At 37.7% G+C, this 69,706-nt stretch overlaps 2 protein-coding genes and 2 pseudogenes across 2 annotated transcripts; 2 read left to right on the top strand and 2 right to left on the bottom strand.

Annotated features, from left to right (window-relative positions):
* Positions 1-10,834: 10,834 nt before the first annotated feature.
* LOC149814093 (Transducin/WD40 repeat-like superfamily protein) lies at positions 10,835-32,059 on the top strand. The gene is made up of 14 exons (XM_089988753.1): positions 10,835-11,023; positions 11,142-11,197; positions 11,860-12,030; positions 21,077-21,191; positions 21,282-21,381; positions 21,505-21,685; positions 22,628-22,685; positions 27,996-28,083; positions 28,247-28,322; positions 28,901-29,000; positions 30,995-31,046; positions 31,183-31,314; positions 31,437-31,524; positions 31,606-32,059. The coding sequence occupies exons 1-14, from the start codon at positions 10,966-10,968 to the stop codon at positions 31,651-31,653; spliced, it is 1,323 nt and encodes a 440-aa protein (XP_089844879.1). The 5' UTR covers positions 10,835-10,965; the 3' UTR covers positions 31,654-32,059.
* A 6,463-nt stretch (positions 32,060-38,522) lies between these two features.
* Positions 38,523-43,438, bottom strand: LOC149814092 ((3S,6E)-nerolidol synthase 1-like). Its single transcript, XM_089989878.1, has 5 exons — positions 43,230-43,438; positions 42,915-43,133; positions 40,296-40,434; positions 39,330-39,578; positions 38,523-38,834 (listed from the first exon to the last, which is right to left on the bottom strand). The coding sequence occupies exons 1-5, from the start codon at positions 43,436-43,438 to the stop codon at positions 38,523-38,525; spliced, it is 1,128 nt and encodes a 375-aa protein (XP_089846004.1).
* Positions 43,439-54,850: 11,412 nt separating this feature from the next.
* On the bottom strand, positions 54,851-61,639 carry LOC149814091 ((3S,6E)-nerolidol synthase 1, chloroplastic-like; annotated as a pseudogene).
* A 3,179-nt stretch (positions 61,640-64,818) lies between these two features.
* Positions 64,819-68,344, top strand: LOC149814090 (alpha-thujene synthase TPS3, chloroplastic-like; annotated as a pseudogene).
* Positions 68,345-69,706: the final 1,362 nt, after the last annotated feature.

The following is a 69,706-nucleotide window of genomic DNA, read 5'->3' as shown; positions in this document are numbered from 1 at the left end:
AAGTATAAGGAAACTCGAGAGATCTTAAGAATTTTATTTACTTGATGGACTAGTACCTCGAGGCTGGAGGTATTGTGGATAATGCAGATACTTGCTCACCATAATGATGTACCTTGTGGAGGATGTTATGCTTTGGTGGAGACATTGCTTAAGCAATGTTAAACGCAGACTTGTTATGGGAGGATCTCAATAGAAAACTACACGACTACTTTTTGGTCAAGAATGAGGATAAAATGACATGCAACAAGATGTTGGCATTGAAGCAGACATGGTCAAATCATGATTATGTCAAGGCTTTCATCTCGGTGATGTTAGACATTGAAGCCATGAGTGATGCAGACTTGTTGTTCTACTTCATGCATGAATTACAAGAATTGGGCACTACAAAGCTCAATTAATGGGACCTTCCAACTCTCGTTGCGGTGATAGCTACTATCGAGAAGCTTGTTGAGATCGATAGGCGCAATACGACATTTCAAGGTAGACAACTCAACAATGACTGTAACAACAACAATTAGAAGGATAATCGAAGGAAAGACCATATGCATAATGATGGTAATGGGAACAAGCAAGGTGGTGACCAGCAGAATCGTGGCCAATAGGATGGGCAAAACAATAATTGACAAAGGAACAATAACAGGGGGTGAAACTATTGTCGCCATGATTGTTATGTGTCATGGTGACCTTTGGGCGAATGAGTATCCCAACAGGAATCATAGTCAATTGAATGGAGATAACCATGAACCTAGAGTTGTGAATGTCGTCCAAGCTGAAGATGGGTGTGCTCTTGCAAAAGTGTCATATCAGAAACTCAACTCTAAAGGACAGACAGTTTCTGCAAATTCGACCTCTAAAAGGCTCTAGTGTAGGGAAAAGCCAGTAAAAGTTCTCAATCTGACTAGGTTTAGCATCAGATAGGGCCAACAACAAGGTTGAGGGAGAATGTTGATCATTATAGATAGGTTGCTACTGAAGAAGATATGCAAAATTAAAGGAAGAAAAGGTGTTTCTTTTAGGACTAGGGTTTTATAAGCAAGGTGAACAAAAAAAAATAAATCTACTAATTTCATTCATAATTAATCAATAATAATAACACTCATTTATAGAGTCTACTAAAAAGTCCTAAACAAAATAAGAGTCTAAGAAAATAAGAATCCAAATAGGACAGGGTGTCCTCTAGTCCCTGTCATATTGGGTCTCTTGGGCGAATCTAGATATTGGACTGTGTCTGGATGACGGTTCGTAACAATTCAGTCATCTCAAACTCGTCTTGTCGTCAAAGCAAGAACTCTGGACTATTTCACCCCCATGGTTCAAGCATTTCCCTAAACTACCTACCCTGATAACCCTCTAACCAGATAAAACTTATCATAATCTAATAAGAATCTGGATATTTAATCTAATCCCTAAATCTGATATTTATTACAAATAAAGATCCAAAATACAAATGAAAACTAAAAGCACTCTTATGGATTCAGATCTTCAACTTTGCTCTAACATTATTCTCCTTGGGTTGGAAAAGATTTGCTCTCAAGTTTGGATTTGCTTGTACTTTTTCCAAACTCGCTTCATCCTATGGTTAGGAAATCAAATATGGAAAGGTTCTTGGACAAGATCTAATTGGACTTGGTAAGTAGATAGATGGATATAAGTAAATTCATTTGGTTTAAATAGAGTTTGGGGTTACTTGGGTCATTGTGGATCGGTTTTGGACTTGAAAGAAGGGTGTGGGCTGAGAGTGAATTGTGAACCATTTATGGCAAACAAAAGTGGTTTCTAGGTCTGAATCAAGGGTGATTTGAGGTGTGGGGATGAACTGTGTAGTGAGAACCAGTTCTATTTGGAATCGGTTCCCACCCACCCATCGTGAGTGAATCTCTTATGATAGAGAAGGGGGCAAGGTGAAGTAAAGGTTATGAAACCCTTCATTCCACCTCCCATGGTGGGACTCTGTTGGAGGTAGCAGTTGGCGACGACCATGGCTGTCGCCAACCAGGAAGGGCTGACAGTGACTCGTTGGTCATTCCCTAATCATCGCTCAGGACATCGGCTGCTTTGCCAGAGAGAGTGGTTCCCTCCATCGCCAACGTGCTACAAGTGTCAGGAGGCTCCCACCGATAGGTGGGGGTCACACCGGCCAGCCATGGTCGGTGAGGAGTCGCTGGATATGATCCAGCCAGCAGTGATGCCTCTATCAGTGTAGCTCTTGTGTTGCACAGAGAAGGGTGTCAGTTGTGCTTCCACGCAGCTGGCAATTTCGATTGTTCATAATGGTGATAGTCAAGTAGCTATGGCCGACGAAAAAATGTCAGGTGGGTTCCCATTGGCAGTGCCTCCCTATCCCATCGGATTAGTCACAAGATGGAGAGGGAGGCTGTAACGCTTTGTGCTCATTCCACGTGCCATCTTCATCAGTCCAACAATCGACCGATGCTTGCTCCAACCCAGCAGCTAAACGGGTTCAAGAAGGGCGTGGGCCTTTGTTGCTGCGGCAACCTTTGTCAGATCTGTCATCCGACGACCAAGTTGTCATATAAGGGTGGTTGGCCATAGTGAGAGGGTCAGTGATGGCAGTGGTCAGAAGACAAAGAGAGCTTGGCGATCCGACACCTATAACTCAAAATTCTTATTTTTTCATCTAGTTTGATGAATACTTCATCATAAAGTCCATCTTTGCAAGTACTCGTTCTATTCTGACAAACCCTCAATCTAGCGTGTTCTCGAGATGATCTATGCTACTCTCAAGATTGTTGATGTGCTTGTTAATCTCTTCTATCGCTTGAATAAATTTCAGTCTCTCTGACAATTCGATCAATGTGATTAAAGAAAAACTTAGATGGATTTGAGAAGGCGTGGTCTCTTGTTGATAAGAAAACTCACGTCTAATCATTGTTCTTGGTTTTGCAAGAAAGCCTCATGTTGATACCACTGTCGGAACCCTAAGGGAGTGAAAATTTCTACAAATTTATCCTTTGAAAGGCTCTAACATAAGGAAAAGCCGAGAAAGAGAGAAATTCGTTCTCGATCTTGCTAGGCTCTGCATCAGATATGAACAATTGTATGACATAAAAAGAATATTGACGCCTCTGGGTGGATTAATGTTGTTTAGAAAAAAATATGAAAAAGGAGAGGAACAAAAGGTATTTTCTCTAGGACTATGGTTTCTTGAATAGAGTGAACAAAAAAGAAATCAATCTACTAATTTCATTCACAATTAATCAAGAATAATAATACTTATTTATAGAGTCTATCAAAGAGTCCTAAATGAAATAAGAGTCAAAAAAACAAGAATCTAAATAGAAAATTGTGTCCTCCAGTACTTGTTAGATTGGGTCTCTTGAACGAATCTGGATCTTGGACCGAGTCTGGATGAAGGCTTGTAATACGTCAACTGTTGGAGTAATGCAAATGATAAATGCAGTAAAGGTGACACATGTTGTTGAACCACCCATGAATAAATAGTTGATGTACTTAGAAGTCCTTGTAAATAGGAGACTCACCAAAGCACTGGTAGATACGGGTGCCACACATAACTTCATTTCTCTTGAAAAGACAGTAACTGGGGTTACATTATAGAAAGAGTGAGTGTTGGATGAAAGTGGTCAACTTTAAAGCCAAAACCATCTATGGGGTTGTTTGTAATGCACTGGTGTGAATCCTGAGTTTGTCTGAAAGAACCACATTTATTGTATCTCTAATTGATGAATTTAGAGTCATTGTTGGAATGGAATTCCTACGAAGCAACAAGGTTGTGTCGGAACATCATCTGAATGTTGTCAATTTTGAGGATGAGAAGCAACCTCACATGATTGCCACACTACCCATGGAAAAGCATTGCAAGTGCTTGGTATTTGCACTCTAACTAAAGAAGGGTATCAAGAGAGGTGATGTGACCTTCCTCATGATGATTCATGGGATTGAAGAGGGCAACATTGTTGACATCCTAGTGGCCTTGGCACCAGTGTTGAAGGAGTTTGATGATGTTATACCCATTAAACTACCGATGAAGCTACCTTTGCAGAGCGAGGTAGACCATTAGATGGAGTTAGTGTCGGGTGCACAACCATCTACATTGGCATCATACCACGCGGTGACTACTAAGTTAGCGGAACTATAAAAGCAACTCAATGTTATGCTAGAAGCCTAGATTATTTGATCGCCCAAAGCACTTTTTAGAGCTCCCAAGTTTTTTAGGCAAAGCACGATGGATCACAGCATAGACTATCGAACATTAAACAAATTGACTGTAAAAAACAAGTATCTTTTTCATTTGATCACAAACTTGTTTGATTAGTTGGGTAAGGATCATGTCTTCTTGAAGTTTGATATGCAATCAGGTTATTGGCATGTTAGAATTGATGATGGGGATGAAACTAAGACTACTTGTGTGACTTATTGCGGGGTGTTTGAGTTCCTTGCTATGCCATTTAGCTTGACGAACATTTCTACCTTGATGAACAAGATATTATATATGTTTCTGGACAAGTTCAGAGTGGTTTACTTAAACAATATAGTGGTGTATAATAACTCAATGAAAAAGTATGTTCAACACTTTCAGATTGTATTTTAAACTCTAAAGGATAATGAGTTGTACATGAAATGGGATAAGTATTTATTCGGCCAGAAGAAAGTGCATTTTTTTATCATATTGTTGGAGGAGACATACCGAGGATGAATCACTAGAAGGTCAAGGCAACTCAAGAGTGGGAGTTGTATGCCAAAATCTCTGAGTTGCATTTTTTTGGGGCTTGTAAACTATTATCAGTGATTCATTCAGGAATATTCTTTGATCGCAACTCACTTATAGATTTTTTGAAAAAGGACAGGACATGGGTGTGGTCAGATACTTGCCAGGAAGCTTTTCAGAAACTAAAACACATATTGACTGAGGGACTTGTGTTGAAGTTGCCAGGAGTCGTTCAAAGTGCAAACATATGTGTATGGCCTCGTGATTAGAGGGGTGTTACTGCAAGAAAGACATCAAAGTGGGAGATATTAGCTATTGTGCATTGCCTTCACATGTGGAGACACTACCTTTTGGGGGTCACATTATGTGCAATGAAAACATGACGACAAGTTGTTTTTAAACCCAAAAGAAGCAGAGTCTAAAGCAAGCTTGTTGGAAGGACTTTCTTGCAAAATTTGATATGGTCATTGAGTATAAGTCAGGCAGGACTAATGTCGTTGTAGATGCCTTGAGTCAGAAGGCAGAACTTGCATTATTGCATGAAAGAGAAGGTAACACTGTCCAACTGACAAGTGATCCTCTCGAGTAAGTTTGAGAAGGATTGAAGAATGATGCAATGACTCAACAAATTATCACTTTGATGGAAGACAGAAAGACTCAGAGATTCTAATTAGATGACAAATTGCTCTACACCACTATGGACCAGTTGTACATCCCGCGGTGGGGTACTGTACAAGGACACTTGATGCAAGAGTGTTATGACATGTACTGGGCTGGGCACCCAGGGTTTTAGAGGACATTCGCATTATTGGAGCATGCATATTATTGCTCGCAGATGCGTGAACTTGCTTGATATGTCAGCAAGACAAGGTTGTCAACCAGAGACCTAGAGGATTAATTGAGCCATTACTAATGTTGAGACATCCGTGAGAGTATCACCATAGACTTCATTGTCAGGCTACCAAATGCACAATGATGTAGTTCAAATTTTGTGGTTGTGCACATATTTTTAAAGTATGTTATATTCGTACCTGCCGCTGCCATTTGCTCAACTACCAATACTGTAAAGTTGTTTGTGTGATATATGGTGAAGTATTAAGGAATCCCATAGAGCATTATCAACGATCACGATGCTTGCTTCAGTGTGAAGTTTTGGCGTGAGATATTATGCTTGATGGAGATAAACTTGTATTTCAACACTAGTTTTCACCCACAAACAAATAGGCAGATTGAGTAGATTAATGACACGTTGGATGAGTATCTTTGACACTTTGTTAGTGCCATCCAAAGAGATTAAGTGAATTTGTTTGATGTCTCCTAATTCTGCTACAACCTCCAAAAGAGTGAATCATTCTGCCACAATTTGTTTGAAGTTACAACTGCACAACAAACGTAGACTTCACACTTTCTTGCTTTACGAGGATGCGAGAAAGTACTTTATGCATACCTATTTGTAAGAAACTGAAAGGATCAGGCAAAAAATGATGACAGTGTATCTGAATAAGGCAACAAAGCACACGTAGAAATCGGTAGACGAGAAGCATCAACTTATAGAGTTTTGTGTTGGAGGCAAGGTGTTAGTGAAGCTCTTCCTCGAATACACAATTGTTTCTCACAGACCACTGAAACCTCATTCACAAATATGATGACCAATTCACCATTACAAAGTATGTTGAAAACTTGGCGTATAAGTTAGACTTGCCAGTAGATTTTTAGGTGCATTCAATATTTCACATATCCAACCTGAAGGAACGAAGGTGATCCACAATAGAGCATATCTCAGTGTGCTCTAATATCACAATGTACACCTTCAACATCTAACATTCAAGACAAATATCCAAAAGTCATCCTCAACCACTCCAACAACTATCATGGTGAAGTGAATAAGTACCTGGCGTAGTGAAAAGGTTTATCAGAGAGTGAAGGTACTTGAAAGAAAGCAACCAACATGTGGAAGCACCATAAACTTGTGGAGGAGTACCACACACGATTGTCACTAAAGGCGGTGTCAACTTAGTCAGGGAGTGTGTTCCAGACCGCCATATTTTTCACTTTTTGTTAGTTGACGTAAATACCTCTTTGCTTTCTTTTAGTGCTTGTACTGGCCTTTGGCCTAAGAACCCTCATGTCCAAGGTGAATTCAGGGTCCCTTTGTACTCGTTAACTTTGCTAATAGAAGTTATTGCATTCTTCTATTTTCTTTGCATTCTTGCCCTCTTTATGTGGGTGTGCATGCACGTGCTTGTGCGACTGCGGCCGCACACTTGACGAACAACAATTAACTCAATTTTCGTTGTGTGCTCGAAAGACCGTTCCAGTGTTGGGGTACACGGGGACACATCATTGGGGACTTCTCTTTTAACCCGTGATAGATATGATCTAAATGAATTGTTTGGTGGGAACAAACTTTTGAATCACTGAAACTCGATGTATATAGTTTTTTTTTGTAATTCAAAATCACAAATTTTCATGTCTTAAAAAAAAGTAATTTTTATAAAAAAAAAACATGATCAAAGGTTTGATTTTTACCGGATTGATTGTGTTAAACATGTATGCAGAATTATGTTAAGTCCACACATCTTTTACTTAATTGATACCGTATGCACATCCACACCAAAGACTTATCAATTTTTAATGGCATTCAATTCAAACATTTACAATAGGAAAGAGAAGAGCCCTCTCCCTCATGACATCCATAGCCACACCGAGAAAAATATCAATGAACAAAATTCTTGTGATATTTTAAAAAATCTAGCTTTTGAAAAAATATTATAAAAATGTAGGCATATCAATATATAATAGCGATAGATATATAAATTAATCAAACAATTTGCAAAGAACGTTTTTTAAACAAAATATAAACTTGTTATAAATGAAATATTTTCAAAACGGTATTTTTGCAACTTCACATTTTATGGCAAAATAGCAACACATGAGTATGGCATTAAATTCATCCTAATTTCAAATGATTCCTGATAGACGTCCAAATAAGTTTAGACAGCTCCGGCCAATCCAATTATTTTTTAAGTGACTTTTATCACATCACGCGCATGAAATGACTTAGCGATCCCTAACTAAAATATTGTACAAAGATTGCAGCAAAACAAGCTTGATTAAAGGTAGGCAATGTCAGGGGCAGTAAAAGATTAATAAGAGGTAGCATGTATCTACCAACTTTGTGTCACTAGCATTAAGGTCAAACGAAAATACCACCACCTCTAGAACATTTTTTCTTTTCACTTATGGATGGGGGTGTCAATGAGTCGGGTTTGACCCAGACTGACCCGTACCAAACCTTATAGAGTCAGGGTTTGGTGATAGACAAGGTCTCATTAGAATCCGAATCAGAATAAAAGGATCCAACTAATATATGGAACCGGGTATGGTTTGTGAAATTTCATACCAGACCAGGGCCCAATCTGAGCTTCGACTAGGATCCATCTCTTTTTAATGTAGAAAAAGCTAAAAAATATTATTTTACCGGGTATGATCTGAGACTGGTTCATATAGTTCTTATAGGATCCAGGTATGATTTTTCTTATGGTGGGTCCAATTGAACTTGGATCCAGACCCGATACCAGCATCTCAAATGAGATCTGAGTTTGGTTTCACCTGGGTTCGAACCAAACCCGACCGGTTGATACCCCCAATCAGCATTCATCTATATTAGTCAACACTTGACTTGAAAAGGACACCGAGGATAAAGGCATCAGTGACATCCATCAAAGGAGTGGTCTAGAGCAGAGATTTATTAAAGCTCTTCCTTCCATTTGGCTGAGCAACTTACTCTATTTAAAGGAACTTTGGTTAGAGTCCCACTTTACTTTCCAGGAAAGTCTCTATCTATGTAGTAGCAAAAGTCACTTATTTATGCTCTGAATTTTTTTCTGTTTAAAAAACGCACTACGTCCAAAATATGCAAAAAAAAAACACTTGTAACTATGATTTTGTGAAAGAACCTAATGTAGTTCTAAGAACATACATTATAAGTGTAACCACATATAGGGATAGGGTGGGTATAACTTTCAACCATAAGTTTGGTTTGCTAAGCCACAAAAAGTTTAAAATATTAATCATTTTTATGAAGATGAATGAATCATTTTCAATTTCAAAGGACAATATAACAAACCCAAAAAAAGAATCACGCTTTTTAAGATGATGAATGTTGACCTCAGATCCCTATTTGACAGTTTTCAAGAAATTCATGGTTCATTATTGAAATCTAAGACAAGTGTGGGTCATTTTTTAAATTAGGGGCAAAAGATTGGGTGCTAAATGAAAATTTCACTGAATAATTTTATAATTTCACCTTGAAAAGTGAAAAAAACTTTTTTCTAACCTTAGCAAATTGGTTATTTATTTGTGGTACAACTTTACAAAGCATTTTTTTTATCATTTCAACCAATTAAATGTTGCTAATATTTATGTAAATTTTAAACCCGAGATTAAATCACACACGTACATGGGTTGACATTTGCTACATTCTTAAAAAAAAAGAGACTTAGTAAACCCTTTTTTTTTTCTTGGGTTGAATATAACCTTACAAATGCAATCTACACGGTTCATTTCGTAGGAATCAACTTTTGGCCAGTTGGAGTTTGACAAGTGTAATTCTTTTTTTGAGATGCAATAAAAAAAGATTGCCCTAAATACACAAAAAATTTATATAATTCATAATAAAAAGATGAACATGAATGCACCGAAATTTTGTTGACTCAAAAAGACGGCCCAAAGGTTGATTCCAGCTAAACTGGCAATATAGAACAATCACATGCATGTACATGGGGAATATTTGTTCACATGTGTTGAACATTGTTTGATAAGGATCAAGCCTTGGATGGTGCTTCTGTGATGTAAAAATGTGATATTTTGAGTTATGAAATTTTGGCACATTATAAGTTGTTGATTTTTGAACTCCTTTAAAAACCTAATTAATTGTCATAATCACACGGGATCCAAAACAAGTTTCTTACTAAACAAACCATGTAAATCACATCCATAACATTTGATCTACAAAAATTTGGAAATTTTTGAAAAAAAAAAGATTTTTACTCGTTAGTTCCTTACCTTCATTAGTAGCCAACATTTACCCTTATATATATATATATATATATATATATATATATATATATATATATATATATATATATATATATATATATATGATTAACACCTCATATTGCACTAAAACTCGACAATGAAAGACATAATTTCTTAAATAATTCAATCTTGACCCAACCTATGATTTATAATAAATAAGCAACAATACACATATTTAATAGTTTAAATTAAAAAATGCAACTATGTTTTTTTCTTTTGTTGGTCAAGCGGTTAGGACAGCTGGAAATAATTTTTCTTTTCAAGAACTAGCATCACACGGGAATCACCCACCCAGGTGGTAAGCGGGGTCCTGTGTCAAGCTGAAGGCCCAGGATCGAATCCCTCTGCCACATGGGGGTGGCTGTTGTTCTGGTAGGGGTCCGCCTAAACCCCCTAGCTTGCCTTTAAAAAAAACAACAACAAAAAAACCCTTTCTATCCAATTTCTTTCTAACGATCCAGAAGGGTGTTCTGTATTTTTTTTTAAAACTTTTTTATTTAGGGGCTAACCTTTTGCTCCTAATTCCAAATATGCCACATTGTTTTGAAATTTCAAATATGAGCCATAGTTTTGCTGAAAACTATCAATTAGGGAAAACATGAGTCCTTTTTGGTTCCTTGTATTGTATCTTTAAAACTGAAAAGTACTTACTTATCCTCGTAAAAACTGAAGTAAACAGTGTAATCTTTTAATGCTGAAGGTCACTGTTGTAATTTGACATATGATTTAACAAAGGGCAATAATACAGACTCTTGTGTAACAGTTATCAGGAAAAGTGTCTTATATGTAGAATTTTATAAATTTGTGTGTATATTTGGAATTAATGCAAAACAATATTAGTCCTAAATGAAAATTTACTTTTTTTTAAACATTAATATAAAATAATTTGGCAGCAAGTGACGGCTTGACGCTTGGGTTCTATCACGGGTCGACAAGCAGTTTGCAACGGACCAAGAGGAGGGTGGTCACTTGGAGTGGGAAGGAAAGAAGAGAAAGGCGGGAGCGGCCCCTCTCCCTTCAAAACCCCCCATCCCAAAACCTCTTCGCTCTCTCACCGCTCCTCTCTCTGCCCTAATTTTCTTCCTCTCTCCCCAAACTTCGAAACCGATCGCTTCATTCCCCTCCATTCACTTATCCATCGATCGCCAATCGGGAAGGAGAAAGGAGGAGACGAAGAAATGCCGAGCTTTCCTCCGCCTGGATCGTTCACGGTCTGCGAGATCCGCCGCGAATTGGGTAAGCATCGTCTCCTTCTCTTTCGATTCCCGTTTTTCGCTCACAGAACCGTGCATCTAACTCTGATTCCGTTTCCTTTGCGTCTTATCCTTTTTGGTGATCGGAAAAACTTCGATAGTCGTCGCCGATACCCTCTCCGATGCTCACGCCAACGAAGTATACGGGAAATTGCTAGTAAGTGCACAATTCGGTTCGCTTGTGTTCGATTCGTGTCCTGATTGGAGAGTTTTAGCTGTTTCTGTTGCCTGATTTCGCGGGAGTCCCTTTCTTTTTTATAAATCTGCGGTTCATTCGCTTGCTGCTTATTTGTTTGCCTCGAACGGGTTGATATGATTGAGAAACTAAGAAGTAGTAGTTCGTTCAACAGCATCGTCTGTTTCTATGTTGGTGCTTTGAGTCTCTGGTTGATGTTGGTCTCTCAAATTGTACTCGAGGAGTCCTCGAGCGATGTTGTTTTACAGACGGAGTCTCCGGGTGGTGTTATTTTTTACGAGTTTTGAGATCCGGGGTTTTTGGTTGCGTATGTTTCCACTCAGTTGTTTGATTTGATCGTAGTCATTGTGTGTGTTTTCCACTTCAAAGATGAAAATAGGAATATGAATTGGGGAAGATAAGACCCAAAACCAGAGTTAATGCTGCAAGATTTCACAACCAGATGTGGTTGAACCATATTGAAACCCGTATGATGTATCTGCATTTTGAGAGCAGTGCTTCTTTGCAAATCTGTTCTTTTGTGTTGGCATTTCAATATTGATAATTGTTCTATGTTATGTCACTTGCATAAGCGTCTGCATCATGTTTTATTAGGTGGTTACGTGTTTGAATTGTTTTGTTAGGGAATGGTGTTCAGTCCAATACCCTTTGAGCCAACTACTCTCTTGCCTAATGCTGAAATGGATTCTGATGATGGACGTGATGATGCCATCCGAGCATCAAATGGATTTCATTGGGTTAGAAGTTCTCTTTCAAAGGGGCTATCAGCTATACGAGGGGTCATGAGAAAGCCTGTGAGATGCTTCTTTCCACTTAAGAATATTACTTTCTTGTATGTGATGATTTACAAAAGTGGTTGTGTGTTTCTTGGCACATTGCAGTTTTTAACAAGATGACAGCATTTGAGTTGTCTTAGGAAGGCATAAAACACTTTAAATGCCTTGCATGCTGAGACTACCACACTTGAAATGCTGCTTGTAAATCACGGGGTTATGACTTTTCCTTGATATTAAGCTTAGTTGTCAAAGGCAGTAGGTGGTGAACCCCTAGGCACTCCAATTAAAAAATTACAGAAAATATGTAAACAAACTGCTAAAATTAATAACAAACATGTATATAACACAAAACCAATGAACAATAAGCAATAGACAAAACATATGTTGTCAAACACCGTAAATAAATTATATTAAATAACCTGCTAAAAAATTAAGAATAAATGAACAGTTGAATAAACAAACCATACGACTAACAATGTGAATAAACAATATACAAAAAAAATCAAGTACACAAAAAAATTATCAACAATAGACATAAAATAAGCAATAGACAAATAGGAAGAAATGAATAATTGAATAAACAAACTATTCAACTAACAATGTAAATAAAAGGTAACTAAATAATTTAAACACAATTAAAGCCTTAACAATATTAAATTCACATCAAAGTCATACTAAAATGTCATAAGTCATAACTAAACTATGATAGTCCATGATAACTAAGAACGTCACATTTAACCATCTCATATGCTAATTTTCATCTCTAAACTCTAAAGATCATAAAACTAAACTACATACAAAAAATCCTCATTGTCGCATCCAACTGTTGTGCCACCATCTCTTCGTATTGGTGCCTATTTTTGGCAAGTGAAATAAATCAAGTTTGCCGTGGTGGGTCATCATCATTATGGAACGATGAATGGAATTCCTTCTTCTTTGCATTGTTGCAATCTTATTCTTTCGATTCCTTCTTCTTTGTATTGTTGCAATCTTCTTCTTCTTTCAATTCCTTCTCGTTCAACATCAACATGAAAAGTGGCAGGAATAGATGAAGCAATGTTGTACATATCGTACCGTATCATATAATACAGTACGATACGTATTGTTACTATGAGGAATATCGATACGATACACATTCATATCATGATACAAGTGGGTATTGTATGTATCATACAATATGTGCTTGTATCATACAATACGATGCGTATCATACAGTACAATATCAACACACTTAAAAAGGGCCGAATCATCTTTTTGCCTATGGGTTTTAAAGGCCTGTTGAGGGCTGACTCTCTCATTTGTATAGAAGCCATTAGAGAGGCATCCACACACCCTAGGATTCGTGAGAGTGATTTGGGGGCCGATCCGTGCGCAAGGGAGAGGGCTTTTGCTGTTTGTTCAATTTAGAGTGCATTTTCACCATTTTTTTCATTCAAAAAGGTGGGTTAAGGAAAAAAATCCCCTATTCTTTTCTTCTTATTAAACTTTTTTGAGGGAATATGACATCAAATGATCCAACATGACAATGGGGCACTCGAGTAACAAGTGAAAACCGATTGAAAATCGAGTGAAACTATTGCCATACTGTTTTTTTGGGTGGTATCTCTCGATTGAAGCATCATTTAGCCGGGATACATCTAAATGTTGCCGCCTACTTGTAAAGGGATTTGTCGGATGTCGTGAAATGACAATGCCAACAATTACTCACTGGTTTGAGTGAAAAAGACCAGAAAAAGAGACGAGTGAGACAAAAATGAGGTATGTGCAACCCTAGGAGGACGAAGATGAGCTCCCTTCTTCTGATACTACAACCCCTAGCATAGCATCAGAAGTAGAAAATTTTGCAGTGAAGGGGAAAAGTGTGGCTGATGTTAGTAGTAGTGTCGTATGCACAAAAATAAGATAAGGGGTAGAAAGCGGAGTAGGAGGGAGTTCTTTGAGACAAAGTAGAGCTAGAGGTTCTATTAAGAGTTTTTTCTCTCTTAGGACTGTTCTTGGGGTGCAACCCGACATTCGTATTGTTATGACTCCTCAACATTTAGTTGAGCAGGCGAATGTCGAGGTTGGGAGATGGTTCTATGATGTTTGTTAAAAAATGTAACATATTAATGTAACTTCTTTTAGTTCTTTTTCTTTAGTTATGTATTTTAGTTAGAATCTAGTTAGGATTTCTCAAATGGATCGAACACAACTTATATCCAACCTGATCCAAGTAAAAGGGTTTTGATTCTCTTGACCCTTTCAGCTTCCTCCAACTTTATACCTTCCATTGCCAACTCCTTGGAGTTTGCTAATTGCGTGGAAGATGCTCCATGGATGGATGCACAACACCTAAGGACTATTTTTGGTTATGCAATTGTGCTATATTTCTCAATTTCTAGTGAAGGTGCATTGTGTATTTTGTTTCTTGAGAAGTAGTGATAAGTAAAATTTGGAATATTTATATTTGACACTGTAGGCAGGAAATGTTAGAAGGCAAGCACATATTGGAAACTAAAGGTGCTAGGATGAGGTTTTGGTTGCTAAGACTTATCAATTTCTGTTGCATATAGGAGCCATTTTTTAGCGATTTTATTCGTGTGCTCTGCATACTATGATTCCTGTGCAAGCTGTGTTGCCAATAATTTTACATTATGAGCTAAATAGATTCCAAAACATTATAAAAAGCTGCTAATGGTTTGATTTTTCTCATCTTTTTTTATGCAATGTTTTTGAAAAAAATCGTTTCTGGGTCTTGAACCCAAGTCAGGTCTTTGCATGATCAGACCCAATTTCTGTACCGGATCGGATCCAGATCCAAATGATGAAAGTTTGTTGTAATTATGTATATTGTTAGAGGGTAGTTTAGTACCCTAAAATTATGTATTAGTTATGTACTTAATCTCTAATACAATGAAAACACGCTGGAACCATTTGGCGTGTTTTGCAGCCTCTTCAATTTTCGTTTTCTTCTTTCCTGCACAGGTGAATGTGGAGGTCTTCACGTTTTAACATGGTATCAGAGCAATGTTGAAAGCTGGGCCTGAGATTGCTTTCCAGAAGGAATGTCCAAGGAGATAATCTGAGTTCTTCAAGTCAGGAAAAATATCTCTATCCAACCCGATTTCTACGTGCATCTTCTTCCCTTTCTCTTTCTATTATATTTCGGTTCCGGTAAGAACCCGATTTTTGGGTACGTCTCCTCCCTCATTTCTTTTCATTTTGGATTCGGTAAGAACCCTTTCAGCGTGCGTCCTCTTTTTTTTCTTTTCTGTTTCGGTTCGGGTAAGAACCCTAAAGTCTCCCCTTTCTGTTTATCTTCTTCTCTTCTCGTTTTGACGTCAACGTGTCCTTCTTATCTTCTTCAGATCTGATTCTCTCATAATCAGTTAACTGATCCTAGAGGCGATTCTCGTTTTTGGATACCTCGATCTGCATATTCAGTCGTTAAGATTAATGCTTGTGGTATTTCCTGTTTTCGAATTATTAATACCCCTATTCATGATTTATCAGATCTGGAACCACTTTTGCGTTGATATTCATTATTGAGCTGTTTAAGTTTGAATACTATACACTCTAAGATCAATATTGTGCTGCCTCAGTTTGCAAGATCCTGTTTCACGTTTTCACATTGACACTGATTCATTTTTTGATATTCAGGTCTTGTTTTGAAAACTGTTTAATTAGTTACTTTTCTGATCATACCAGAATATAATACATCTGCCTATTGACTGAATTTCTGTTTGATTCAGACTTTTCCTTTTTCTTTCTTTCTCTTCTTTTCCACTATCTTTGCAAATGGACTCACGACCTTTCCTCTAACTTTCTTAGCCAATTGGTCTCTGAAAAGCTGAATAATTCCAACTTCTTGACTTGGAAAAGGCAAATTGTTCCTTTTATAAGGAGCCAGGATCTCTCTGGTCATCTGGATGGATCAATCTCAACCCCTCCAGAATTCACTTCGCAGGAAAAGACGGACGATAAAGGGGCACAATCCATTTTTCTTCTCAAAAATCCAGATTATGTTGCTTGGATGAAAAGAGATCAAGCATTAGTGGCATACATCACCTCAACACTCTCACAGGAAGTTTTTGTTGCCATTCCCGATGATTGTTCAGCCAAAGAGCTGTGGGACAAGTTAGTTCAGACATATTCGCATATCTCTAAAGCAAGAATTGTGTTTCTCAAGCGAGAATTTCAAATGATGAAGAAAGATTCAATGTCTATTATGGAGTACGTGAATAAAATGAAAGGCATTACAGATCAACTGGCTATTGTGGGATATGTCGTCAGTGATAAAGACAAAGTGCAACATACCTTGAGTGGATTGGGGGCCAGACTATCATGTTCTGGTGACATCTTTGTTGTGTCTCCCAGAGCTTCCAAAATTTGAAGATCTTCGTGCAAAGCTACTACAATATGAAATGGCCCTGAAAAGGTTTTCTGAGGACACCCATGTGCATTCAAGAAATCAAGATGTGCTGGCCACGGGACTGACTTATGGTAGAGGCAAATGAGGAAATTCTTTTCGAGGAAAGGGAGGACAAGGGAGAAATGTCTTTGGTGGTCGTGGTATACTTCCAACGCCCAATATACAGGGACAAAGGCCTATTCCTACCTGCTTCCTATGCAATAAGAAAGGGCATATTAAGGCAAATTGTTGGTTCAACCCTTAAAATAAGGGAAAAACTCCACAAACAGAGGCTAAGAAGGATGAAGAAGTAAAAGAGTTGCTATTGGCAGCCTTAGCAGGCTTAAATATGAAACACAATGATAAAGGCATTTGGTACGTCAATTCCGGAGCAGCGGCACACGTCTCAGGTGATGCGGGTAAACTCTTGAATCCTACTCCTTATGTTGGTAAGAATAGCATAGTCACAGGAGATGGTTCTTATCACTCCATCTCACATATTGGAAATGCCATTATACCTATGCCCAAGTCTCTTCTTAATCTTTCAAATGTTATTTATGCTCCTAATATCCAGAAGAACATTGTTTCTGTCTCAAAACTTGGTGATGATGTTAATGCCTCAGTTGAATTTACTCCCTCTTCTGTTTATGTCAAGGATCTTCACACGAGGGAGACATTCGCTGAGGGAAAGAGACAAGGTAACATGTACATCTTCCAAGAAGATTCCTCATTCTCTGTTCATTCTGCTGATTCACCCTTGAAGCCTCATCAACATTCATCTCTTGTTCCTTCTAAATATGTGTTTGCCATTTCTGAATGTAATAAGCCAACTCTTTGGCATAGTCGTTTGGGTCATTGTGGTCGTTATTTTATTGAAAAACTTGTCTCAAATAATTTCATTCCTAAGTCCAGTCTGGGTTCAGAAGCCAGTGAAATAAAGTGTCCTAGTTGTCATTTATGTAAGAGTCATGTTTTGTCTTTCAATTCAATTAATAAGAGAGCTTCAAGGCCTTTTGAGATCATATGTTCTGATGTATGGGGCCCTGCCCCAATTGCTTCTGTTTCTGGTAGCAAATATTACCTCATTTTCATTGATAGTTATTCACACTATACTTGGATATTCTTCATGAAACACAAATCAGAAGTTTTTGGATTGTTTCAAAATTTTCATTCATTTGTCAAAAATCATTTCTCTACCAACATTCTCAATTTCCAATGTTATGGAGGAGGTGAATTCTCTTCCAGTGGTTTTGTTAGTTTCTTTCAACATAATGGGATAAAGAGAAGAGTGTCTTGCCCACATACACCTCAACAAATTGAAATTGCAGAGAGAAAGCATCGACATATTGTTGAGAGTGCAATGAACATGATGCACGAGACCAATTTACCTATCACTCTATGGACAAAAGCTCTCCACTCTACAGTCCATGTGATAAATCGATTGCCCATGACCATTTTAGAAAATAAGTCACCATTTTTCTCTCTATTTGGGATACACTCTGATTATCATGAATTACGTGTGTTTGGATGTGTTTGCTATGTTCACGTTGACAACTCATTGAGAAATAAGTTTAAGGACAAAGCATTGAAGTGCAGGTTTGTGGGATATGCTAAAGACTATAAGGGGTATAGGTGTTATGATCCATTGAGCAAACACGTCAAAATATCGAGGAATGTTGTTTTTGACGAGATGAACTTTGACGATCAACTCATTAATCCAAGTTTTCATATTGCTAGTTCAAGTCCCAGTGTTAGAGGTGTACTATCCATTGTTAAATTCAGAACTCTTCTCCAATGCTAGAGAAGATTGTCCTACAGAGAAGGAGATATGTCAGGAGTCATCAAATGTAAACCAGAAGAGGTTACCACACAAAACTTGGAGCCAGTAAGGTATAAGGGTGTTGTATACACCCGGTGAGAGAAAGAGCCCTCATCCATTTCTTGTGATAACGATTTTGGTCCTTCTACTTCCGCTCCACAAATGTTGGACATCAGAAGATCCACCCGGACCCGACACCCACTTGACAGGTGGGTAAGCTATAAAAATTTTTCATTGGATTTTCAACTGTGCCTAACATCCATAAATAAAGAGGATGAGCCTCTCACATTTTATCAAGTTGCAAATTCCAGAAGATGAATCGAAGCAATGAATGAAGAAATGAAAGCTTTACATGAATGTGGTACATGGGAAGTTGTGCCTAGACCACTAGATAAAAATGTAGTTGGGTCAAAATGGGTGTACAAGATAAAATATAAATCAGATGGGAGCATTGAAAGGTATAAAGCTAGACTTGTAGCCAAATGATTAACACAGGAACAATGACAAGATTTTGATGAAACTTTCAGTCCTGTTGCTAAGATGAGAACCATTCGTATTGTATTGGGTCTAGCCATTGAACATGGATGGACGTTGAGCCAGTTAGATGTAAAAAATGCATTTTTACATGGAGACCTAAAAGAGGAAGTCTATATGGAACAACCCATCGGGTATGCAGAACAAGATGCTAATCACTATGTATGTAAGTTGAAAAGAGCTCTCTATGGTTTGAAACAAACTTCTCGGTTCTGGTTCGAGAGTTTTTCGTTGGAAATACAGAAGCACAGTTTCTCTCGGTATCTTCTAGATCACTCATTATTCATCTACAATGAACGAGATGCGACCACTCTTTTGTTAATATACGTCGATGATATTATTATCACAGGGAACTACAGAAGCCACATTGAGGAAGTAAAGAAGCTATTAAATCAGAGTTTCAAAATGAAAGATCTCGGTGATCTGCGATATTTTCTTGGGGTGAAAGTTGATAAAACGTGTGATGCACTTACTCTTACTCAACACAAATACACGATGAATATTCTTAGTAGGGCAGACATGAAAGATTGTAAGCCATTGGCAACTCCAAGCATCGTCCATCAAAAATTGAGTTCTAAAGAAGGGGATTTATACTAAGATCCCACTAGATATCGTAGCATCATGGGCATGTTACAATATCTGACTTTTACTAGACCTGACATAGTCTATTCGTTAAATCAAGTATCTCAGTTTATGTATGAACCTCATACATCGCACATGGAGGCAGTTAAGCGAATACTTTGTTATCTAACGGGTATAGTTGGTGATGGGCTGGTATACAGGAAAAGTGAGTTAAATAAAGGTGGTCATGAAATCATTATCTATGCTGATGCTCATTGGGTGGGTGACCCAGATGAACGACGGTCGGTATCTGGTTATTGTAGTTTTATTGGATCGAACATGGTCTCTTGGAGTAGTAGAAAGCAAAAGGCAGTTGCTAGGTCGAGTACAGAGGCTGAATACAAATCGATGGCTGCTGCCACTGCTGAAGCTACGTGGATAAGACATCTCCTAACAGAGATGGGAGAACCGATTGTTCGATCACTTCTGTTGTGTGATATTCAAAGTGCCATCAATATGTCCTTTAACCCCATCTATCATTGTCGAGCAAAGCATATTGAGATAGATCAACATTTCGTCAGGAAAAAGGTTGAAGAAAATGAGATTGAGCCTATGTTTGTGTGAACTGAAGAGCAAGTTGCAGATATATTCACCAAATGACTGACAAAGGACAAATTCTGGTTTCTAAAAGGCAAGTTGTTTATGGTCCTGGACCATGCACAACTTGAGGGAGGCTGAAAAGAAGTCGTTTCTGGGTCTTGAACCGAAGTCGAATCTGTGCATGATCAGACCCAATTTTTGTACTGAATCGGATCCAGATCCAAATGATGAAAGCTATGTCACAGGGATTCAGCTAGCAGGGTGCCGCACCCGCGTCGACGCGACTCGACGCGAGTGCGGTCAACCCGATCCTGGGTGCGTTTAGGTCCATTTTTTTTTTTGGATTTTTTTTAAAAAAAAATTTGCCCTATGAAATGGGTTGCAGAATTTTTTTTAAAAAAAAATTCTGCTGACAGCTGCTGCTGCTCCTGCCTTTTCAATCCTGATCCTTCTTTTTCGTAAAGGATTTTCTCTCTCCATAATAAATGATAATGATGGTGGTAGCCTTGCTGATCCTTCTTTTTCGTAAAGGATTTTTTCTCTCCATAATAAATGATAATGATGGTGGTAGCCTTGCTGGCTATTAGTATTCACTGTTCTCCTGACAAGATGGGTGCGCTATGCAGCTGTATATAAAATGAAATTTGAAAAAACCCGCGTTGGGGGAACCCCGGGCCCCCGGACCCCCTTATATATATATTACATTTTGCCCCTGCCGCACCCCCGCACCCGGGTTTTTTGGAAGTGCCGAATCCCCGCACCCGCACCCATGTGACATAGGATGAAAGTCTGTTGTAATTATGTATATTGTTAGAGGGTAGTTTAGTACCCTAAAATTATGTATTAGTTATATACTCAATATCTAATACAATGAAAACACGCTGGAACCATTTGACGTATTTTGCAGCCTCTTCTTCAATTTTCGTTTTCTTCTTTCCTGCACAGGTGAATGTGGAGGTCTTCACGTTTTAACAGTTTTGTCATCTTGTATATGTCCATCTTCATTTCCTAAAAATTCTTGCCTGGCCACTTGAATTGATTCCTTGTTGTGCTAGTTCAACTGTGTTTTCATTGATAATTCAAAAAACCATATCCTAGTATGGCATATGGTAATATACTCATCTCCTGCTGATTTTTTGGTATCACTTCATGCTTTTTAGGTGGAGTTACCATCAAAAATTGGTGTTCAAGCTATAAGTTGGCACAAACATAAGCACATATTAGCATTTACATCTGGTCCTAATCAAATATCTGTGCACGATTTTGAAGAATTAGGTCAGTGGCATATGAACAGTATCTTCCATGTGCTTCTCTTTTTTTCTTTATTCTCAGCATTAGTAGTTAGGCTTTAACATATATCATCAGATTGCAGAGATCCCTGTATTTTGATTAGTGAATCCCAGAGGGGAGTTCAAATGCTTGACTGGAGGCCAAATGGTGGCAGGACACTTGCTGTAGCATGCAAGTGAGTGCAATATAAAAGATTTCCTTCCACGTGATAATTTGTTATGATCCTACTTACTATTTCTGGGTTAGTTCTGAATCATACTATCTTGTGGTTTCCTACAATATGTTTTTCTCATTTCAGGGGTGGAATATGCATTTGGTCTGCTTCATATCCAGGGAATACAGCTTCTCTAAGATCTGGGTTAGCCTCTTTCTTGGTCACTCCTGCTAGAGGCTCTGGGGCTCGCTGGGCTTTGGTGGATTTTCTTCAAAGCCCTAATCGTGAAACAGTCACTTCATTATCTTGGAGCCCTAATGGAAGATATCCTTTGAGTCCCTTTTTGCTTTTTGCTTCTTGCTTCGAATTGTTTGTATTTATTATCTGTTTCTCATTAAGTAGGAAATGCTTGTTCTTATCATCTGGTGATGTGTATGTAGTGCTATTTTTAAGTTGAAAGTTCCAGTTTGTTTGTCCATTTTAAAGGCTTAATTTTCATTGATCTTTTAAAGTTCTATACGCTACATGTGCTGTCACCTTTTCCTCATGTTGGCTGATATTGTCACTTTCTAATATGAGATTAGGTTGTCACCACAATTGACTGCAATAGCTGGTGGATGACTTGTGCACCTTCTCTTCTAACTTGCAGAACTTTTATATTTTCTTCAACATTGTAAGTTTCATTGGATGACATAAATGGAAGAAAGCGATTGGTCAGTCTTTAATATGTTGTTGGAGTGTTTCTTTGAACATGCAAACCATGGTCTTAAAATCCTACTAAACCCAAAAGTGAATTATTGTTGGAGACAGTTCCCTCATCAAGGAGTTCAGACCTGAGAGCTGGTGATATTTGAGCATTTGACCCTTCTGAGATTTTTATGAAAAATATTGTTTTCTAAAAAAGGTATTTGGCACTTTTGATTCCCCAAAGGAACATATTTTTGTGGAGTTTTTACATTCAATTGGTTTTTAAAGTTTCATTGAGAAAACTTTTTAAAACACCTATATTGATGACTTCTTGATGTATATATGTGTCCATGTGATGGTTGTTGTTCCAGTCCTAAAAAGGAAAAGATAAGAGTCTGCCTCATTGTTCGTGCATAGCAGTTGCATCTATCACAATTTATTAATTTCGTTGTAAAATGCTGGGACACTTTAAGCATTTTCTGACATTAAACTGGAAATATCTATTGAATGCAAAAAAAAATGTTCAGTTGATTGGAAATGGTTCATTTTTGGGGTCCGTTTTCCTTGACACGTGCTTACAAATTTAGTATCTGCATCATCTGGGAGCTCTTCCTTCATAATCTGGGATGTTGCTCAAGGTACTTTCTACTTTTTCTAGTAAAGGAAAATTTGTGATTTTGATTTTAATGATATGAGGTGAAATTACGTGATATTGCTCTTGTTTCGTGGAATTGGACTTGCCGTCAACCTAAAGGTGACTTGTTCTTGTTAAAAGCTACCCATATATTTTCTGTCAATATTTTCTAAAGAAAGCTTTTCAATTTGATATAATTCTAGCTTTTCCACTGAACAACTTGTGCTTCTTCCACGTGGATGATTTGATAGTTCAGTACTTTGGCTTCACTTGGTTTTCTGGTTCTCTTCTAACTTACAAAGTTTTAAGCTGACCTCTGAATGTTGTAGTTAGCTGCTTCAACTGAAAGCTATGCTTTCTGATTACTGGTGGCACCATCACCAGAATACTATTGTTTTAAGTTCTTTTTGTTATATATATATACGTATATATGTGCATATCTATGTCACATAGACACGACAACCAGGCCACCGTACCCGTGTCAACACAACTTGACACGGATACTAGTACCGGACGCGGCACAGGTACGTACTGGTCTGGGTCGGGTCCAACCCTGATCCAAACAAAAAAAAATTGATGTCGGTGCAGGGAGGAGGAAGAAGAAGAAAAAGGAGGAGAAGGAAGGGAAAAAGAGGAAGAAAAAAAGAAAGTGAAAGAGAAGGAAGAAGAAGAGAGAGAGAGAGAGAGAGAGAGAGAGAGAGAGAGAGAGAGAGAGAGAGAGAGAGAGAGAGCACCTTCGACCTTCCCCTTTTAGTGAGAGAAATTTGGGTCTGGGTCGTATGTGGATCCAGACCCAAACTATTTCCTCTATATAAAATAGGGAAAAAAGTTTGGGTCTGGATTGTATGTGGATCTAGACCCAAAGTCTTTCCTCCCTCTTATAAAAGAGAGGAAAGAGTTTGGGTCGGGATTGTATGCGGATCCAGACTCAAACTCTTTCCTCTTATATATATATATATATAGTCGTGTCCCTGTACTCACATTTTTTGAAATTGCCGTGTCGTATCCGTACCCGCACCTGAACCCATGTGACATAGGTGCTTATCTATGTCACATGGGTGCGGGTGCGACACGGGTGCCGCGCAATTTCAAAAATTTTGGACACAGGAACTCGGTTATATATATATTTAATATATATATATATAAATTAATAAGATAGCACTGAGAACGATCAAAGTAATAAGATAGTACTGACCATGTGACTGTGCACAGTCTGTGTATATATATATATATATATATATATATATATATATATAGTGAAGAATCCTTACAAACAATCAAATTTTCAAATAACTTGATACTTCAAATACTTAAGGCACAAAATAAATGCACAGTGTTTATAAGCTTTACACCACAAAAGAAGTGCATTAAATGCACAATGTTTATAAGCTTTACACTACAAAAGAAGTGCAATAAATGCCCAGTGTTTATATGCTTAAGGAGACAACTCTTTACTGTAATACTTACATTCAATGGAATCACATAGCCCTTATTTATAAGCACACTTAAAGAGTCGTTGGGCTATTCCCAATGGCTCTTATTAGAGACGTTGGGAATCATCCCAACGTCTATCTTTTTAAACTGTGTACAACAGTCAGTGGCTGACTGCTGTAGACGGTCAGCCACTGCCTGTGTACAGAAATATTACATAAAAGAACAAAAATAAAAATGAAAAAAAAATTACAAAAATAAGAAAAAATAAAAAGAAGGAATTACAATCATATTAAAAAACATGAATATGCGTAAAATGTTGAAACGATTAAAATACCCCTACAACTAATACATTGTCTTATGAATTACAATTTAACACCTCCCCTCAAACTTAGGGCAAGATGACCGAAAGTTTGCCAAGGAGGAAATTGAACCGCAGAGCACACAAAGCTTTGGTGAAGAAATCTGCCAACTAATATTATGAAGTTACATATGGAAGATCTATAACTCCTTTCATATACGCTTTTCGAACATAGTGACAGTTTATCTCAATGTGTTTAGTCCGCTCATGAAAAATATGATTTTTGGCAATGTATATTGCATTCTTGTTATCACAGTATAGCTTAGTGGTCCCTTCTATTGAGATCTCCATGTCTTCTAATAGCTGATGAATCCATGGTAGTAGTCGCCATAGTACGATATTCAGCTTCGGTTGAGGATAACCACTTTTTGCTGCTTCTTACATCTCCATGAAATCAGCAAGTCTCCTAAAAATACACAAAAACTAGTGGTGGAATGACGGTTATTTGGGTCACCTCCCCCGTCAGAGTCAGTATAAGCAATTAATTTTAATTCAGAAGAGGAGGATAAAAATACTCCCTTGTTTAGTGTGCCCTTTATGTATCTCACAATCCGCAATATGGCACTCATGTGAACTGATGTTGCTGCATGTTGGAACTGACTTGCAGCATGAACTGCATGAGAGATATCTGGTCTAGTAATACTCAGATACATCAAAGATTCAACAAACTGTCTGTAGGGGATGAGATCAGAGAGAGGAATACCATCATCAATCTTCATTTTGGCTCCTACTATAGCAAGAGTTTCACAAACCTTATCATCCGTAATACCTGACCTGTCAATAATCTCAGAGGCAAGCTTAGTTTGAGATAAAAAATACCGTCTATGAGAATATGCTACTTCAATACCCAAAAAACAAGTTAGAAATCCCAAATCAGACATTTCAAACCTATCCTTCAAAATTGATTTTATGTTTTTAACCCTTTTAGAATCACTTCCGGTTATAAGCATATCATCCACATATAAGAGCATAATGACAATCCCTGCATTGTTTTTTCTAACAAATAAGGCAGTGTCAGTGAAAAAGGAAGAAAAACCATTTTCTAACATTACGAAGTTAAATCTATCATACCAAGCCTTGGGGGCTTGTTTTAAACCATAAAGTGCTTTTCGAAGGCGAAACACTTTTTCTTTGGTAGTCTCCATTCCTGGTGGAGCATCCATATATACCTCTTAATTCAGATCACCATTAAGAAAAGAGTTTTTAACATTCATTTGATAGATGTTTCATTTGTTAATTGAGTCATCATTAATGAGACAACGGTAAAAAGATCAAAATGCCCCTAGAGGGCATAATCTATTACATACATGTAGACTACTATTATATATATATAATAGTAGTCTACATGTATGTAAGGAGACAACTCTTTACTGTAATACTTACATTCAATGGGATCACATAGCCCTTATTTATTAGCACACTTAAAGAGTCGTTGGGCTATTCCCAATGGCTCTTATTAGAGACGTTGGGAATCATCCCAACGTCTATCTTTTTAAACTGTGTACAACAGTCAGTGGCTGACTGCTGTAGACGGTCAGCCACTGCCTGTGTACAGAAATATTACATAAAAGAACAAAAATAAAAATGAAAAAAAATTACAAAAATAAGAAAAAATAAAAAGAAGGAATTACAATCATATTAAAAAACATGAATATGCGTAAAATGTTGAAACGATTAAAATACCCCTACAACTAATACATTGTCTTATGAATTACAATTTAACACCTCCCCTCAAACTTAGGGCAAGATGACCGAAAGTTTGCCAAGGAGGAAATTGAACCGCGGAGCACACAAAGCTTTGGTGAAGAAATCTGCCAACTAATATTATGAAGTTACATATGGAAGATCTATAACTCCTTTCATATACGCTTTTCGAACATAGTGACAGTTTATCTCAATGTGTTTAGTCCGCTCATGAAAAATATGATTTTTGGCAATGTATATTGCATTCTTGTTATCACAGTATAGCTTAGTGGTCCCTTCTATTGAGATCTCCATGTCTTCTAATAGCTGATGAATCCATGGTAGTAGTCGCCATAGCACGATATTCAACTTCGGTTGAGGATAACCACTTTTTGCTGCTTCTTACATCTCCATGAAATCAGCAAGTCTCCTAAAAATACACAAAAACTTGTGGTGGAATGACGGTTATTTGGGTCTCCTCCCCAGTCAGAGTCAGTATAAGCAATTAATTTTAATTCAGAAGAGGAGGATAAAAATACTCCCTTGTTTAGTGTGCCCTTTATGTATCTCACAATCCGCAATATGGCACTCATGTGAACTGATGTTGGTGCATGTTGGAACTGACTTGCAGCATGAACTGCATGAGAGATATCTGGTCTAGTAATACTCAGATACATCAAAGATTCCACAAACTGTTTGTAGGGGATGAGATCAGAGAGAGGAATACCATCATCAATCTTCATTTTGGCTCCTACTATAGCAAGAGTTTCACAAACCTTATCATCCGTAATACCTGACCTGTCAATAATCTCAGAGGCAAGCTTAGTTTGAGATAAAAAATACCCTCTATGAGAGTATGCTACTTCAATACCTAAAAAACAAGTTAGAAATCCCAAATCAGACATTTCAAACCTATCCTTCAAAATTGATTTTATGTTTTTAACCCTTTTAGAATCACTTCCGGTTATAAGCATATCATCCACATATAAGAGCATAATGACAATCCCTGCATTGGTTTTTCTAACAAATAAGGCAGTGTCAGTGAAAAAGGAAGAAAAACCATTTTCTAACATTACGAAGTTAAATCTATCATACCAAGCCTTGGGGGCTTGTTTTAAACCATAAAGTGCTTTTCGAAGGCGAAACACTTTTTCTTTGGTAGTCTTCATTCCTGGTGGAGCATTCATATATACCTCTTAATTCAGATCACCATTAAGAAAAGAGTTTTAAACATTCATTTGATAGATGTTTCATTTGTTAATTGAGGCATCAGTAATGAGACAACGGTAAAAAGATCAAAATGCCCCTAGAGGGCATAATCTATTACATACATGTAGACTACTATTATATATATATAATAGTAGTCTACATGTATGTAATAGATTATGCCCTCTAGGGGCATTTTGATCTTTTTATATGGTTGTAATAGGCCATGGCCATTAGGGGCAGATTTGTTATTTGTTAATTTTCTTTTTTCCTTTTTTGTCTTTTTAATTTTTGTGTTTGGGCATTATTGTCTTTAGACCATACAACCATTGGGAGCTCCCTACGGCTATATTGGCCCCTCTCTGAGCCCTTGTATGTGGTCTATTTAAGGGACATCTTGTCTACTTTGTAAGTATGCTTCTCTTAAGCATTTCTTAAGTAAATAAAGAATATATTTTTTATGTGTGTGCTCCCTTGAGTGATATTTGTGAAGTGTGCCCACAATGGCTTTGTACTTGTGCTTGCATTGAGGCTTCATTACACTTTTTCTTGTTATAGGTGCTTTGGAAATATGCAAAGCATTGGTTACAATTTGCTCTTTCTGTAATTATTGAATTTGTTTTGTTGTTCTAGGGATTGGAACGCCCATTCGGCGAGGTTTTGGGGGCATATCAGCATTGAAGTGGTCACCAACTGGAGATTATCTCTTCACTGCAAAGTTGTATAGTTCTGTCACCTGGCAAAATTTGAAGTTGCATTATCTTTTCAAATGGGTGCATTGTGCTCTCTCTCTGTCTCTCTCTCTCTCTCTCTCTCGCTTGCTCGCTCCCTTTACACTTATGATTTATATGTATAAGTTTTATGTGCTAATTTAATTGTTCTAGTGATGGAACATTTTATCTTTGGGAGACAAACACATGGACTTCAGAAACTTGGTCATCCACTGGTGGACCTGTTAGAGTAAGTGCAGATAGCTCAGACTTGTATTTGCTACCTTAAATGGTACTACTGAGATGTATGTTTTAGCTTCCATCATTCAACAACAAATAACATCATAGAAAAAGCTTTTACTCTAAGGGCGTGTTTAGTTGAGTCTCATGAGGCTTGGACTCTCATGCAAAGAGAATGAATCTCATTGGGATCAGCTAAACAAACATGAGAAAATGAGTGGTGAGAAATGGACTCTTATTTGCCTTTACAAATGAGAGCTGCTTTCTCATTTAAATGAGAATCAGAATCACATGGAACCTCATGTGATTCTGATTCGTATGATTCCAAATCAAATCACATGGCCCAACAAACCAAACTTACCCTAGTAGTAAAGGTTCTTTTGCTACTAGATCCTTGGTAGAAAGGTGGCATCTTTCCAACTGATAGATTGTTGTGTGTAATTTTCTTATCTTATTGTTGGCTCAGCATGGTTACTATTTGAATTTCTTTTTTTGTCAGTGCTAATTGACCACGAATTCAGGATTACTTTTTTCCCCCTTAGATTCTGCAGTATTTTGCTTATAAATATTTTGCCATTTCTTTACTAGGGGTCGGTTTGGGATCCTGATGGACATAGTATACTTATAGCGTTCTCAAAATCTTCAACACTGGGTTCTATTCACTTCACGTCGAGGCCACCATCATTGGGTAATGTTTTTTATTTTATTTGACCACTCACTTCTTCTGCGTGATTGTGGCAGATATTTTTGTATGTCTAGTTTTTCTTCTGTTTAAAATAAAAAAGAAAATTGAATATCTGGTCTGGTGCTCAAGATTAGGAATTGAGGTATAGATGAAAAAATATAGTTTTTGGCGTAGTCGCTAATGCCAATGCTAATGATGCACACTCCAGATATTGCAAGTAGAGCCACCAAGGCACCCAAACATCATTGTTTGTTTCTGTGATCAGGCCTATATAACACAATGAAAAAGAAAATGGCAGAACTGTGCTCCAAGCATCCAGTTGGTAGTGATGAATAAAAGACCTTAGCACTTAACTGTCAAGAGCTTGCCTAGGTGCTAGCAGCTAGCAGTGCGTGGGTCCTAGGCGAGCATCTGGGTGAGAGGCACCTGAAACAGTAGTATATGTATTATATTTCTTATAACATTAGAAAATTATAGTATTATTTAAGTAGCATATTTTAAAAATATTCAAGATTAATTTTTATAATTTTCTTATTTGTTATGTTGTTTTTTATTTTTTTATTTTACATTATTATATGTTTGTTGGTTTCAAGGCAATGCCTACATGCTCACCTAGGTGATTGCTGTTGGGGACCCAATGTTACGGACCCACACGTGCTCCAGGTCTGACCAGCCAGATTCTAGATCCACTCCATACCCGCCTAGCTGGAGTCCCGCCCAGCTGGGATTGCGTAGGAGAGAGAGAGAGTTCCTCACTTCTCCTGGGATTCTCTTAAGTATCCCATTCAGCCCGGAGTCCTTCTCGGGCTGGGATTTTGGTGGGACGCCCCCCAACTCTCTAGGGAGGATTGCAGATGTATTTTACTTATTTATCCCTCTTTTGTTCTATAAATAGGCGTGCATAGTTTCTTATTTTCTTAATGAGATTTATTGAGTTCAACCTTTAAATTTCGTTCTTGGTGTTTGTGATTGATTTTTGAGGGAAAGACTCTGCTCCCTCAACCGTTCGTCCATACCTGCTCATCGCCGGCCAGTCGGGAATGTATTTCTCACTTTCAGCTGTGCCTATGCCTTCCGCCACGATCCCCGCGCCCGCCAGGTGAGAGACCTTCTTTCTGCTTGTCGATTTTCCCTTGGCCGTGTCTCCCTGCCCTGGGACACACCCTGGCTATTCACTTCCCCTCCCACGCATCTCTAGCCATGTCCCCTCCTTGGGACATGCTTCTCTCACTTCCCCCCTAGCCGTGTCCCTGCCCGGCGACACTCCCTACATGCAACAGCATGTCCGACCCTTACCTGGACATGCCGCCTCATCCTCTGCTGCAGCTGCTGCTGCCACGCTCCTGCCTCCGCTGCTGCAGCAACCCAGTGACGACCTCGGGACCAGCCCAGCCCTAGCCGTGCTGGTGAAGATTCTTTTCGAGTTCTGATTCGCGCTCCGCAAGAACCGATCCTCTGCGAATCGGGTTCTATCACCCAACTCCTAGCACTTTTGACTACTAAGCAAAAGATTGACATGAAAGTTAGTAACGGAGAGATAGAAGCCAGTCCTCATTGTGGTAAGCTTAATCAGTGGTAACTCCAGCAGATTCCCAAGTTGTGGAAGATAATGAGCAGGAGATGGATGTTGAAACTCTTGGGAGGAAGGAACCTCATCAATCTGGTGGAGGCCAAAAAAGGAACAAAGGGAGCTGTTCCGGCCATGCACCTGTCTTCATTTTTTTTTCGTCTTTGTGTTTTATCTTCTTGCACCTTTGGGCGATGGATTTCTCACTGTTTGCTAATTGATGAAGCCTTTCAAGTTTCTATATATTAATAAGATCTGTGTCGAGAGCAAAGCATGACTAGGAACTAGACTCGGTTGAGTATCAAGCTTTTAAAGAATCAGCAATTCCAAGTCTTGGTCTAACAATTAAGAATTAACTTAATGAGTTTTAGCCTGCTTCCAAAAGGGGAAAAAAACTTAATCTAACGATTTTTTGTGCTCTGCATTACAGATGCACATCTGCTGCCAGTTGACTTGCCTGAGCTAGCATCCTTGGCGGCTAGGTAAAAACATTCTTGTCATTGAGATTCTGTCTTAACTTGGTGCTTTTGGAATATATGCTTTATTAACCTTCCATTGTTGTTGATAGCTTAGACGTTAATATTTCCTGATCCAAGCTTTGGTTATGCCAAGTTACAGTGTGGAGATGATAGCCTGGGATGCGTCAGGAGAAAGGCTAGTGGTGTCATTCATTGGGAGTGATGACAATTATGATGGTCTTATTGCAATTTATGATACCCGGAGGACTCCGCTTGTTTCATCATCATTCATGTAGCCCTCCTCTCTTAGAATGTTTCCCCTTTATTGGTCTATTATTAAAAATTATCAGTCAGTTTTTCAAATAAATCATTTGATAATTCATTGACAACTATTTTTTATCGAAAAACTTCCAGAGGTTTTATCCGTGGTCCAGGAGAAAAGCCGAAAGCACTTGCTTTTTCATTCCACGACAAGTTGAAGCAGGGACCTTTGCTATCTGTAGTAAGAATCAATTCATATTTTTTCTATCCTTTTGTTATTCAATTTTTGACTCAAGTGCTCACTTGTACCACTCTAATGCAGTGTTGGAGCAGTGGATGGTGTTGTACATACCCCCTTATATTCCGATGAAGCTTGCTTCCTTAGTCTGCAGTTAATACCATGCACTTTTCATTTCAATTTAGTTTTTAACGTGCTTGTGGTGGCTATATCATAATGTTGTAAATGCAACTTTGCAATTTGGCTGTTGGCTGCCTGCAGTGCTGGAAGAAACTTTATTGTTTCCTTTGAGGCAAGAACACCAAACTTTCATAAAGCTAATCTTCAATTGTTAGACAATACTTGGAGTTACTGATAGCTTGATATAAACCGAGTCTAGTTCCTGAGTCATCCTGTACTCTAGAGACATACTTGACCAATTGTGGTCTTACTTGGGAACTAGGGACTCTATGGACTGTAGGCTATTTACAAAATATGGTCTTAGGATCTAAGGGGGGTTGTTTTCCCGTTTATTTTCAGGGCATTATCCTATTCAAAATTCTCTGTTAATTTGTGTTGGTATCTGTTCACCACATATCACCATGAATTTGTCTGTTTTATAGTGCAACTTCCTAGTTGTCACTTGATTGCCTGACCGTGTTAGCTATCATTTAGACCATTTTAATTGTTAAAGTTAATCGTGCTGTGATTCTCCTTTGATGAATGAAAAGAGCAAGCAGGCTAAGGGAGAAGTGCAGAATCATACCCTTGCTTGGGACTCCACGGGGTGCGGGGTCCAGTAGGGTTCAATATCAACATGCGGGGCTTGACTGGAGTCATCTTAGCTCTTTCTGATACTCACTTTGAATGATGGTAGCAGAGTTTGGTATCCTTTAAGCCCACTTATTCGGGTTCATTGTGACATTCAAGGTTTATGGGTTGTTATTTGGTTCTAGCTGATTTGCTACACGTTCAAATTGGAATCTCAGGTACTCTATGTGCTTCATGGTAATCATCTAGGGGTGGCTAAAACCATGTGCAGGTTATTTTAAATAATATTAAAATCATTCATTGATTTTTTTCCTGTCCTTGTGGGTAGTTTAAAGTAAATTCGCAAACATTATGGATGCGTTGAAGAGTGCAGATTTTTTAGTGGCTGTTAAATGTTAACTTGACCAAGATCATTACCGTATTACCTGAAAAGATGGTTGATAAATGTTGCTGCTACTAACTGGAGACGTTAGACTTCATCGTTTTCACTACTAGGAGAATTGTTACGCATGCACGTGATCTCACTTGTTTTTTCCGATAGTTGATGAGGCTTTGATACGTACACCTATGATCTAACTGTAATGATTTACTCTCTCTCTCTCTCTCCTAAAAATTAGGGGTGTCAACCGGATGGGTTTACCAGTACCTGACCTGTACCAAACCCTGTAGGGTCCGGGTATGGTGATAAATAAGAAGACTCGATTAATACCTGGGTCCAGACCTGAAGGTCTTAATAGTACATGGATCTGGGTATAGTTTGTGAATTTTTATACCAGACCTGTGCCTGACCTGAGTTCCGATTAAGACCTGCAATTTTTTAATGTAAAAATGATAAAAAGTATTGTCTGGGTATGGCCCAGGTCTGGTTCATGTAGTTCTTATCGGGTCCGGGTATAGTTTCTCTTAGGGTGAATCCGATTAGACCAGAGTCCAGACTCAATACCATGCCTGAAAATCATAATCAGGTCTGGTTCCATCTGAGTCTAAGCCAAACCCGACCCGTTGACACCCTTATTAAAAATACTCCTGTTTTTTTTTTTTAATATCAAAATTGATGTTCAACCAACAGGGGAGACTCTGATTGTATGGCAGGAGCAGTTAGTGCACGCCACATTGTGTTGGGGACGTTGCAAGTTTGAATTCCAATGGTATATGGTTGTATATATGGTAGGGGTCTGCCTAACCCCAGCTTTCTCTGTCGAAAAAAAATGTTCGACACTTTTTAAATGTCCCCAAGCTTTTGCTTTAAGCAAATATACTCTCCCTCTTCTCTCACTCTCTCTCTGCCGCCCTTTGTTCAATATTGGGACAATGTTGTTTGTGGTGTTAAATTTATCTTGTTACCCGTATCTGAATCTATGCACGAAATTTTCTACATTCTCAATGTAAAATTTTTGATTAAGACAATATGTTATGGTTAGGGATGGCAGTGGACCGGGGGACAATGGGGCTCCGCCCCGCCTCGCTTCGTTTGGACCAGGGATGAAGGGCATGAAACGGGGATGAAGGTTAAAACCTATCCCCGTGTGGGGATGGAGGTGGGGATAGACTTAAGCTTTTTCCCGCCCCGTTGCCGTCTCAATCCCCGCCTAGCCCCGCCCCGTCTCCAATTCTTTTAAGGGATCACTATATACTAAGGGGAAATGGGGCCCTGCCCTGCCCTGCCCCGCCCCACCTTGCCCCCGTTTGAACTGGGGATGGAGGACATGAAATGGGGATGGAGGCGGGGGTGGAGGTTGAAATCCATCCCCGTGCGGGGATGAAGGTTCGGGGCGGGGATGGAGACCTTGTCCCCCACCTCTGCCCCGGTCCACTGCCATCCCTAGTTATGGTGTCCGAGATCATCATAGCAAGGCAAGGTTTTAATTTGTTGAAACTTAAAGGATTTTGTTGTTTAAGATGGAGTCAGGATAGCGAGTTAAATGGTGGAAACTCCGTAACGTTACATTGAATATTTTAGTATATATGTCCGTAAGGTTTTAATTTGTTGAAAGGATTCTCAGTGCCCATGGCAGCATTTCTAAGGTACTCAATTTGTTTTAGGGACATCTTCTGGTCTCAACCATCTTGTTTCTTCCAAAAAATACTTTGCAAAGAGATGCCTACTCGAATTCAAAGTTGAAATTATTACCAGATTGATTTATTTTAATATGGTGCCATGCAAGTTGGTCAATCACCTTCAGAACGAAATTATGAGCAAAGCCTCAAATGTATAAAAAATAAACTAACATGCAAATGTGTAGACAAAGACATCCCACTGCATTACCTAATGTGTTTAGGACCCATTTTCATTAGACGCTTTAGTCCCCTACTAAACTTAGTTGTAGGTGTTTTTGATTAAATCTGCAATTTAGTTATTTGTAAGCATGAGTAGTTTAGGACTATTTCTGATTGCATTTCCTAGTATATGTTGGTGCAGATTATTTGATATTATAGTGATGTATGAGTGTGATATATACCCCAACTCTGGTGGTAACAATTGATTTGATCACATTTCTAAATGATTTTTCTAATTTACTATGTTTGAAATCTATATGAGGTTTAACATTCTGTGCTTGAGTCATTGATTTAAATAATAGAACAACACATTCTTTCTTATAAATTGAAATAATATGTTGTGGAAATTTGAAGAAATTAACATTATCTTTTTGAATTTTAAATGAAAATTTTAACTATAAATGATCGTACTGAATGACAAAAATGATGCATTTTTCGAAAAAAAACCTTGCAATTTTTTAAAATTTGCTCGTGTTCAAAATCACAAATTTTCGGTTGTAAAAGGATCTTTTCAACCTTCGCACATGTGAATTTCTTTCTGATATGCAAACTTCTCTCTCAAAAATTCAAATATGCAAATTTCCTCTCAAAATATGATAATATATGAATGTCCTCCCAAACATGCGATTTTCTCCCAAAATATGTGAATGTTGCATGGTATTTTGTGATATTTTTCTCAGATATATGCTTTTGAAACTACACTGAAGGCTTCACCGTGCTTTTGAAGTGTTGCTAAAGGCTCATTGAGTTTTTGGAGCATCACTAAAGGCTTTAGCGACACTTTTGAAGTGCGCTAAATGCCCATCATGCTTTTGAAGTCAGTTTTTCTCAACAAACTCCTTTTACTAAAAATCACACAAGGGTCACAATAAGAAGGACATTCACAAACGTGGAAGCATGCTGGAGAACTTTCACAAATGTGTGGAAGAATTTTTTCATATTTGGGAGAAAATTCACAAATACAAAAGAAAATTCACATATTTGGATATTTGAGAGGAAAGTTCACATGTGTGAAGGGTGAAAAGGTTCTTTTATAGCGAAAAAGTTGTGAATTTGGATATTAGGCAAATTTAAAAAATTGTTGAGTTTTTTGAAAAATGCATCATTTTTGTCATACAATACGGTCATTTTTCATAATATTTATATAGTGATGAAAATTGAGATTTTTTAATATTAAATATTTACATCATTCTTGAAAATGTGGTTTTTGTATCCTTTTCGGTAGACAAAAAATAATGTTTTATGATTTTAACATGTAATCCTTCACAACTCATGTATTTTGGCAAATACATCTTTATATTGATATCATTATTTGTCTATGATGTCATTATTTTGTCTATCACACATTGATCTTGAGCAATAATGTGGATTGCAAGATTCTTTCATTAAGTTTTACTTAAAAACTGTGCTATTGACTTATTTAATAGGTGATATTAAGTTGTATTATCATGTGAATGGATCCCAATCCCACTATATCGAAAAGTTTTTTAGAAAATCTGATTTTTTGGTTCTACATCTATTGTTATGCAGCATGATCCTAATTTTATGTTATCAGTTAACAATAGAAGAAATAAATTCCAACTAGAATGTATGGTTATAATTGTTACAGTTATCTACACTATGATTGAAAAAAAGTTAGATGAGTCATTGAACAGATATTTTAGGGTAAGAACATTATAAATGTTTGATAGTGTCTTAAAGAATTTTGAGACCTCAAGATTATGGGACATGTTATGAGAGAAAATCTGTATTACATGAAAAATATAGTATTGTCGATTGAAATTTTGATAAAGAAATGATCCTATTGAACTTGTAAAATGATGCATTTTTAGAAATACCTTGCAATTTGTTGAAATGCTCTTCATATCCAAAATTTTGTTTTCTTACTTTTTAGGATATTTTTGTTGTTCCATAAATATAGTATGACCTTTACAAATCATGTTTGCAAATGTTTCCAAAATCTGCAAACCTCTTTTTACTAAAAAAATAAAATCAAGTGTGAGGACATTCATAAATGTAAGAATATTTTGTCAAAGGAGGTCTGAAAATATAGTACGACCATGCAAATCATGTTTGCAAATGTCTTCAAAATACACAAACCTCCTTTTACTAAAATCACATAAGTGGCACGGGCATGAGGACATTTGCAAATGTGTGAGGACATTCGCATGCGAAGGTCAAGATAGTAAAAAATGTACAATTATTTAGTTAAAGGATGTCCTCAAATACATTATCACCGTCATAAATCATGTTTGAGAATGTCTCCAAAATGTTTGAACCTTTTTTAACTAAAAAAAAATCATGTTTGAAGGCATTCTTAAATGTGTGAGGACCGTCTCATGTTAATGAACTCACACATTTGTGAATACCTTCAACCATGTTTTTTAGTAAAAAGAGGTTCACCCATTTTTTGAACATTCACAAAAATGATTTTCGAATGTCGTGCTATATTTGCAAAAATGTCCTAAAAAAGACAAGAATCAAAATTTTGGACATGAGAAGGATTTCGGCAAATTGTGAAGCATTTTTTAAAACACACCATTTTACAAGAACAGTATGGACATTTTCTGTTATATAAATGCATACATTATTATATTTTGAAAATATAGACATATAAGTCTAAAGCATTGTTGTGTGATTAATTTATTTGAGCAACAAATAATTTCAAATGAATATAAGAGATCATGCCAAAACTTGGTAGATCCACTTATGAAAACATTTTGCAAAAAAATACAAAGTGCATATAAAGAAATGAGACTAAAACCTACTAATAACCCAACCAAGTGACTTAGGTTGCTTGAGTTCTTAGTTCAACGAGAAAAACAAACCGCCGAAGTAATTGGATGAACACTAAAATATAATAAAAAGAGCATTTTTAAGAATTTCAATGCAAATATTCAAAATATGTGACTTAAGGATGAGTCTAAAGACTCTTAATGAGATATATAGGCCAAATTGGCTAAAGTGTTTCAAAAAAGTTTCTAATTTTGCTAGTCTTAGCTATATGAAATGAAGGTGCAAGTTGCATTTTATGAAATTTAGGTTGTTTTTATAACATTCATAAAGTAGGATATGCAAAGAACCCTAAATATATGCAACCTTTATATATTGATGGTACATATGGTTGCTTAAAGGAATATATGTGTGAGTGAGCATAAGATATCTACGATAGAGATTATGTTCAAAACCTACCTAGTTAATTATCAAGACAATATAAAACACTGAGTGAAAGTTCCAATCCAAAAAGTGCCTTTATTTATGCATGACTTTTATGAGTAACTTTAAAATTTTCTTTTAAATAATTTTAACATGTGGAGGATTGTTGTGACTTGACTCAAAATTATGTATTTTTGAACCATAGATTTTTGTCACAATGACCACCTTTTTCCCTTAAGTTTTTGCAAAATGAATTTTGGAGGAAAAACTTATTTTATAAAAATTGTTTAGTCATATAGTGATCATGGAGAAGAAATCCAAAGGATTTAAAAACCAGAAAATCACAAATATCCGATGTCCAAAATCACAAATATCTGACATCATTAAGACCTTTTCACCCTTGTTAGCTGTGAATTGAAGTATTATTTTGATAAAATTGTATCGCTAGTCGGCTAAGTCGAAATCCTAGTTAAATCCAGAATCATAGTTTTTTTTATGCGGACCTCACGATCTCGCATAAATTTATTTGCGATTTTTTGGTGAAACTTAAACCATCAAAATCACAAATATCCTATACTTTCACATATCTTTCATGAAAACCCATAAATTTGTGTGAAACTTACACTTTGACTAAATTCATAAATATTATATTTTTCGCATATACTTTTAGAAATCACATAAATTTATCTGCGACACTTACTACTGAATTCATAAATATCATATTTTTCTTATATACTTTCAGAAATTGCATAAACCCCAAATACAATTAAAGCATAGCACTATAACAAAAATACTTTCTATGAAAAACATGTAAAAAACTACAAACTCTGGCGTGGATATTGTAAAAAATGAATGCTTTCCATGAGCATTTTCCTCAAATGCTCTTTAATGATCATTTGCTGACGGTCCCTACCATATTGATATAGGGTTTGACCAATCCGTGCAACGTTAAGGGCCAACTTGATGAAAGTAGGAGGGAGAGGATTGGGCTGCAGGCTCTCCTGGTTAAGCTTCTTCCATGCGTTCACAATCAAATTCACAACATTTTCGCGTGCACATTCTTGTGAAGCACTGTGCTCCTTCATGTAGCATTCTATGTAGGAAGCATCGTATCCTCGCTCTTTTTCATCCTTGAATACAACAAAACTAAAATTGAGAGAGAGAGAGAGAGAGAGAGAGAGAGAGAGAGAGAGAGAGAGAGAGAGAGAGAGTAATGTGTAGCTCCTAAATACTTTCACCTACCATCTTAAACCATTTCAAAGGGCAAAGTTTCTGGCATTTGCTTAACTTGAAATCTCAAACGCATTTTGTATAGCTTACTTCATAAAAAACAGGTATTAGATTAGGATGTTTCATGATTAAATGTGTATTTAGAGTGATGGTTTATATTGCACCAAAAACTTGATAAAATAGATATAGAGGTTCCTCATCGAATTTATTTGATTTAAAGCATGATTTCAGTGAATAGAAAATGATGAACACATTCACATGTCATGATTAAGCAAAAAACATGGGCAACTAGTTTTTTAAAAGCATTTAGGATGGCTTAAGACATAAATTATTTGGGAGCCACTATATATATATGATGTGAAAACAGGAACACGGTGAAGCAAGTTCCATCTTACCTTGGAGGTTCCAAGATCATCCCACAGTCGAAATATCATTGCAGGAAGCAGAATGAGGTTTGGAATCGCCTTGATTATGTTCAACATCTCTGTTGTCAGTTGCTGACCCATGAGAAAGTAAGCGTGTGCTAGATAAGCAATTAACCCAGTGCTGATGGTTGCATTTTTGAGGTACTCATTTGTTTTAGGGGCATCTTCCGATCGCAGCCACCTTGCCTCTTCCAAAAATGCTTTGCAAAGAGATGCCCACTGGGATTCAAAGTTGGAGTTTATTATTAGATTGATTTATTTTAAGACGTGCCTTCCAAGATTGACCAATTATCTTCAGAATAAAATTATGAGCAAAGCCAAAATGTATAAAAGAATGGGCATTTAAATGTGCAGGTCAAGACATCCCATGTACCTCTTCAAGTACAGAAGACTTGATTTTTTGGTAAGTTTCAGCAAGATCCTTTTAACACACACATGCATGCATACATGTATGAGTTTTAATAACTTTAAATCTTTTATCTTAACATTCCCATCTTCAAGTGATTTAAATATTTAAAACAGCTTTAAAAGCATTGACATTTAAAAAAAAAAATATAGTTAGTTTTGGGTGTTAAAAATGTCACTTTCACTTTTAAAATTGAACAACTTGCTGTTCATCGAAAAATGTGTTGTAATGTTTCCTTTTCAAAACAAAACTACCACTCTAGCAAAAAACAAGTAACATTGGAGTGTTTGCCTTTTAATTGCCCTAAACCTTTAGGGTGGTTTTTGTGTGGGGCTTTTTGTGGAAACGCACACTCGTCTATGGACTATGGGTTTTTGTGGAGCCCACAGCGGCAACACAAACATTGGGTTCCCTTTCTGCAAGGAAAGGGAGCCAGAAATCAACACTGGACCTCCTTTCATCAGAAACATTTCCTGCTCGGAGGGAGGGGTTTCGATTCCTTTTCAGCGGAAACATGTATACTGTCATACCAGATCCATGGAATGTTCATGAATGTCACAGCCATGCTGTTTAAGGACGAAGGAACCAATTCCATTAAACACTTTAAAGAAGACCAAAAAGCATAGCTTCATGTAATTGGGGAGCCGCTCCACAAATGCTGGGTCGCACCTGAGAATCCATTGAGTTTGCAATTAAAAGAATAGAAAAGTTTGTACATGCCAATATGTACGTTAGTACATCCAAGTAAAAAAAATGCTATGTATTGACAGGCACATATCAAAATACGGTTGAAAAATGAATTTGGGCATTAATAAAAAGACACCTAAGCTTGCATGCCCAAACTTTAGTTGCGTTTTTGAAAATCCCTTATTTTTTTTGAAGCAGGTTATATGTTCCCCCCTGAAGACGATCATTAGCTGCATCGCGTGTTCGGGGGTCCCAATGAGCACCACGTATGTAAGCACGTGCAGTTCGTATCCCCATGTTTGTCAGCATCAATTAGCATCAGAGTCCGATGCGGTTGCGAAGACTTAAGTATCCTTTCCTCCATTGGTGCCATAAAAATGACGATTCTATAAAAAAGAGCGGTTGCAAAGACTTAAGTACCTCGACGATGGTTATTTAAGACTCAGTCCCTGCACTGTAGGATTATTCGAGAAAGGAATCCCCCTTGAAGAAGGCTATGAACATAAACCCTCTCTCACTCTCTCCCTTCTCTTTCTGCCTCTGTGCACATCCAGCAGACGATCCTACACTGCTCCATCAAGCACCGACTGACCTGCACACTGCCTCTATGCACATCCAGCAAACGATCCTATACTATAGCATGGTTCAACTTGATGAGTTGTGGAGCCTGATTCAAAGTTTTTGCCTTCACAGAAGGGGGGTCCGGGGCTCCCCCTGATGCGGGTCCCACTACGCGGTTAGTGGGCGGGGGTCCAGGGGGGGTAGCGCCCCCCAAAACAAATTTTTTTTGAGGCCTTGTATAAATTCTTTTTTTTCTTTCCCTCTTGTAATTGTCGAAAAAGAGCAATAAAATGTTTTGTTTGATCGTGGCGCTCATATGTTTCCTTCAATTGTTTCTTGCTTGAGGTTTTCGTAACACCCTTTCCCGTGATTTTATATTTTTTTTTTGCTACGTGATTTTCGTAAATCGCTACTCAATTTAGCGATTTTTCATTTTTTTCGCTACACAATTTTCGTAAATCGCTACTCGATTTAGCGATTTATGAAAATCGCATAGCGATTTGCCATTTATTTTTGCTACGTGATTTTCGTAAATCGCTACTCGATATAGCGATTTACGAAAATCGCATAGCGATTTGCCATTGATTTGGCAGAGAGGTGGGCCTTGTCGGAGAGCACGACGCCGAAAGTCGAGATGAAGACCTTACGGTGCCATAACTCGAAGAATGCCCGCTAAAACTTGAGGGTGCGAACACCCGTGTTTAGCAGCGTCAGGGTGGCTTGGAAGGCATAGCCTTGATCAGAAGTATTGTTGACGTAGGGGTAGACATATTATACTTTGAAAAACTCCGTTGTAGGTGTACTGGAGGAAGATTATGTTGTAGGTGTCCCTCGAAGGCGGTGGAGGGGCCGCCGCAGTCGGTTGCTCGCTGGACGAGGGCAACATTCCGGCCACTGCTAGCAAAAAGAGGACGACGATCACCATCGGATCGCCGACTCTTTGCCTCCCTTTATACAATGTTTCACGGAGAAGGAAGAAGAAGAAGATGACGATGAAAAGTTCAAACGAAAAAGAAAGAGAGAGCGTTTCAGGTTGTTTTGCTGTTTGGACTTTGAAGAGTTAACATCATCCTTGACTTTCTGGATGGAGGATATTTTTGTCCTTTTTTGAACCGTCGTTTTCTTTTTTTTGAATGAAGGACATTTTTGTCATTTTTTTGAACCGTCGTTTCGAGAATAGCAAAAAAAGGTACTTAAGTCTTTGCAATAGCACTGGACTCCGACACTAACTGATGTTGACAAACATCGGGATACGAGCCCCATGTGCTTACATACGTGGAGCTCATTGAGAACGCCCGAACACGCGATGTAGCTAACGGTCGTCTTCGAGGAAGAACATACACCAACCTCTCTTTTTTTTTACCTCAGAGTGTGAATTGACATTTCAACATTATATACATGCTAGGTCAGGGAAAACCCCTTATCACTGGCCTGACACACTAGTTGGTAAAACGCTTGACGTCCTGCCCAACCAATATTGGGGACTACACCCAGCTTTAACCTTGCAGCAAGAGACACCCCCCGTGGGTTTCCAACGGTGGTCATCCCATGTAAGGTGACTTTTAGTTTCGACATGCTAAATTTTCATACAAGTGCAGGGACCAGATTGAATCCAGGGTCTGTTGAAAGTCTCCCGATCCATATCTTGGATGCTAGTATGATTTTTTTTTGGATAATTAAAGATAAAAACCCCACCACTGGCCGCACATTGGCTGGCCTCCCGTTGGTAAAACACTTGAGGTCACCCTGGGTTTCAAACTTGTGATGTCCCCTCGATGCTAAAACATTATGGTTGGATTCTTCAATACCAACATATAAATCAAAATTCACCCACCACATCCCTATACAAAATAATAATAGCTAGCTCCAAATGTGTAAATAACTGGAGAAAAATATTTTACCTATTGATGGCCTCCGTGAAGAGAGCTAGATCATCCAATGTTCCATAAACATCAAATATATCATCAATAACATAGACCAGAGCTGTGAGTTTTGCAAGTTCTATCCTGCACTTGGAGAACTGTGGTTCTGGCAACGCCAAACTAGATAACATAAACCACACCATTGGTTGATTTCTTATCAATCCCATTTCCTCCGTTATCCCTAGCTCTTCCCACCACCTGGGTGATGCAACAATATATTAGAACATGAATAGCTAGTGAAAAAACAAAACAAAACACAGAAACCAATTGGCTAATCCTTTCTGTTATAAGTACCTTGAAAACTCTTGAAGCTCCTTTTGATGCATGGATTGCACGTGGTTGAAGTCCAACTTTGCTAGTTCTATCATATCTTGATCCTTTTCATGGCTATCATGGAAACTCTCAAGATAATCTCTTGCCTGAATTCTAGGCAAGGTCTTGTGCAAGGTATGCTTCATCACAAGCTCTACTTGCCTCGCCAGAGAGGGTTCAAGAGACGCCATTGATACCTCAAGGTGTGTTGTAGCAAAAGCTTTGGCTTCATGAAGTACATCTTCTCCCGACAGTTCAAAGTGTGAAGCTTCATACAAACTCAACAAACCCCTTATGTCTTTAGCCAATCCAAAACTGAATCTCCCTTCCTTATCCTTGAACCCGTCAAATACATCTATATATATCATAAAGTTGGAAAGAGTTGGTTCAGTGAGTAAAATAACGACGTGACATTTGTTGCATCCTAAGGTTAAACATCCAATGCTTTTGCGACCAAGAACAAAGGCACTAAATAAGCAGTCAATTTTCCCATTTTTTTTCATTTAATCCATAAGACTATGCATCTGTCAGCTGCCCAATGGCATCCTGACTCGAAATTTTAAAACGCAATGTACAATATTTTGTTGGGTGAAAAGGAAAACCCATCACCAACCGCACATTGGGCAAATCTCCGGTTGGAAAAACCTTTGTGGTATAGTAAAGTGCACCTAGTTTTGACTTTGGGCAAGGGACCCCCCTTGTGGATTTGGAACTCATGACATCTCCTTAACTTGGTGAAGTTCACAAGTCGCCCTTACCATTTTTTAAGTAACAATAAAAAAAAAATGAGAAAAGACTTTAAAAAAGAAGAAAAACAGAAAGGACCAAAAGAGGCCTGAAACTAACCAGGAGAAACATAGTAACCCTGCTGTCTTAAGAGTCTAAACCGGAGTGCCGCAGAATACAAGTCACGAGTCTCGCTTTCTCTACCATTCCTTTCATCGGTGTTACAACCATTGCCGCAAATGGAGCTCAACTTGGATTCAATCTCTTCAACAAAGTGGTAAGCAATCCCCAAGCGATGGAGGTCATCAATGGAACACAAAAGCTCCAAGCTATCGTGTGTATCATTGAGCTTTCTGCTTACTTTCTCCTTCAAATCCTCAATTTTGTTGATTGTCATATTATGGGCAGGAGAATGGGCGACGTTCAGGTTGATGCAGTTGGCCCTTCAATGTAGAAACCCAACTAGTGCCTTGCGAGCAATGCAGACATGTTAGAAGCAGAGTCTAATGTAGTATTTATAGAGTTGTATGCTTCCTGGACCAAACTCTCAAACCGTGTGAATACCACTTGTTCCTTCCATCCTGCTTCAATGAGAGAGAGAGAGAGAGAGAGAGAGAGAGAGAGAGAGAGAGAGATGTGATGACAACTCTATTGTACAGTACGTGAATCGCCTTCGGATGCCAAATAAATATCTAAGGCATAAAGACAAGTGGGATGTTACACATATTTTTCAAAACGTCAAGATTTTGTTGCAGGAAACTTTTCAAAATAATTGCCGATACTTTTTATGAACCTAAGAAACACCAAAACCTATGGTTTTTGTATGGGAGGGAGAAAAATTAGAAAGTACATTGGTAAGTAAAATAAACGCAAAAAAATGATATTTTTTAGGACATCGCTAATATTTAGAACCTCACACTATTCTATAACGATATTAATGCCACTTTAGCTTAGATTTTTTTTCGAGAAAAATAATCTGTCAATGTATCGTGGAACTCTTTTCAAGAAAAGAAAATCAAGACAATTAGCATTTGTGGCTTCGTGTGGGATACGAGGATCAGGTGCATTCATATTACACAAAAAGCAAAAAAAACAACGCACTTAGACTTCATATGCTCGTTTACTTTTCTTTAACAAACAGAATACCCCAACCAAGATTGTAAGGCACGTCAAACAAGTGCCCGATGGTGGAGCGAAACCAAAAAAGCATAAAGGCCTTTGGTAGATGGATGTTACTTGGATGATATTGTAAACATTATAGAGGAGTCGATCCTACTTCCTGCAAGCAATGGAATCTGAATTTGGATAAGAAGAACGTCTTCTTCTGCCTGGACGATTTGGCTTGGCACGGGTAGTTCACCATTGACAAAATCTCTAATTTGCATATGCCATAGTAGAAAGTTTGTACGGTTGAGTTGATCAAAACAAAAAATTGCTACATTGAGACTGTAGGGATATGAGTATTTTGAGATCAATGGTTTTAAGTGGGTCATTAAGACCAAAACAGAATTCAAAGGACGAGTGGAGTGGTACAAGTATAGGCTCAATGCAAAGGGATTCTATGGAAGACATTGATTATAATAAGACCTTTTTTATTGTCTTAACTAAAGAATGGTTGAGAATAACCATGCCCTCATAGATCATTTTGATTTAGAGCTACATTAAAAGGACATGAAAATGACTTTCCTGAATAAGGATATAAAATATAAGGTATATATGCAATAACCTTTTGGTTTCAGTATAGATGACTCGAATAATTTAGTTTGCAAATTAAAAAAATTAATTTATAAACTTAAACAAGCCTCTTGCCATTAGTATAAAAAGTTCAATCAGATAATTTTGAACTTTAGATTCATTGAAAATATTATTGATTAGTGCATATATTTTAAGGCTAGTGGGAGTAAGCTCATGATTCTATTTTTATATGTTAATGATATTCTTCTTACAACTAATGATTTGAGTATGCTACATAAGACAAAAAAATTTAATTCTTCTCATTTTGACATGAAAGATATATGTGAGGTCTTATATGTCCTTGAAATTGAGATCCGTCATGACAGAACAAAATCTGTCCTTGGCCTCTCTAAAAAATCTTATATTCTTAATGTTCTTAAAATATATGGGATGAAGATTTATTCTTCTGGATCAACACCCATAGTGAAAGAGGATAAATTGAACCCAAATGAGTGTCTTTAGGATGATAATGAAAAGACTCATATGACAACTATTTCGTATGTTTCGGCGGTTGAGAGTTTATAATACGTGCAGACCTGCACACAACTAGATATCACACTTGATGTGAAAATGCTTGTTAGGTATCAGTCTAATCCAGACATTGTTCATTGAAAGATAACAAAGAAGGTCTTGCATTATTTGCAAGGAACGAAAAACTATATGTTGACCTAGAGAAATGTTGACCACTTAGAGATCATTCGATACTCTGATGTAAACTTAGAAGGATATTTCGACAAAAAAAAGTCTACTACTGGATACATCTTCCTACTAGCAGGTAGTGTAATCTCATGAATAAGCGAAAAACAGTCTACAACTGCAACTCATACCATGAAGGCAAAATTTATTGTTTTATACAAGACTTCATCTGAAGTCATTTGGATAAAAAACTTTATTATGAGTCTTGGGATTGCAGGCTCTATTGAGAGACCATTAAAGATCTTTTATGATAATAAAGTTGTTGTGTCCTCCTCGAATAACAACAAGAGTTCAACCTCGTGTCAACATATAAAGTTAAAGTACTTTGTTGTTAAAGAAATGACTGAGAATCATTTAATGTATATTAATATAACTGGTACGAAGCAAATGACTGTAGATCTTCTTACTAAAGAGCTAGCATCGAGATTATATTCTCAATATGTAATGGGGATGGGTCTGTTTGATTCATTCTGATATATGACAACACATTTTGTTTATATGTGATCACATTTATGAAGCTAAATTGATCCTCTCTATGATTCTGTGTATTCTTGATTTTGTATAAACTATCTTTCATTTGGGTAGAGAGAATAATTGGATAATAATATTAAATAACCAATAGAATGGGTTAGAGACCAACCTATTCATAAATATAATCTTAACAAGCTTAAACACTGAAAATGAATAATATTGTAGTGCATGAAAATATGACATCTCGTATAGAGGTGTTCATGTCCATGACTCATATGATTCATGATTGCTTGTGAACCCAGATAAAAATTGAATTGAGATAATGGTAAAAAACCTTGATTATGTACCTTTCCATGCCAATGGGTCAAGTGAGAGAATGTTGGACATTTCAGATCGGGTCTAATCGAAGGTAATTCTATTTGACATAAGGCACACTAAAGGATAAAGAGAAGTGGTCAGAGATGTTACATGAATGTTACACATAGCACATATTTAAGTATCGTTGAGCCTTTTTGATATATCCTTATCATTATCGCAAATAATGAAGTACAAATGGTTCACCTTTCTTATATGTTGCAATGGTAAATCATTTCCTTAACAAAAACAACATATTAGAATTCCTTTAATATCCTTTGAATAATTTTTCCATCTTAAAAAAAAATAGAGGCAGCAAATTTTTTTGTCATGGTTACCTTTCATTTTTATTTTATATATTGTATGGAATGGTTCAATAATAATAATAATAATAATAATAATAATAATAACAATAATAATAATAATATTGAGGGCAATCCAGTATTAATTTCCCATGATGTGCTTGGAACTGATTTTTTTGTTTCATATGCTTGTTAGGAGTGCTTGACAATTTTAAAGATGGAGAAGGAAGATTCAAGAAAGAATTGACACAAGATGTAAGGGGGATGTTCAGCTTATATGAAGCTTCACATCTTAGCATTGATGGGGAAGTCACACTAGATGAGGCCAAATCCTTCACTACCACACATATGAAAGCTTTGGTTCCACAACTACAACCTTACCAAGCAAAAAAAAAATAGCCCGAGCCTTGGAACAACCCTTGCATACCAGCTTGCCTGGGTCTGAGGCCAGACATTACATTGAAGAGTGCCAAGAAAAAGAATCGGAAGCTTGATATTTTGATAGAGCTAGCAAAGTTGGATTTTGATTACACACAATCCTTGTACCAAAAGAGCTAGAGGAGATCTCAAAGTAAGTAGACGGCTCAAATCTTATGAGTACCGACATTAGGATTTAGACCCAAAAGAAAAATATCAATTAATCATTGTACGTAGTGTGTTCACTAATTGCTACCTCATTGATTCTCAGGCGGGACCTAAGTTTTGTAAATCAACTTCCTAGCTACATGAAGACATGTTTCACGGCCTTACATGATGTCACGGAAGAGATAGGACACCATGTCCACAAAAAACATGGATGGAACGCCCTTGACAAGTTGAAAAAATTAAGTGGTACATGGACATGCCCCTTAATTGCTACCGCATTGATTTATTATTCTCCGCTTTTGTTTCCAGGATTTTTACTACCGCATTGATTTACTTTTACTAGGAAAAAAGTGGAAAATGGACGTGTTGTGATTAAAAAAAAGAGCAGTCTTCTTGTTATAAAAAATGACATTATTTTGTTTGTGATATAATGGATTACTTTGTGTCAAGCATGCTTAGAAGAAGCAAGGTGGCGTAATACAATTAGATATGTGCCAAAGACATGAATACCTTAGGAACAGAGGTGTGAGCACCGGCTATTCTGGTGCACATCTATTTTCTCATGGGCCATGAGCCAAAAGCTAGGATAGTAGATTGTTGGAAGTTGAGTACTCAACCACAAGCAAAAACACGTCACAAACAAGACGCCTACATCTACGATAATGACTTAGCCACTCTCTCTTTCTCTGTTTCTTATATCAACCAACAAGATATATATATATATATATATATAGGTGAGCCTCTCTCAAGAGATAGGCTTTACAAATAGAGAATACAACAAAAAATATTGGAAGGATATCAATATTAACAACAACCAGGATATCTTGATGAATACACACGTACCCAGTATAGCAACTAGAATATTTTAACAGCATATCTATATCCACCCAGCAACATATCATGACAGATCCTGACTCAGCCAAAAATAAAGTATTTTCAACACTCCCCCTCAAGTGGGGCAAAAACATCATAGCAGCCCCACTTATCTACGATGCTCAAAAACTACTATGATGTAGACTTTTTGTCAATGCGTCAGCTAGTTTATTCGAACTTTCTGTGAATGGAGTTTGAATTTCATGGTCTGAACCTTCTCACGAACATAATAGCAATCAATCTCAATATGTTTTGTCCGCTCATGGAAGACTGGATTGGTGGCTATGTGAATAGTTGCTTGATTATCACAATACATAGTAATTGAAGATTTAATTGAAAAACCCAGATCAGTTAACACCATTCTTGTCCATCTGATTTCACTTATTGTTAAAGCCAAAACCCGATATTCTGCTTCTGCAATAGACCATGAGGCTACATTTTGCTTTTTACTTTTTTCAGGAAACCATGTTTCCTCCTAAAAAAACACAGAAACCTATAGTGGATCTTCTATCTTGAACATTTCCTGCCCAATCTGCATTGGAGTATCCAACTATATTACAATATCCAGTTTTCTTATACCATAAACTTTGATCATGAGACCTTTTAAGATATTTCAAAATCCTTTCGACAACTTTTAGATCACTATGTGTTGGAGAGTGCATGTATTGACTTGCTTGGTTTATGGTGTATGTTATGTCAGGAAGAGTCACAGTGAGATAAATAAGGGCTTTCTACCAGACGTTGATATTTGTCCTTGTCCTCTATAGGCTCTCTCGTAAGCCTTTCTGCCTTATTTCCCATTTCATATAAAGTTTCAACAACTTTGACTCCAAGCTTACCTGTTTCTTTGAGAATATCCAGAGTATATTTTCTTTGTAATAGAAAAAAACCCTTTTTTGAATACGCAAATTCAATCCCAAGAAAATATTTTAGCCTTCCCAAGTCTTTGATATCAAAAACTTTGTATAGATATTCTTTAGTTATGGCAATCTCCTCACCATGATTTCCTGTTATACCTATGTTATCTATAAAAACCAAGATCACAGAGACATTTAGTCCATTCCTTTTGATAAATAGAGTGTTGTCACTGATGCTTCTAGAAAATCCCTTTTCTTCAATAGCAGAGCTTAATTTTGAATTCCATGCCAGCGCCGACTGTTTTATACCATAGATGGCCTTTTTTAACTTGCACACTGTATTGGGTTTTCCTTTAATAGGATGACCAGGAGGTAACTCCATATATACTTTCTCTTCAAACTCTCCTTGAAGAAAAACATTTTTAACATCAAGTTGAAACATATCTCATTCAAGATTACAAGCCACAAAAATAAGAATTCTAAGAGTATTCATTTTGGTCACAGGAGAAAATGTCTAGGTATAGTCGATCCCGTGAGTTTGGGTATATCTTTTAGCAACCAGACGGACTTTGAACCTTTCAACAGTCCCATCACTCTTATATTTGATTTTATAAACTCATCGACATCCTACAAATTTCTGTCCAGGAGGTTGTAAAATGACCTCCCATGTTTGATTTTTATGAAGAGCATCTAGCTTTTCTTTCTTGGCTCTAACCCAAATCTTTTGGGTTTTGGCTTCCTGAAATGAAGTAGGCTCACGTTGATCAATTTGACTTAAATATGCAACATACTCTGTTGACAACTTATCATAAGATATGTGTTTTTCCAAAGAATGGGCAATAAAATATGTAATAAAATATTGAAATTGAGTGGGAGGCCTTTAAGTGTGTTCATACCTTCGGGGAGGAAGTTCATGAATAGGGACAAGATCGACTTCTTGATTAGATTCAGTAATCTTATGAGAATCTTTAGATGGCCTATGTATGGTAACAAGATCATCCATACTTCCCAAGTTGGGAAAAAATGGGTTTTTTTGATCTATTTCATTTTCACCATTTTGTTGTGAAAAATAAAGTTTTTTTTCATTGAAACTGGCATCCCTTGAAATAAGCATTTTTGAATTTTGAACATCAAAATATTTATATCCTTTTTGAGTCAAAGAGTAGCTGAGAAACATTCATTTCTTAGCACAAGGGCTGAGTTTATCTTGATGACGAGGAAAAATCCAAACAGAAACTTCACATCCAAAAGTATGTAAATGTTGCATTTTGATTTTTCTTCCTTTTAAAATTTTTAGAGGAGATTTTCCTTGAAGATTTTTAGAGGGCAACCTATTTATCAAGTAGCAAGCTGTCAAAATGACTTTATTCCAAAAAAAAATTGGGACTTTACTTTGAATCATAATAGCACGTGTGACTTCGAGAAGATGTTGAGTTTTTTTTCTGCAACCCTGTTTTGTTGGGGAGTTTCAACACACGTAGATTGGTGGTCAATCACATGAGCTATTTAAAAGTGATCAAAGGCCTGATTTTTGTATTCTTTATCATTATCTGTTCAAAGAACTTTGATTATAAAATCAAACTGTGTTTCCACAAATTTGTAGAATTCTTTGAAGATAATCAAAGCTTCATCTTTAGACTTCATTAAATAGATCCAAGTGCACTTTGAAAAATCATCAATGAAAGTAATATAATATTTAAAGCCACCATTAGAGGCCATTGGGGCTGGTCCCCAAACATCGAAATGAACCAACCAAAAAGGTTTACTAGAAAAATTTTCAGTCAAAGGAAATGACAACCTACTAAGTTTTGCATACCGGCAGATATCACACAAAGATGTATCAAATTCAATTTTAGGCATAAGAGATCTCAATGCCCTTTCTGACGGATGACCAACTCGATGATGCCATAATTCTCCACTATTCTTTTGTGCAATCATGAAGGCCCTATGATTCTCACTTAAAATATAGAGGTCGTTAATGCACTTTCCTTCACCAATCATCTTCTCAGTCAATCGATCCTGAGAAATGTCAGTCGAAGAAAAACTATATTGCAATTGACAACCTTAGTAATTTGAGAAACCGACAAGAGATTGGATGCCAAGGTGGGTATAATGAGAGCTTTGCTAGGACCGAAACCAAAAAAATCTTTATGACCGAAACCACTAATTTTAATTTTAGATCCATCAGCTAAGGAAATAGAACCATCACTAATAAGATTTTTGCCATGTAAACATTCCTTGTAGTTTACCACATGTTGAGAAGCTCTAGAATCTATAATCCATTGATAAGTGTTAGAAGCAATATACCTGAGAACACTGAATGAGAGACATTCTCAATAGTTGCAGACGCTGCCATATTGTTGCTATTTTTTCCAAGGCTTTGTAGTAGATGCGTCGAGCTCTCAATAGTGAGAGGTGTCTCACTGCACTCCTTTTTGTACACAGTTGCAGAATCGTTATTTTGATTTTCGTCACCCTGTTTCTCAATTGACACCAGATAAGCCTCTCTATCTCTATTTTTGTTTCTCAGATTTTCTGGTTTTTCAGTGAGAAACCAGCGATTTTTGCAGATTTGACCAATTTTTTTACAATGTGAACATTTAACTCCTTTCCCATAATTTTTGTTGTTTGAAATTTGCTGCCTTTGTTCACTCTTGCTTGAAAAATTTGTCATAAAAGCACTTTTTTAGACATTTCAGAGATATTAGAATTCATTACCTGCCTCCGAGTTTCTTCTCTCATAATTAATGAGCACACCGAGTTTAATGAGGGTAAAGACTGAGTCATGAGAATTTGGCTTCTCAAATTCTCATATTCGGATCCCAAACAGGGTAACATTTAAAAAATCCATTCCTATTTCTTTTGTTTTTTTAGCATCTAAAGGATTACTAAAACTTATGGTGTACGAGTCTAACTCGTCCAACAAACTTTTGATTTTTGCAAAAATTTCACTGAACGCGATCTGACTGTTTTTCTTAAGACTGCATCATTCTTGAGTTATCTGAAACATTCTTGCTATATTATATTGTTCTCCGAACATTCCTTTTGCAGCCTCCCATATTTCTTTAGCAGTATTTAAAAACAAAAAACCATTGGCAATCATAGGATCCATAGAATTAAGCAACCATGACATTACAAGATGGTTATTTGATTCTCATTCCTTGTACACTGGATCACTTAAATCTGGTTTAGGTTTTTTACCAGTCACATAGCCTAACTTCATTTTGCCGTTAAGGAATAAAGTAGCAGCTTTAGACCATTGCAAATAATTGAAACCATTTAGAGGGACACTCATGATTTTGAGGTTCGAGCTAACCTATTCTTGAACCACAACTTTTTGTGTCTTGTTGGAGGAGTCTTTCCCAGTTTGGCTTCCACCATTATTTGTAGCATCCGCCATGATTGAAATGAACACCTCACAACGCCTTTAACAAACTGGCTCTGATACTTTGTTGAAAGTTGAGTACTCAACAATAAGCAAACACACGTCACAAACAAGACCAAATATTTACATGGTTCGGTCTCTTGAGACCTACATTCATGATAATGGCTAAGCCACTCTCTCTTTCCCTTTTTTTTATATCAACTAACAAGAGATACAAATGATATATATAGGTAAGCCTCTCATAGGAGATAGGCTTTACAGACAGGGAATACAACAAAAATATTGGAAGGACATCAATATTAATAGGAGATAGGCTTTCAGAGGTAGGCAATATAAGGCATGGTGGTCATGGTTCCTAGCCAGGGTTTTCTTCACTTGGGTGAGGGTTCTTCATCATAAAAAAATAAATAAAAATAAAGTATCAAGGAAAACATGTGATACCAGGTGCATCATCATTATTAGATGCATCCAAACAAGCATGAAAATTTTGATTAGGGACAAATGACCCAAATATGTTTTATGAAATTTAGGTTGTTTTTAGAACATTCATAAAGTAGGATACCACAAAGAACACTAAATACATGCAACCTTTATATATTGGTGGTACATGTGGTTACTTGAAAGGAATATATGTGTGAGTGAGCATAAGATGTCTAAAATTGAGGATAAGTTTAAAGCCTACCTAGTTAATTATCAAGACAATATCAAACACAGAGTGAAAGTTCCAATCCAAAAAGTGCCTTTATTTATACATGACTTTTACGAGTAACTTCAAAATTTTCTTTTAAATATTTTAAAGTGTAGAGGACTGTTGTGACTTGACACAAAGTTAAGTATTTTTGAACCATAGATTTTTGGCACAATGATAGCTTTTTTTCCCTTAAGTTCTTGTAAAATGATTTTTGAAGGAAAAAACTTATTTTATAAAAAATGTTTAGTCATATAGTGATCACGGAGAAGAAATTCAAAGGATTTAAAAAGCAAAAAATGATCATATTGTATTACTAATTTGATCCGATTCTCTAAAAACCCAATAACTTTACATATTCTCTAGATGTCCAAAATAAAAAATATCCGACATCATTAGGACCTTCTTACCCTTCACAACTGAGAATTGAAGCATTATTGCGATAAAATTGTATTGCTAGTCGGCTAGGTCCAACTCCCACTTAAATCCAGAATCACAATTTTTTTTTATGTGGACCACACGATCTCGCATAAATTTATTTCAAATTTTTGGTGAAACTGGAATCACCAAAATCGCAAATGTCCTACACTTTCGCATATCTTTCATAAAAACCCATAAATTTATGTGCAAAACTCCACTTACCACTAAATTCATAAATATTATATTTTTTCGCATATACTTTCAGAAATTGCATAAACCCCAAATACAATTAAAGCAGAGAATTGTAACAAAAATACTTTCTATGAAAAGCATGTAAAAAACTACAAACTCTGGCGTGGATATTGTAAAAAATGAATGCTTTCTATGAGCATTTTTTTCAAATGCTCTTTAATGATCATTTTTTGATGGTCCCTACCATATTGATATAGGGTTTGACCAATCAGTGCAATGTTAAGGGCCAACTTGATGAAAGTAGGAGAGAGAGGATTAGTCTACAGGCTGTCCTGGTTAAGCTTCTTCCATGCGTTCACAATCAAATTCACAACATTTTTGCGTGCACATTCTTGTGAAGCACTGTGCTCCTTCATGTAGCATTCTATGTAGGAAGCATCGTATCCTTGCTCTTTTTCATCCTTGAATACAACAAAGCTAAAATTGAGAGAGATAGAGAGAGAGTCGAACTATAAACATCAACATTACTAAAAGGGTCAACAAACATTGAACCCGACGACAACGCAAAACAGGTCGCAGACAGGCCAAGAGCACATAAACAAAACTAAGAACAAAAAGAAACAAAAACTAGGCTAGATCAGCCTGGTTCAGAGGGGGTCCAGAGCAACAGAAAAAGCTGAAGATCGGGGATGGTAATGCGCAAAATGGCGTATATATCTGCCAAAATACAATTCACTAATTTATTGAAAACTGTCAGAACTTGCCAGAAAATGGCATTGTTGTGAGTCATTCAAAGAGCCCACCAGGATGAGAGAAGCTACGTTCCCCAAATAATCCGCCAATGCTTGCAACTGTGAACTGGCTGAGGGCCCCATAAAAGGTCTACAACGAACGACTCCTGACGCACGTTAACGACAAACTTATTCCAGATAACCTTAAAGAGGTTCTGAAAAATAGGGCACTCCCAGAAAAGGTGAAACACAGATTCTTTGGCCGCCTCGCACAGAACACATTTACTGGGATGATGGAAACCAATAGATTTGAGAAAGTTGTCCGTCTGCACCCGTTCGTGAAGGATTGGCCATGCCAGGAAACACGATCAAGGAGTAGGTCCCTTGCCCCAGATAAGGCGCACAGAGAACCAATCCACCCCCGAAGTAAGGAGAGAAAGGTAGCAAGCTCTTGTGCGTAAAGAGCCGTTAGGGGCGAGAGTGTGGTGAAAGAACTGGGTCTGAGAGACATCGTCACCCTCATTAGAAAAAGTGACAGACAAAGCTTGGATCCACGAGCTACGCAACTGCGAAACGGTTGGCCGAATCGCGTTGTGGTCAACAAACAACGATTTAACCGATCTGTATTTTGCAAGAAGAAAGCTTGCACAAAAGGACCCCGGTTGGTGCGTAAGCCAACTTTGCTTCACGACGAGAACAATACATCTCAACCTAGAATCCGAAAACCCCAACCCCGCCCTATTCTGAGGAAGCATTAGAGATTCCCAACCCACCAGGTGGCGCTTGTTGTTGGTACTTTTCCCAGATCAAAGGAAATTCACCAACAACTGAGAGAGCTTATTGCTGACCCCCATAGGCATCATGAACATAGACATAAAGAATTCTGTTATAGCATTTAAAACGTGCTTGATGAGAGTAAGTCTACCAACGACGAAAAGGTAGAATGCTTGCCAAGCCGATATTTTAGTCTGAACCTTTTGATGAGTTGCATTCTAGGTTGTCGATGGGATACGCGATATCTATAGCGGTAGACCCAAGTAGGAAAAAGAATTTTCCGAAATAGCACATTTGAAAATCCGTTGACCAATCACCAACATAAAAGGAGGGGTATTTATCATGGACAAACAACACTTATCATAGTTCATAGATAAACCTGACATCGATAGAAAAAAAAGAAGGCTAATCTTGTTTCTTAACATTTGTTGGATGGATGCACTGCCAAAAATTATCATGTCATCAACATAAGTCAGATTATGACTAGAAAACTCCTGGATTCTGAGAGAACCAATGAGACCACACTCCACGACCCTCTTAAACAGAACCACAAGGCCTTCAGAGGCGACGTCAAAGAGCAAAGGAGACAGGGGGCATCCTTGCCAAAGACCGCGACCAAGTTTGAACTGCTGGCCACAGACTCCGTTGATCTGAATTTGTGACTGGGCATTTCTAACCAGCTCACGCACCCAACTAGAGAAACGTCGACCAAAACCAAAGTACGCCAGCATGTGGAAAAAGAAAGTCCAATGAACTAAGTCGTAGGCTTTGTGGAAGTCAAACTTCAGAGTGAAGAAATGCCACCCACTGATCTTGAGAGAGTGTAGCACTTCTATGGCCAGAATAAAGGAATGTTGCAGTCGTCTATGAGGAATGAAGGCGAACTGTGCATCTGAAAAAATCCAAGGAGCGACTGAAAGCATCCTATTCGCCATGACCTTGGCGATAATTTGGTAAATTCCCCCTAAACAGATATGGGGCGAAATCGCAAGATGTTCGATGAAGCTGCTTCCTTAAGAATAAGAAAAACAATGGCCAGATGATAGTGAATCGACAAACGACAGTTACGATGGAACTCAGCGAAGACACTAAGAATGTCACTCTTAACACAGGGCCAAAAAATGCGAAAGAAATCCACAGGCTAATCATCAGAGCCCGAAGCTTTTCAACCAGACGAATCCCGCACGGCAGAATAAATTTTCTCTTCAGTGAAAGAAACCTGCATAGACAAGAAAAGAACACGGTTCATGGACCGAATGAAGGCAGGACCCATTGAACCACCGACCGAGTGACTGCAGGAATACAAGTTAATAAAATAATTTGTAACTGCTGGTAGGACCTGTTTGCCCGAGTAGGAGACACCCTCAATTGAAAGAGAGTGAATGGCTTGCCTCCTATGCCTATGAGATGCGAAGGAATGAAAAAACTTGGTGTTCCCGTCACCCACTTTAAGCCATATCACAAGAGACCGCTGCTTCCAGTGAATCTCATCCTTTAGTCACCAAGAATGCTTTCTTCTCTTATACCATCTTAAACCATTTCAAAGTACAATTTCAGGCGTTTGCTTAATTTGAAATCTCAAACACATTTTTTATAGCTTACTTCATAGAAAACAAGTATTAGATTAGGATTTTTCATGACTAAATGTATATTTAGAGCTATAAAAATCAATGGTTTATATTGCACCAAAAACTTGATAAAATAGAGTTTCTTCATCGAATTTATTTGGTCTAAAGCATGATTTCAGTGAATAGGCAATGATGAACACATTCACATGTCAGGATTAAGCAAATTAAAAACATGGGCAACTAGCTTTTTAAAAGCATTTAGGATGCTTAAGACGTAAATTATTTGGGAGCCACTCATATATATATATATATGACGTGAAAACAGAAACAAGGTGAAGCAAGTTCCATCCTACCTTGGAGGTTCCAAGATCATCCCACAGTCGAAATATCATTGCAGGAAGCAGAATGAGGCTTGGAATGGCCTTGATTATATGTTCAACATCTCTGTTGTCAGTTGATGACCCATGAGAAAGTAAGCGATTGTTAGATAAGCAATTAACCCAGTGCTGATGGTTGCATTTTTGAGGTACTCATTTGTTTTAGGGGCATCTTCCGGTCGCAGCCACCTTGCCTCTTCCAAAAATGCTTTGCAAAGAGATTCCCACTGGAATTCAAAGTTGGAGTTTATTATTAGATTGGTTTATTTTAAGACGTGCCTTGCAGGATTGGTCAATTATCTTCAGAATAAAATTATGAGCAGAGCCAAAATGCATAAAAAAATGAACATTTAAATGTGTAGGTCAAGCCATCCCATGTACCTTTTCAAGTACAGAAGACTTGGTTTTTGGGTAAGTTTCAGCAAGATCCTTTAACACACACATGCATGCATGCATACATGTATGAGTTTTAATAACTTTAAATCTTTTATGTCAACATTCCCATCTTCAAGTGGTTGAAATATTTAAAACACCTTTAAAAGTATTGACATTTTTGAAAATATATAGTTAGTTTTGGGTGTTAAAATGTCACTTTCACTTTTAAAATTGAAGTTTCCAAAAATACAACTTGATGTTCATCGAAAAATGTTTGTCTTGTTTCTTTTTCGAAACAAAATTACCACTCTAGCAAAAGAAGAAGAAGTTAGAGTGGAGTGTTTGCCTTTTAATTGCCCTAAACCTTCAGGGCGCTTTTTTGCAGAAACGCACGCCCGTCCATGCATTTTAATTGCCCTGAACCCAACACAAACGTACGTTAGGTTCCCTTTCTGCGAGGAAAGGGAGCCCGAAATCAACACTGGACCCCCTTTCAGCGGAAACATTTTCCTGCTCGGAGGGAGGGGTTTCGATTAGTTTTCAGCAAAACACGACTACACGGAGGAGGTGCTCATGCAAACGCCTCCTTAAGGAATCTTACATTAACATGTTTACTGTCATACCAGTTCCTTGGAATGTTCACAGCCATGCTGTCATTAATTAACATTTTATGTTGATTTTCTTTCAATACGATACACATCGGGTGATTCAGCCCAATTCAGGGCGATACTGAGAACATCGCTTTCAAGTTTATGACAAGTGCCCCAAGGGGGGTTGGTGTAGTGGGGGTGGGGGCCTTGGCTACTATATTTGCAGTCAAGGTTCGATTATCATGGGCATCACTTTGGGTAAGCCAATGTGTAGCATAAGCCCTGGGAGCAGGGGGGGTCTTAGCCTCGAAGTTTTATGCTGCTGGGACGACGACAGTAGGTATAACAGGCTGAGACCTGGTCTTAGCGGTTTTTTGGGGTTATAAATTCAAAAAAAGTCATGCAACGTTGTCAGTATCATGGAAAACCCCTTATCACTGGTGGCCTCACACATTGGCAAGCCACTAGTTGGTAAAACGCTTGATGTCCTGCCAGACCAATATCAGGGAGTAGACCCAGCTGTGTCTTTTGTTTTTTACATTCCTGTTTATGCCAACCTAAATAACTGGAGAAAGATGTTTTACCTATTGATGGCCTCCGTGAAGAGAGCTAGATCATCCAGTGTTCCATAGACATCAAATATATCATCAATAACATAGACCAGAGCTGTGAGTTTTTGCAAGTTCTATCCTGCACTTGGAGAACTGTGGTTCTGGCAACGCCAAACTAGATAACATAAACCACACCATTGGTTGATTTCTTATCAATCCCGTTTCCTCTGTTATCCCTAGCTCTTCCCACCACCTGGGTGATGCAACAATATATTAGAACATGAATAGCTACTGGAAAAAGAAAACAAAACACAGAAACCAATTGGCTAATCCTTTCTCTTATAAGCACCTTGAAAAGTCTTGAAGCTCTTTTTGGTGCATGGATTGCACATGATTGAAGTCCAACTTTGCTAGTTCTATCACATCTTTGATCCTTTTCATGGCTATCATGGAAACACTCAAGATAATCTCTTGCCTGAATTCTAGGCAAGGTCTTGTGCAAGGTATGCTTCATCACAAGCTCTACTTGCCTCGCGTGAGAGGGTTCAAGAGACGCCACTGACGCCTCAAGGTGTGTTGTAGCAAAAGCTTTGGCTTCATGAAGTACATCTTCTCCAGGCAGTTCAAAGTGTGAAGCTTCATACAAACTCAACAAACCCCTTATATCTTTAGCCAACCCAAAATTGAATCTCCCTAACTTATTCTTGAACTCGTCAAATACATCTATATATATCATAAAGTTGGAAATAGTTGGTTCAGTAAGTAAAATAACGACGTGACATTTGTTGCATCCTAAGGTTAAACATCCAATGCTTTTGCGACCAAGAACAAAGGCACTAAATAAGCAGTCAAATTTCCCATTTTTTTTCATTTAATCCATAAGACTATGCATCTGTCAGCTGCCCAATGGCATCCTGACTCGAAATTTTAAAATGCAATGTACAATATTTTGTTGGCTAGGTGAAACGGAAAACCCATCACCAACCGCACATTGGCGGATCTCAGGTTGGTAAAACCTTTGAGGTATCTCCTGCCCATATAGTAAAGTGCACCCAGTTTTGACTTTGGGCAAGGGACGCCCTTTGTTGATTTGGAACTCATGACATCTCGTTAACTTAGTGAAGTTCACAAGTCGCCCTTACCATTTTTTAAGTATCAATAAAAGGAAAAAAAAAAGGAGGAAAGACTATTTAGAAAAGAAGACAAAAAGAAAGGACCAAAAGAAGCCGAAAACTAACCAGGAGAAACATAGTAACCCTGCTGTCTTAAGAGTCTAAACCGGAGTGCCACAGAATACAAGTCACGATTCTTGCTTTCTCTACCATTCCTTTCATCAATATCACAACCATTGCCACAAATGGAGCTCAACTTAGATTCAATCTGTTCAAAAAAGTGGTAAGCAATCCCCAAGCGATGGAGGTCATCAATGAAACACAAAAGCTCCAAGCTATCGCTTGTATCATTGAGCTTTCTGCTTATTTTCTCCTTCAAATTCTCAATTTTGTTGATTGTCATGTTATGGGCAGGAGAATGGGCGACGTGCAGGATATGATGGGGTTGGCATTTCAATGGAGAAACCCAACTAATGCCATGCGAGAAATGCAGACATGCTAGAAGCAAAGTCTAATGTAGTATTTATAGAGTGGTAGAGAAAGCGAGACTCGTCCACATGTGAATACCACTTGTTACTTTCATCGTGCTTCAATGGGGTTCTTAGCTTGGTTGATTCTGCATGATCGGGTCCAGACAAACAACTTCCTTAAAATAGTGGGTTTTCAACTTCAGAGTCGGTGAGTCCTATCACTACAAGAAAATTGTTAATTAGCGACGGAAATTAGCGACGGATTTTTTCCGTCGCTAATTAGCGACAGATTAGCTAGAGATAGAATCTGTCGCTAATTCGTTTTGGGCCTGCCCCATCTTTGTGGATCTTTTAAAGAGTACATGGAACAAACCTGATGTCAACGTGCGACAAGACTCCTTCGCGCTCGATCTTCTGTGGGGCCCACTGTAGGTGAACAATTGCAATAGATGGCGGCTGATCTGGAGAACTTGGCTCCTCACTACCTGGTGGGCTATTTGGATGACCCACAACAATGCGATATTTCGTCAAACTCCGATTGTTTTCAATAAGCTTGGGCATTGCATCTTGGTTGATATGTACGCAATTTTGCGCTTCTGATGCCCTGGTCTCCACTGCCTTCAGCCGCCCTCTCTCCTTCCTGACCCTGGCTGAATTTGTTGGAATTTCAACTTCTGTTCTTATGTTTTTCTGTTTTTGCTGTCTTGTTTTCCGCCCTTGCTTTGGGTATGCTGTTTGTTTGCTAGCGGGCTCAACGTTTGTTGACCCTTTGTTTTAGTAATGATGTTTCGTTCGTTCGAGAGAGAGAGAGAGAGAAAAGGGGGGGGGGGGGGTCTCAAAGGAACAAGTGGTATTCACAAGTGGAAGCCCTATTGTACAGCACGTGAAACTCGTCCACAGTACTCCAAGCCGTCCTAGTGTTTTTAATGGACAGTCCACGTGCCTCAATAATGAAAGAAAACGAAAATCTCTTGCTCAACGCAATCCAACTCGTATAAATATGAGAACGAAAATCTCTTGCTCAACCTAATGGTAGATATCCTTTGAGACCTTTTTTGCTTTTTGCTTTGAATTGTTTGTATTTATTATGTGTTTCTCATTAAGTAGGAAATGCTTGTTCTTATCATCTGGTGATGAGTTTGTAGTGCTATTTTGAAGTTGAAAGTTCCAGTTTGTTTGTCCATTTTGAAGGCTTAATTTTCATTGATCTTTTAAAGTTCTATAAGCTACATGTGCTGTCACCTTTTCTTCATGTTGGCTGATAGTGTCACTTTCTAATACGAGATTAGGTTGTCACCACAATTGACTGCACCTCTGTGACAAATATCGCGATATTTATGAAAATCTCGTGAAAAAATGCGACATAAACTTTTAACGTTTTAAACGGTTAAATCTCGCGAGATTTTTGTTTTGTGACAAAATCTTGCGATATTATCGCGATATTTACTAAATCTCGCGATAATATCGCGATATTTTTTGTCACATTTATTTTTTTTTCCCACGGTTCTTAAGCAGTTAAGTTTGAAACCCTAGGTGAGTCCCCACTTGTTTGCGAAAAATGCAAACAACCTGTGTTGTGCGGCTCTGCCTGTGAGAGCACTGAGAGGCGACAACCCGACTGCAACAGTCAACTGGTTCATCTCTCTCTCTCTCTCTCTCTCCACACACGCACACACATTCATATTGGGTTTTCTCACTTCTCGCTGTCATCGTCTTCTAGAACACCGGGAAGCTCTTTGAGTTCGCTATACATTGGTATAATCATCTATCCCTTTTAGTATTTGTGCATGTCCGACTTGCTTTGATGTGCCCACTGCCCATGTGGTTTTGTTGATGAGAAAGTGATGAAGACGGTGACTCCGTCTAGAAATGTTTGTTCATTTACCATGGTGATGTCCAATTGAACCAAGCTACAACAAGTTTGTACATGCCTTTGAAGGTTGCAATGCTGATTCCTTCCTCAGCCCTTAGTGAAGCTTTGGCTGGTTGATCATATAGAATAGCTTGTGCTTCTCCTTTTTTTTATTAACATGACTATAGTGTAGAACTAGTGTTTTTGATTTGCCTCTTTGATATCAATCGTGGTCACTTCTGCCCATAGTTTTCTTTGGTTGTTTGTCATCAACTAGTGTCATGCTGTTTCACGTGCAGTTGCAGGCATGAAAAAGAACATAAATCAAATAAGTGCTCTATTTTCCTTTAGACATTCTTTTCATATTATGGCTACTTTCTTCATCTTCATCACTAGCTTCTTGATCTCCTTTTCTTATTAGTAGAGAGAGATTTTTTTTGTTTTTATTTTAGTTGCAAACATATTTTCTATGCCACCAGCCCTTACATGTATTAGCTAATCTTAAATTGGTTGGTGTCTCTTCAAATCCCTTTGTCTGCCACTCTCACATGGATGAGTGTGTGTTTCTGCTTAGTAAACTAGTTTATTTTGCAGAAAAAATACAATAACAGTCTTTGGATTAACCAATGTGATTATGTGTTGCTTGCATATTTCTCCTCACCAATTGAACCTTTTCCATGAACCTTAGAGCATATACCAATCCTAGAGATCTGATGCAACTCCTAAGTCCACTACATGATTTTATAATATCTATTCTTTTCTTCATGGGGTAACTAATGGGCAAAGTAGATTTTGAAGTCATCTCAAGGTACCAAGTCATATATCCACATTAATACTGCTCTTTCACTAAATGATCTAAATTTCCAACCTCAAGTTGATCTGTATGCTAGTGGTGTCAAACTGATAATTAGCGTGACCAGGGTGTTGAACTACTTATTTGAATGAAAGTACATTTGATGCAAATGCTTGATACTTATTTGATGTTTGATACTTTTTAGATATGGTTAGTAGGATTGAAAATAGATTTTATATTTTTTTTGCATGTAAAAATTAAATTAGTTTATTTTATTTGATTTTTAATTTTTTCCCGAGATTTTGCCTAAAAAAAACTCGAGAAATATTCAAAAAGTTGAAATTCTCCCGAGAAATTCACTGCCGAGAAATTGCAGTTTTAAACTTTTGTCACTATGCTTTGAACATGCAAACCATGGTCTTAAAATCGTACTAAATCTAAAAGTTTCACCTAAATTAATGATTAGGGTGAATTATTGTTGGACAGTTCCCTCATCAAGGAGTTCAGACCTGACACCTAAAAGTTTAAAATTTGATTTTTGGACAACCTTTGGGAAGGGATGCTCTAGTAACAAGCTTTTTACTGTAATAGTAAAGCCAAAACTGAAAAAGGTGTTATTTTTGATAAAAAAATAACGCCTACAGTTTCCCATGATGTGCTTGGAACTGAATTCTTTGTTTCATATGCCTGTTAGGAGTGCTTGACAATTTTAAAGACGGAGAAGGAAGATTCAAGAAAGAATTGACACAATATGTAAGGGGGATGTTGAGCTTATATGAAGCTTCACATCTTAGCATTGATGGGGAAGTCACACTAGATGAGGCCAAATCCTTTTTAAAAAATAACGCCGTTTTCAGTTTAAAATTTGATTTTTGGACAACCTTTTGGAAGGGATGCTCTAGTAACAAGCCTTTTACTGTAATAGTAAAGCCAAAACTGAAAAAGGCGTTATTTTTGATAAAAAATAACGCCTACAGTTTCCCATGATGTGCTTGGAACTGAATTCTTTGTTTCATATGCCTGTTAGGAGTGCTTGACAATTTTAAAGACGGAGAAGGAAGATTCAAGAAAGAATTGACACAATATGTAAGGGGGATGTTGAGCTTATATGAAGCTTCACATCTTAGCATTGATGGGGAAGTCACACTAGATGAGGCCAAATCCTTCACTACCACACATATGAAAGCTTTGGTTCCACAACTACAACCTTACCAAGCCAAAAAAAATAGCCCAAGCCTTGGAACAACCCTTGCGTACCAGATTGCCTGCAGATATTACATTGAAGAGTGTCAAGAAAAGAATGGAAAGCTTGATATTTTGATAGAACTAGCAAAGCTGGATTTTGATTAATTACACACAATCCTTGTACCAAAAAGGGCTAGAGGAGATCTCAAAGTAATCAGACCACTCAAATCTTATGATTTTACTGTATTGTTGGAATTTTGCAGGTTTTAATTGGATCCATCTTGCTAGGTGGTGGAGAAACCTAGGATTAGCTGAAGAGTTAGAGTTTGCAAGGGACCAAGTTTTAGTATGGGCAATGTGGCCTCTAGCAATGCTCCCAGAGTCACAATACTCAAATTGTAGGATTAAAGTCACAAAAGTGGTTGCTTTAATCTATACAATTGATGATATCTATGATGTTTATGGTTCAATGGATGATCTGATTCTTTTCACTGAAGTAATCAATAGGTGAGACATCACTTGCTTTGAGAACAATGTATCCACAATAATTTTGTGCGCGTCAAGCAAGGCTTGGCTGAGCCTGAGTATCAACATTATGATTTAGACCCAAAAAGGAAAACATTCAATTAATCATTATAGTGTGTCCACTAATTGCTACCTCATTGATTCTCAGGTTGGACCTAGGTTTTGTACATCAACTTCCTGGCTACATGAAGACATGTTTCATGGCCTTACATGATGTCACCAAAGAGATTGGACACCAAGTCCACAAAAAACATGGATGGGATGCCCTTGACAAGTTGAAAAAAGTGGTACATGGACATGCAGACCTTACCCTTAATTGCTACCGCATTGATTTATTATTCTCCTCTTTTATTTTTACAAGGATTTTACTTGTTTATGATTAAAAAAAAGAGCAGTCTTCTTGATATAAAAATGACATTATTTTTTTGTGATATAGTGGATGACTTTGTTTCGAGCATACTTAGATGAAGCAAGGTGGCATCATTTGCAACATATGTGCCAAAGACGAATGAATACCTTAGGAACAGAGTTGTGGTGCACATCTATTTTCTGAGGGGCCATGGGCCAAAAGCTGGGACAGTAGATGTATTGGATGAGAGTCAAGGGCTCATCTGGTATTCTGCAATGATTCTTAGGATGTGGCCAAGGTATGTTTTTTTTTCTTTTCTTTTCTTGTCAGGCAAACCCCGCTTACCACATGGGATACCACCTCGGTGGTACCATAGTATGTCTTCAGTAATAGCATCCATTTTGTTTTAAAGGCAAGCTGAGGTTTGGCAGACCCACCAGTTAGGGAGGGTGTTGTGTGTTCTCCCCTGAAGACGCACTTTTTTCTACAGTGCATGTTTGGGGGTCCAAATGAGCGCCACATATATAAGCATATTGGGCTCGTATTCTCGTGTGTATCGACATCAATTAGCATCGGAGACCGGTGCGATTGCAAAGACTTAAGTACCCTTTCTCGCCATGAAATGACGGTTCGGGAAAATGACAAAAAAGTCCTTTATTCAAAAAAAGAGAAACGATGGTTCAAAAAATGACAAAAATATCCTCCATCCAGAAAGTCGAAGATGATGTTAACTCTTCAAAGTCCAAACTGCGAAACAAACCTGAAACACTCTCTTTTTTTTTTTGTTTGAACTTTCCGTCGTCATCTTCTTCTTTCTTCTCCGTGAAACACTGTAAAACCCTCTCTCTCTAGAGAATAAATTAAGTGTGCCAAAGTGTCGACGATCCGATGGTGATCGGCGTTCTCTTTCTGCTAGCAGTGGCCGGAATGCTATCCTCGTCCAGCGGGCAACCGACTGCGGCGGCCCCTCCACCTCCTTCGAGGAACACCTACAACAGAGTTTTTCAAAATACAATCACTCTACCCCTACGTCGACAATACTTTCGATCAGGGCTATGCCGTCCAGGCCACCCTGACGCTGCTCAACATGGGCATTCGCATCCTCAAGTCTTGGCGGGCATTCGTCAGGTTCTGGCACCTCGAGGTCCTCATCTCGACCTCCAGTGCCATGCTCTCCGACAGGACCCACCTCCCCGCCAACGTCGGGAATGGCACATTCCTCTCCGGCTTTCCCATCACGGACCTCAAGACTGCCATCAGGACGGTTGGCGACTACAACCTGATCACGACGAAGATCGTGCTCAAGGGGGCAGTGTTTGGCATCCCGATTTACGATTTACACAGTAGCGATTTACGAAAATCGCATAGCACAAAAAAATGGCAAATCACAAAATCAAGTAGCGAAAAAAATGGCAAATCGCTATGTGATTTTCGTAAATCGCTACTCAATATAGCGAAAAAAATGGCAAATTGCTAAATCGAGTAGCGATTTACGAAAATCGCGTAGCAAAAAAAAATAAAAAATCGCTAAATCGAGTAGTGATTTACGAAAATCGTGTAGCTTAAAAATAAACAAATAGAAAATCACAAGAAAGGGTGTTACGAAAACCTCCAGCAAGAAACAACTGAAGAAAACATATGAGCGCCACGATCAAACAAAATACTTTATTTCTCTTTTTCGACTGTTAAGAGGAAAAAAAATTATATAAGGCCCTGTGTCGTGGAGAGCCGCCGGAACCCCTTTTGTAAAGGCAAAAACTCTGAATCAGGCTCTACAACTCATCAAGTTGAATCATGCTACAGTAACTGTGCAGGTCAGTCGGTGCTTGATGGAGCAGTGTAGGATCGTCTGTTGGATGTGCACAGAGGTGGAAAGAGAAGGGAGAGAGAGAGAGAGCGAGTTGATGTTCATGACCTTCTTCAGAGGGGATTCCTTTCTCGGACAATCCTGCAGTGCAGGGAGTGGGTCTTAAGTAACCATCTTCGGGGTACTTAAGTTTTTGCAACCGCTCCTTTTCTAGAATCGTCATTTTATAGCACCAATGGAGGAAACGGTACTTAAGTCATTGCAACCGCACCAGACTCCAACGCTAACTGATGCTGACAAACATGGGGATACGAGCTGTACGTGCTTACATACGTGGCACTCATTGGAAACCCGAACACGCGATAGCTAACGGCGGGGAGGGGACATATGACCTGCTTCGCACCAGTTAGTATTCAATAGTAAACGTCCCACGTGCACTGACAGCTCCTACCAACCATGCAGCGTTGGTCATTCTTTTTTTTTTTTTTACTCCCGCCTGTTGATTAACATCTTTGAACGTGTCTTATATGAAAATAACATCTTTGAACATGGTTCTATTTTAAAGCATTTTAATAATCACTATTAGGCACCACCCCAAGGCCGCCGGCGTGGCCATCAGGGAGGCTGTGTGGGTGCTAATATGCGGGATCAAACTCTCGTGGCTTTCAGAGGTGGGTCTTGTCAGGCAGGGTGGGCGTGGAGGCCCCCACTTGAGTTTTTTCTTGGTTCAGCAAGGGTTCCTCATCATCCAATAATAATAATAATAATAATTACTATTAGACAGGCTCATTGTTTAAAACATGTGAAACGACAAAAAGATGTTAAATGATGAATACATGATAAAAAAAGTTTTGCATTCAAAAGGACAAATAAAAAAAAGGCATAAAAGAATGAGTTACAAGGTTAACCGGCAAATTATATATACAGGCTAATTACATTCAATTTTAATTTTATAACATGATGGCAGAATTAAAACACACACACAAGATTTTCCGTGCAAATCAAGCTAAGGTACAGGAAAGTAGAGGTCCTAATCTGAGATCCAATATCATATTTGAGTTTTCTAAAATGTGCTTTTTAAATATATTTTTTGTTGCCTTCCAGATATTCCCCTCAAAAGAATGAGTTTGTTACTTACATTTTGGAAAAGACAATAATTTTTTTTTGGAAAAAATCCATTTAAGATATGGGCCTTTATATATTTTTTGGAAAACTGCCGTTCTATTAACTTTAATTAAATCATATCAAATTACAATAATAACCATCATAGTTACAGTTCAAACATGCTTACCTTTTTCTTTCTTATTGAAGATGAATGGATATTTTTCAATTTCAATTTAAAAAGACAATACAGAAACCAGTGTGACAAATATCGTGAGATTTATGAAAATCTCATGATAATATCACGAGAAATTGCTTGAAAGTTTAAAACGGCAATTTCTCGCAAGATTTTCAAAATATCGCGAGATTTATGAAAAAACATAAATACCGCAATTTAAACGTGATATTTACGTATTAAACCGCTATTTATGACAAAAAAATCCTATATTTTTATTTTTAAATACTTTTTATTAATATCCTCTTATAAAAATAAATTTTATATTTTTTAATTAATTTTTTATTGCCGAGATTTTGCAGAAAAAATGCGAGATTTATGAAATTTTTTCAATTTCTCACGAGTTTTTGAAAAACTAGAAATTGTCGATAAAAACTTTTGTCACTATGACCGAAACCAAAGAAGACAGAAGAAGAATGTTATTCAAGATGACAGTTGTTGACTTGAGGTCTCACTTGGGAGAAGTTTGTAGGGACGCTTTGGCTCATCATTTTCAAATATTGTAAATGAGAGACTTGCAATTAATGTTGGGCAGGTGGAGAAAGAAAGGGGATACGATGCATCTTACATAGACTGGCACATGAAGGAACATGGCGTGTCCGAAGAAGATGCGCGAGAGGAGGTTAAGAAGCTGATCAGTAATGCATGGAAGAAGCTCAACAAATTAAGAGTGCCTTCTGTTAAATCATGTATATATAAATATATATACATATACTTATATATATACATTCGTATATATATAAGTATATATATGTATATATACATAATATATCTTTTTTTA

The sequence above is a fragment of the Nuphar pumila genome, chromosome 15 (assembly GCF_984573655.1).
Source record: "Nuphar pumila chromosome 15, dmNupPumi1.hap1.1, whole genome shotgun sequence".
NCBI lineage: Eukaryota > Viridiplantae > Streptophyta > Magnoliopsida > Nymphaeales > Nymphaeaceae > Nuphar > Nuphar pumila.
Note: the sequence above shows the minus strand (reverse complement) of the source record. Positions and strands in the feature narration are given on the sequence as shown.

Coding starts and splice junctions, on each gene's coding strand:
- LOC149814093 (XM_089988753.1), top strand. CDS start 10,966: ATGCCGAGCTTTCCTCCGCCTGGATCGTTCACGGTCTGCGAGATCCGC. Junction 12,031..21,076: donor GAGGGGTCATGAGAAAGCCT/GTGAGATGCTTC, acceptor CATGCTTTTTAG/GTGGAGTTACCATCAAAAAT. Junction 31,047..31,182: donor CTAGCATCCTTGGCGGCTAG/GTAAAAACATTC, acceptor GCCAAGTTACAG/TGTGGAGATGATAGCCTGGG.
- LOC149814092 (XM_089989878.1), bottom strand. CDS start 43,438: ATGGCGTCTCTTGAACCCTCTCTGGCGAGGCAAGTAGAGCTTGTGATG. Junction 43,134..43,229: donor GAGCTTCAAGAGTTTTCAAG/GTACTTATAACA, acceptor TGCATCACCCAG/GTGGTGGGAAGAGCTAGGGA. Junction 39,579..40,295: donor ATGAACATTCCATGGATCTG/GTATGACAGTAT, acceptor TTTGAATCCCAG/TGGGCATCTCTTTGCAAAGC.